General features: G+C 35.8%; 1 protein-coding gene across 4 annotated transcripts; it reads right to left on the bottom strand.

The window, feature by feature from the left end:
• Positions 1–12,225: 12,225 nt before the first annotated feature.
• On the bottom strand, positions 12,226–70,974 carry LOC127834954 (protein ECT2-like). Of its 4 annotated transcripts, XR_008028293.1 has the most exons (24): positions 70,909–70,974; positions 59,478–59,551; positions 58,994–59,173; positions 53,924–54,013; positions 53,118–53,225; positions 46,392–46,493; positions 42,778–42,877; positions 41,819–41,931; positions 39,896–39,958; positions 38,967–39,189; positions 37,762–37,815; positions 37,131–37,231; positions 36,504–36,692; positions 33,307–33,417; positions 30,878–30,974; positions 29,441–29,522; positions 28,894–28,972; positions 27,012–27,131; positions 26,179–26,322; positions 25,016–25,162; positions 23,587–23,675; positions 17,148–17,313; positions 14,682–15,973; positions 12,226–14,398 (listed from the first exon to the last, which is right to left on the bottom strand). XR_008028293.1 is itself a non-coding variant. In XM_052361097.1 (23 exons), the coding sequence occupies exons 1-23, from the start codon at positions 70,949–70,951 to the stop codon at positions 15,890–15,892; spliced, it is 2,559 nt and encodes an 852-aa protein (XP_052217057.1). In that variant the 5' UTR covers positions 70,952–70,974; the 3' UTR covers positions 12,226–15,889. The 4 variants fall into 4 exon arrangements, 3 of the variants coding, with proteins under 3 accessions (XP_052217057.1, XP_052217058.1, XP_052217059.1); XM_052361097.1 differs by having other exon boundaries at positions 12,226–15,973; XM_052361098.1 differs by lacking the exon at positions 37,762–37,815 and having other exon boundaries at positions 12,226–15,973.
• Positions 70,975–72,089: the final 1,115 nt, after the last annotated feature.

Here is a 72,089-nt window from a genome sequence, read left to right as displayed (position 1 = left end):
TTCTAAAATTTATCATGTTCTAGTTTTTGGACACACGTGTCCCAGATTATAGCTTGGCCTTGATATTGTCGGGAAATACATTTTGGCAATGTTTCATTAAGATGGAGTCATATGTGTGGCTTCTTTAATGGTACCAATGTTTGTTCTAAGATTTGACCTGGTAAACTAGTTTTCGGACCAACGAGACCCATATTCAGTCACGTCTTTAATATTGCAGGGGCCTTTTGACAGATTTTGGCATGTATTGAAGTTAAATCCTTTATATTGATAAATTTAAACATTGGATCTAAAAAGCTCTAGTAAAACAATCAGAACAAAATTTAATAAAAGAAAAGAAAAAGAAGTAACCCTCAACAGGGCTCGAACCACTGAACCCTGGAGTCCAGTAAAAAGTCTGCCACTTAAACCACTCGGCCATCCGTGCTTATGAAACGAATAATGTATTTTATACTTTATATAAGCAATCGTCGTAGTTTCACATAATAAAACGACAACAACAGAACTCCAACTCCAAATTGTTCAATCGTTTCGCGTTACAACGCTTTATAATATTCAGGTTTGTAAATCGTCAAAAGATGCATATAATGGCATGGTAAATGTTCAGTATTACTGTTTCCTCACACATATCATAACTAAAACGAAAATTTGAAACAATTTTTTTAATTTCGTCAATTTTCCAAAACGTGAAAAGGCCCCTTTAACAAGATGAAACATTTTGAGCACTTTGTCATCAAACGAGCTAAAAAGGCAAACAAAACGATAATCCAGTCAAAGTGGTAAGTGCCATCCCTGATTAGCCTGTGCGGACTGTACAGTCTTATCTTGGACTACACTTTACATGCATTAAGCCCAATTTTTCCAAGAACAAAACACAGATGTTTTTCAGTCTGTATACTACTTTTCAACTAAGGTTGCGGTAGCATACTAGAGGTGATGATGGGCCTTAGAACAGGAGGACTGGGGTTCAAATCCCACCTCGTTCTCAATAACTTCTCATGAGATACCAAACACTGGTTCTTTCCTGGAAACAGACTCAATTGACTCAATACACCCTGGGTTTTCGTTGAAGTCTAGGTTAAATAAATGCGCTTAAATTATATGAACGTGAGTGGGAAACCTGCTCCCATAAACATGTCAAAGAAACAAAAAGAAACAAAAAGAAACACAAAGTACTTTTATTTGTGATACAAACAATAAAAAATCAAGACATATCTTTTTAAGAAGAGCTGCTTTTGAAATAATATACACTCGAACCTCATACATCCTTTCAAAAAACAATATATGTATAAAAAATATTGCGATTTTACATATTATTGCACTGTATGCATATGTACACTTGTTTAGAAAATTAAGTGATGCCATATATTAAATAAGGAAAACAATTGGGAATAAAATATAAACTGTATATATGAACTCTGAAGCAAGAACTCGAACTTTTAATTTTCGTAAGAAAAGTTAAAGATAGTGTAACATCTGGTCACAGAAATTTGTGTGAAAAGTCTAATGATGAACTAACCAGGTACAATATAAATATCTATATTAAAGGGGCCTTTTCATAGATGTTGACATGTTTTGACGTTTGGTATTAAATGCTTAATATTGATAAATGTAAACATTGGATCTAAAAAACGCCAGTACAAAAACAAGAATAAAATTAAAGAAGGAAAAAGGTAACTCTCAACTGGGCTCGAACCACAGACCCCTGGAGAAAAGTCTATCGCTTAGACAACTCGGCCATCCGTGCTCATACAATGAGTGATGTATTTTATACTCTATATAAGCAATCCTCGTAGTATCAAAGAAACAAACGACAACAACAGAACTCTCCAAATTTTGCAATCGTTTCACGTTGCAAAACTTAATAATTATTTTCAGGTTTTTAAATCGTCAAAAGATGCATATAATGTATATTTTAGAGCATGGTAAATGTCCAGTTTTAGTGTTTCCTCACAAATATCATAACTAAAACGAACATGTGCGAATCTGAAACATGTTTTTTTTAATTTTGTCAATTTACCAAAACGTGAAAAGGCCCCTTTGAAAGGTGAATAAAATTGTAAGTGAAACAGTTTTAGTATAAAATTTAAGAAAACTCATGATCTGGGGCACATTACAACAGTTTTCTTTGAAACTACACGTTCTAGTATTAACTAGTAGTGAATTGTTTCAAGTGTTGTTATTGATAACAGACCATCAAAACATCCTAGAAATGCTTAATTTTCCGAGAAATGTGTCAAGTGGTAATTAACTTACTTACATGCTAATTAAACAGAATTATTCATTGAATTCAGACATTAATAGAACACTGTCAAATAATAGAATTGCATGCAAAAATTATAATTTTACAATATTATCATTTAGAAAATATTACATTTAAAAACAAATTTGAATCAAGTCATGAAACATCAGTAAAATGTATATACATTTTCCAGATTAACAATCTGTTCATTCACAAGACTTTGAATTTCATAACAGAACAATGCAATGTAATACTGTTATGTTTTTGTTTTTTCTATAATTTAACTTTTTCAAGAAGGCAACAATTATAACGCTATCATATCAGAATCCTAAATCCATATAATGCAGGTTGAATACATTGTACAGAAATGACTGACAGCGGTCTATTCATCCCTGATTATGGTCCATGAACCACCCGGTCCTTGATGAAAGATGTCCGAGTGTTGCAATCAGCTTAGACCATCCAACTGCTTTTGTATCACCTCTAACTGGAATAGAGGAACAGACAAAACTTTTAGGCCGGTAATAGTAACATTTATGTATAATTTGATTACACTATCTTTCATGAAACTGAGTGTCTATGTATTTTATAACATTGAATTAATACTGGTAAAACATTGAATAATCAAACAAAAACACTGCCCCTTATAATATAAAACTATCTATGTGCTAATTACTTTTTATTATACAAACCTGATGTTGTTATTTCAATATACTAATCTCGTTTTAATTAATTCATTATATACAAAAATGGTTATATTCTAAACATGTATAAATAATATTTATGTGAAGACAATGTTTTATTAGAATGATGTATGAATCTCGTTTTATACTAACTTAATATAGACACTGAGTACTCGGTAAATATGGCAAAATATAAACACTTAATTCTTTATAAAAAATATAGACACAGAATGTAATTTTACAATATCAAAATAACACCCAGATTTTATACTAACACTATACATGACACATTCAAAACAAATAAATATGAACTTTAATAATGATAGTATACAAACTAAATATTATACCAAAAACATATAAACATTTCTAAACAAGCACTGCAAAAAACAAAATTATAGACCAATAATATTACCCTAATTATAGGGAAACTGGGCCTAATGCAAGTGTCTAAAGTGTTGTGGCAGATCAGCCTGTTCAGTCTACACTAAGTCTCTTCTAAACGAAATTCCATTTTAGGGTCCTTATACAGATCATTTATTACTGACAGTTTCCTTATACAACTTCTTTAATTTAACTTCCAACTGGTTTCAACCCAATTGTATGATTCATATTATAATCATGTAAGCTACTCATATGCAATATAACATACGCAATCATGTTATAACATACGCAATAATGTATAACAAAGATAATGATTAAAGGGCCTTAATTACAGTTTGGAAAATCGACAAGGTTCTAAGACATTCAAAAAACAATGTTTTGTATGCATTACAATGTATATTCAAACAAGTAGAATACCACTCTTGACCTAGATATATGTTAAAAATATATGTTTGTTTATTAAAAATTATCGATTGAAATTAGAACAAGGGACACAATTCTCACAAAACCTGGTTTTCAAAAAAATTTATTTATAACTAGAGCTTTGTCACAAACGTGACGTATACCCCCACATTCTGCATTGACACAGAATATTTTGCATGCTCTGATATTTTAATGTATATATTTTGTTATCTGTTGGGACCTTAGATATTGGGTTGAATTTATTATGTGTTGTTAGCTTAGAGTTTAGATATAGGGTTTCGTTTAATATGTTTAAGTAGTTGCGACCTCATATATTGGGGTTCATTCATTATGTTTTAGTAGGTAAGTACTAAGATAATGAGGTATGTTTATTTTATTTAAGTAGATGAGAGCTCAGGTATTGGGTTTTGTTCATTTATTCATGACCGGACTATTTAGTACGCTTCGATTTAATTACTCGATGAATACTTATAAATCTGTTATTTCACAGGTATGATATTGTTCTGCGAATAAAAACTGAGAACATAATTCGGTTTGCCTTTTGATGAAACGTTTGTAATTATAAGTGGCATGGAATCTCAAATATGATGAACACGCCTGACTTGTAGCATTAAACGCATTTTTGTCATTTCTCAATCGTGTTCTTAGAAAACATTTATTGAAAAGCACGTATTTGGTGTATTTAAAAGTGATGGGTATGATTAACAGTGATTGGATAATGCCTTTGAAAAGTCAACTCTGCATAAGAGACATGGATGCATATTTTGCTTTCAATTTATCATGGCATCCAACATGATGCTTTTTAAAGCAAGCTCTTTTTATTCCGGATTGATTGTAAAATATCATCATTTTTAACGTAAACTTCTTTCACTTTCAACACAGATTAAATGACGATAATTGTGTTGTTTTTCTTCATTAACTGTTAATTTTATTTACGTGTGTGTTATGCAACTGTTGACTATTGAAGCATTTCACAACTAGCGAGGTTCGTAAAATCGTGCAGAACGCGTATAGTTTATACTTTGTGACAGAGACAGTTAATGATTATAATCAGTCGAGCATGTGCTATGTACAGCTTCATATTTTTCATTTAAATAAAGTCTCTTGTTAGCTGAAATCAGGTTTAGGCGTAAAGTGTCGTCCCTGATTAGCCTGTGCGGACCGCACGCAAGTACAACGGAAATCAAAGCGCTGTAGGCGCTGAAGGCCTGGGGCTAGGTTTAGTGTGACGTAAAATGCATTTAGGATGTTTTGTCCGAATTTCCCCCTATGTCCGAATTTATACGGATTGACCCTAGCGGTTGAGTGCAGAAGTTCAGAGTCTGCAAGAAAAGACAATAGTTGTGTATATACTACAGTGTACATAGACGGTGGAGGACAACGCGATACTGGTTGGGGAAACGATAACCTCTTGTTCAACTCTACAGATCTGGTAGAGGTTCGTCTGCATAGGCGGTGAAGATATACAACAACATGGCCGCAAAAAAAAAACAGTTATTGTTGGCGTCAAATAAATGCCTTTCAATAGCCTTTAATAGTTTTCTATTACATAATTAACAGATCAGGAAAACACTCATACTTCCTCTGTAATGTGTATACAAAAGAAAATCCACTTAAGCCCAAAACTTACTTTTGCCGGTAGAGCCCCGGTCCATCCCGGTTTGCTAACGCCGGTTGACCGGCGAGGACCGGGATGATTCGTAGTGTAGACATTTGTTAACGCATTCACACTATTTCCCGGTGCCGCCCCGGTTGAAGCCGGTCAACAGCCCGGCAGAGTACCGGTCAACCCAGACTGATGGTTTATCCCGGTCAAGCCCCGGTTGTCGCCGGTAGTGCCGCGGTGAAAGCCGGTTGCGTCCCAGCATAGCCCCGGTTGTCGCCGGTAGTGCCCCGGTGAAAGCCGGCAGCGTCCCGGCAGAGCCCCGGTATACCGTAACACCGCCGGCACTCACCGTGTCTATACCGGCATCAGACCCCGGCAGAGCTACGGCAACGCCCCGGTTTCACCCCGGTCGCCGACGGTAATGCCCCGGCGGAGCCCCGGTGAATGCCGGTGGCATTCCGGCAGAGCGCCGGTTTTCTTATGTACCGTAGCTATACCGGGACACTAACGACATTCATTAAAATGAAAGAAAAGAAAATTGCATGAAAAAGTTAACGCTTTCTGCGCAGATTGAGGGTGTTGACATGTTGATTTTCTCTTCTTTCTTCGCATATTTCAAATATTGTGGTATTCTGCATTGATCATTTAAGTTTAAATACAATTCACCGTACAATATTTGTTTTTGACATTTTCAGTTTTGAACCCCCCAAAAAAATTTCCTCCATTTTTTGTGAACCATTTATTTACAAAATTCACTCTCATTCATCCAAATGTTGAACAAACAACACTTTTTTAGAATGTATTAATAGATAAATGCATAATATATACAAATATGATAGTTTATAACATGACAAAAGGAATAAAGAAACAAGGGCTGTTTGTAAAACATGCATGCCCCAATATGGGCTGTCAGTTGTAGTGGCAGCCATCGTGTGAATACGTTTTTTGTCACTGTGACCTTGACCTTTGACCTAGTGACCTGAAAATAAATAGGGGTCATCTGCCAGTCATGATCAATGTACCTATGAAGTTTTATGATCCTAAGTGTAAGCATTATTGAGTTATCATCCTGAAACCATTTTACTGTTTCTTGTCACTGTGACCTTGACCTTTGACCTAGTGACATGGCATATTTTCTTTTTCAAAATGAAAGCAAATATGAGCCTGATTATGTGGTAAAATCACTGACAGGGTGCACTTTTCCTACAAAATCTACTTTACTCCAATTATGAATAAGGAAACTGTTATACTTGAAAAAATATTGCATAATCCATGTACCTTCCTGTTCCGAGCTTTGTGTTGATAGCAAAACAATGCATTCCTTTCTTGAAAAGTTGAAAACTCTTCTTTACGTGATGGGTTTTGCCGTATGATGCCCCGTTTACATGGCTACAGTCATCACACAATCATAAATCCACTTTATCCCCTTTTACTGCTCAAGAACAATATTGAATTTTGTAAATGACACGGGTTCTAAACGTTACTGTATTCTTCACAGTGGTCAAAATTTTCAATCGTTTGACATTCGTATTTCCAGGAATCGTTTTCTTCATAAATATCAACACTGCCATGCATTAGTTAACGTTTATCATTAACTCCAGTCACATTAATATGAACAATAATAACACTTTTATTAATTTTTCTCTTTCAATATAGCAAATTGTTTTTTCTTTGAACGACCCAATCTGTCATGTACAATGTCGGTCATATTTGTTGTCATTGTATTTAGCGGGTCCTACATCTAGTATTTCATAGCGTATTTATAGAATATTCTTAGTTTTCCGCACAGTCCCTGATAACGTTCGGAGTGACGGATATGTACGAAAAAAGGCGATATTGCACGAAGTTCATTAAAGTGCTAATACCTAAAAACAAGAAATATCTTTAAAAAAGATATACGGCGTTGATTGTGGTCGATGTTTATGAACGATCAAAAGTTATCTCTATGAGATAAAAAGTAGCGGATGCCTTTTTTCTGCGCAGTTCTTAGCTACATCATAAGCAAATCAATTACGGGGTGTTGCGCCAGATTTCGTGGCTTATTTTGCTTTATGTGATATTATTACTCAGATATCTATATTTACAGAATAGAAAAACACAAGAAACATGAAAATAAACGAGTGCATATAGGTCAGCCGGCAATACTCGAATCTTATTTAATTGCATAATTATAGTATAGTGAATTATTGTGCTCAAGCTTAATAAACTGGTCTAAATAGATAAATATTTCTAATTAATTTTATTAAAATTGGTCCTTATCATGCAAATGTTGAAACCATATTAAAAAATCGATGATTGACATACCACAATAATATCGCCGAATATCTTTATTTAGTATCTTTCTGATCAAAACAGACTTCAAGTGCACAAAGTTTACGAGACGGCGTTTATATAAAGATTTCTGCAACTGACCGCAAACTGACCTTGATACCTTGCGGATTGGATAGCAATGCATTACAGTCACTACGTTATTGTCATTAAGACCGGTGTAACACAATGCTCGCAACCCCTTCTGCGAACTCCGGTGATGAACTGTATATAAACTCTGACTTTCACAAATGGCCGCGAATTGACCCGAAACCTCGCGAGTTGAAATGCAATGCAAGTAAGTACTAAATATGACAACATAGCCTTTAGTATAAACGCTTTTGCGCTGGTAATTCTCTGAAAATAAAAGGTGAACGCACAAACTGTATATATGTCGAAAATTGATTGTAAAACTGTTCTGTCTATTGAGCCTTTTCATTAGAGATAAAATTGTTTCATGCAGTAAAACAGTGTTACAAAGACGCGGATATGTTTCCAATGTTCTGGTGTTATACTCAAATCAGCCAATGGAATACATGAAGTGTATTCATTCGTACCTAGCCGCGGGAAATTTTATTTGAGTATTATTGGACACTTACAAAGGTCAAGTCAGGGTGAAAAGCTGGCGTAATACAGCTTACGCCGAAAAATGTATCAGAAAAAATTCTTCTTACTATCTCCGTAGACACTCGTATATTTTCGGCCTAGACCGTCAAGTGATGAACTTATTCTCGCATGAATATGCAAACAATAATAAAAACTATGTCGTACCCAATGCTTAGCAATTTTGCTTCAATAATATTTTTTTACACGTTTTATAACACTGTCATGTTATATAGTGATATTCTGTACTTACAATGCGGGTTACTGAGAACTTCTTTGCAGGGACCTATTTGTTTGTATAGGTCCGTCTTCTTTGATTGCGCATGAATGACCGCCAAGTGGTAAATCGGACTTTTACGAATTCATTCATTCGTAGTTGTTTTGGCAGCCAGCCAAGTCAGCTTGTCTCAGAAATCGGTATCAGTACTATGGCCAAGGGACTTCGCCCCAGGCCAACAACAAACACACATTCCGTCGCTGATGGCTGCAACTTGGTGCTTCTCAGACCGTTCGAAATATGTAAAATACTAAGTCAATGTCAACGACGTTGGGAACTTTTTGCGAATTGAGGATGCAAAAAAGTTAAAAACATTTCAGTAGTAATAACAGTTTTTGTAGATAAACCAGTAACATCTAGTTAACCAGCGAATAGCCGCTATTAACTATTCGAAGTCCATATTTAATCAAAGTTTTGTCCGGCAAAAAGAAATCTTTAAGTGACCTGTCAATGACGGAATGTTTGAATGCCTCCGCTCCAAGCTAAACTCGATGTTTCCAACTTTGATAATCGGAAGATAATCTGTATAGTAGTAAGATAAGTGAAGATGGTATATTCAGTTCTAACCGCAAGTTATATTAAATTGCAACAAAGCGCTTTCAAATGCGTTTCTTCACTTTATCATTTCCGATTTCATAGTCAGTCATGCTATTAACTTCATACATTTTAATACCTCGTCAACGATTACACACAGATTTAAGCGGAGTATTCACGAAGGGCAAGGTTAAGCATGAGGCATCATATCTTCTATCAAGTGTTAGGCAACATTTCCAGGAGTGTGTGTTCAATTATTAGTAAATGTGTTATTATCGCCGTTAATTAATCTGATTCTTCTCTGATTTATGTGCGAAAGAGCAATTGGTAGAGTGCTCAATTCATTGAACAAATATGTATAAACACTATTATGCGAAGCTTAACAGAACATTATATTTTTGGTCGTATTATTTATTGGCCATTTGTGGTTTGATTTTGCAGAGCAGTGAAACAACACAACGAGCAATCGTAAGCAAATGTTTAAATCAATATAAAATATCGTGTCATATAATTTAATATAATGTGTTAAATGGATTATGTTTTTGGTATTTCGACGTATGTTGGAGTATTTTCTTTTCTCCGTTGTATGACACGTGCTATTTGTTAGGAGTTGCTGAATAAACATTTAAGATTGATATTCACTTTTTTTCGTTCATAAATATCTTTTGATTAATTATAAATATATATTGTATATATTTTTGACGCCTGTTTTTTTTAACGTTTTAAAACAATGTTTTCCAAAGCTTAAATAATGCAAGTCATACCCAAGCGTAAATGAGAATAGATTAAATCTAGAATGAAGACATGGAACTTATTTGGTCGCAACGTATTAGTTGGATAATTAGATTTAAAAAAAGATTGCCGTCGTCTTTTTAAAACACAAGTCATAATTTCCTCATATTTAATAGCAGCTAAAACTAACACTTTTACTATAACCATGTAATTTATTGGCAAGCCATTTTTGTCTTTAACATGTTCACTGCCAGTAGTAATAAGCTTATTGAGGTAAATTCATAACTGTGAAGCCAGATTCAGAAAAAGACATTATATAATCGTGTCATACATTTTGTTGTGATTGATATTTTGCTAATCATTTTTATTAAACTGTAAGCAATTAACAGTATATGTAATAATGTGACACTCTACTAAAAAAGGTTATAATCCGTCTTTATTTGACCCCCCCACCCCCCCCCCCAGATCCATGGTAGTGTATCCCTTCTTTACTTGACCTCTCCCCAAAATCCGTGGTATTGAATGCGTCTGTGTAAAACAGTGTGGCGACCATTATCAGCTGCAAACAATGCACGGCTTCTGAATTAGCACATTTTTTTGGTATCTCGAGAGAAAATATTACATATATATGATGGGCACACTTATACACAAATATGCAAGGCAAATGTCTTGACCATATCGATTTGTTTTGATCAATCTGGCAGGTACAGCGCATGTTTTGTATTATGCAATGTATTGAAGAGGTAAAATCATACGTGAATTAGCGAACTGTGTTTGTGGTGAGTACTGGCATAAAGATGAGAAGGCAAGAATCCCACAGTGCTCGTTACTAAGTAATTTATAGATTACTGTCGCCACTTGATAAAGCATCTACTTATCATTATTAGCAAATCTAATACTATGTCAAAAAATATACAAGCGCAGTGGTACAAGTAATATACCGAACACACCCTTAATAGCCAGATGGTTTATTGAAAACATTTTGCAGATTGTACATTTAGGGTCCTTAAAGGGCCGTCATGGATGGCCACTGATGTGAGCAAGACACGTATGTGTTCAGTTCACGTTGTCATTATCAACATGTACTGTACCAATAGCATGAGATTCATAGAGGCCTTGGTATTCCACGTGACTCCGTGCGACCATGATAATCGTGTCTGCTCAGTTATTTGATAATCCATGAGCATTGAAAACTACTGGTTAGCGAGCATTGCCCGGACGAATTATTCATTTATTCTGAGACGGATTTTATAAATGTGCTCAAGAAAAAGAACTGAGGATTTTTTTTCAGTATACCAATGACCTTAATTGAGACTTCGACATTTGAACCTGCGCCAACCACTATGACCCACCATGTGGATCACTTCTGCCAAATTAATTGATAATCCATCCTTGGTGTACACAGTTATGCCTGACAAATTGTACTAGATTGATGTCCTAAATATGACCTTGACCTTATTGCACTCGCAATTAAGTCCGGTCATACTCAGCGCTTATTTTCTTTTCAGTTTTATGTGAATCCCTTCATGGTGTTCAGAGGTCTGCTCTGAGCGATTACGAGTAGATCCCGCTGCATGCCTGGCCGTCTGCTCTGAGGGATTACGAGTAGATCCCGCTGCATGCCTGGCCGTCTGCTCTGATGTTCTTATCAACTGGAGGCTGATGGACTACCCTAATGTACTGGAGGCTTACTGACTACCCTTATCTACTGGAGGCTGCTGGACTACCCTTATCTACTGGAGGCTGACGGACTACCCTAATCTACTGTAGGCTGGTGACTACCCTCATCTACTGGAGGCTTGCGACTACCCGTATCTACTTGAGGCTGGCGGACTACTCTTATCTACTGGAGGCTGACGGACTTCTCTTATCTAATGGTGGCTGGCAGACTACTCTTATCTACTGGAGGCTGATGGACTACCCTTATCTACTGGCGGACTACTCTTATCTACTGGAGGCTGATGGACTTCCCTTATCTACTGGAGGCTGGCGACTACCCTTATCTATTGGAGGCTGGCAGACTACCCTTATCTACTGGAGGCTTACAGACTACCAAGAGGTGCAGCAACAACCTTGTATTTAATAAAAATTCCATTTGAGCCGCACTCTTGAAAGACAGGTTTTAATGCCTGGGCATAAAGTGTTGTTCCAGATTAGCCACTGCAGTCCACCACAGGCTAATCAGAGATGACACTTTCCGCCCAGACTGGGTCCACCACAGGCTAATCAGAGATGACACTTTCCGCCCAGACTGGATTTTTGTTCAGAAGAGACTTCCTTTACACACAAAAATCCATTAAAGTGGACAGTATCGCCCCAGATTAGCCTGTGCGGATTGCACAGGCCGATCACCGCCAAAACTTTAAGCACACTACTTAAGCCCCGTTTTACTAGAACGAGGCTCATTTGAATAATAAAAAAAACGCAAATACATTCAACGCAGAGTTTACATTTTATTTTTTATGATTCTGGTGTTTGCACAAAGGCACTTAAAAATAGCGTTCATACATAGAATACAATTAATATTGTACAAATTTGTAGGGGAATTTACAATGACAATAGCAAAATAGGAAAATGTGTATATAGTATTTGTACAACTACCCATTTCTTTTCAATTGATGAATGCAAAGGTATGCACCTTTTTAATTAGTTAACAATTTTAACTGGCAAAGACTTATTCTTTAAATGATGTACATGAATCTACAGTAAAATATCAGTGTTTGGTAATTGTTTAGTGATTAAAATACAGAATTTGTTCAGATGAAAACATATTTTAATTGTATAAGATGCACAGGAATGAAATACTTATAGCAAGGGGATTGTTTTTGAACATAAAGTTCTGTCAATATTTGTTGGAACACATTTATAACAAAATAACAGCCTGGCATTGAAAACATCTTTTTGAATTAATTTGATGGCTTAATGAGTTTTACTTAAAACTAATGTTATCAAGGGGTCAAATATTATAATACATAACTTAGACTGACTTTGTTGAGATACATACATTTACAGGAAGGTTAAAATTATTGAAGCAAATAACAAGTATTTACAGCATAAATTACACGAATAATATAAAACATAATGTGAATGCACTGCAATGTGTGCTAGTACACAGCTATGTGGATTAAAGACAGACAGAGAAAGGACAGAAAGGGACAGAGCCAGATCTTTGTAAATTATCACAACCTATTTTCATTACACAGACTTGTAAAATAACAAAAAATAAACAAATATCAATTCAAAACAACACACTATTTATGTTAAACTCGATTATATCATTCAATTAAGTTTAAAGCTATATGTCAATTATGGAAAATCAATGACTTTATATTGTTTGAGTCCTTCACAGTATATTTTTTTTAACATAAAACACAAAAAATGTTTTTCACTAAATCATATAAATGCTTGCCAATTATGAGGAGCATTCATAATAATTATTTAATTTTGATGAAGTTTCATGACATGATTGTATCTATCTAATAATACTATCCTGCCCATAACACTCGCAAGAGGCGTGAGGCAATACTATGAGATAGATAGATAATAAGTATGACACTGTTAGTACTGACTTTAAATTCACTGATTCAGTTCACTGTTATGTTCGAAAGCGAAATATATATAACAGTTTACTAAACCATAATACATGCTACTTGAATATAGTATATATTTTATGACACTAACTTAACAATGGCACATAGCTTGACTGAAATGTTTGCATTTCTACAAACATTGAACGTAAAAGCAATGAATTAGTGACAGATTACACACGATCTTTTAAATTGATTATGATTGCATAAGAAATTATCAAGTAATTTGCATTTTTTTAAATGCACTGATGCAAAGAAATCCCTTGTCATGAGTTAAAAGATTTTAATACCTGCTTCTACAAGGAATGTCCGGAAAGTGTGTTCACAATCTGATTTATTCCCCCATTATGTACTATATTTTATAATTTTAATCTTAAACAATCATATTCTGCCACATTAAATATAAAACAAGTTGATAAACATTGTTTTAAAGAAAAAAACACTACTTTAAGCATATTAACATTCATAACTACAGAGCAGTTCAAACATGGGTGACTTAAAAATAACATTCTGTTGCAGTGGAAATGTAATTTACCGTACACTTCCATGTAAGACAGAGTTAAAATGGGCATCATGTTTTGATTATGTAAAGTTCAAAGAAGTTGCATCACAAATTATGTAGACATTTATTAATCTTTAGAATGTTTTCAGAGTCTATGAATGACCTTTCCAAACAGCCCTCGTAGAAATTAAATAAGCGTTGCAACTACATGATGGAAATCTGTTATCTTTTTATTATAAGACTAGTACTGACAAGTCACTAAATTAAACAAGGGCTGTTTGTAAAACATGCATGCCCCCCATATGGGCTCTCCGTTGTAGTGACAGCCATTGTGTGAGTATGTTTTTGTCACTGTGACCTTGACCTTTGACCTAGTGACCTGAAAATCAATAGGGGTCATCTGCCAGTCATGATCAATGTACCTATGAAGTTTCATGATCCTAGTCATAAGCGTTCTTGAGTTATCATCCGGATACCATTTTACTATTTCGGGTCACCATGACCTTGACCTTTGACCTAGTGACCTAAAAATCAATAGGGGTCATCTGCAAGTCATGATCAATCTACCTATCAAGTTTCATGATCCTAGGAATAAGCGTTCTTTAGTTATCATCCGGGAACCATTATACTATTACGGGTCACCGTGAACTTGACCTAGTGACCTCGAAATCAATAGGGGTCATCTGCGAGTCATGATCAATGTACCTATCAAGTTTCATGATCCTAGGCATAAGCGTTCTTGAGTTATCATCCGGAAACCATTTTACTATTTCGGGTCACCATGACCTTGACCTTTGACCTAGTGACCTCAAAATCAATAGGGGTCATCTGCGAGTCATGATCAATGAACCTATGAAGTTTCATGATCGTAGCCATTAGCATTCTTGAGTTATCATCCGGAAACCATTTTACTATTTCAGGTCACTGTGACCTTGACCTTTGATATAGTGACCTGAAAATCAATAGGGGTCAACTGCGAGTCATGATCAATCTACCTATCAAGTTTCATGATCTTAGGCCTAAGCGTTCTTGAGTTATCATCCAGAAACCATTTTACTATTTCGGGTCACCGTGACCTTGACCTTTGACCTAGTGACCTGACAATCAATAGGGGTCATCTGTCAGCCATAATCAATCTACCTACGAAGTTTCATGATCATAGGCATAAGCGTTCTTGAGTTATCATCAGGAAACCATTTTACTATTTCGGGTCACTGTGACCTTGACCTTTGACCTAGTGACCTGAAAATCAATAGAGGTCATCTGCGAGTCATGATCAATCTACCTATCAAGTTTCATGATCCTAGGCCTAAGCGTTCTTGAGTTATCATCCGGAAACCATTATACTATTACGGGTCACTGTGACCTTGACCTTTGACCTAGTGACCTGAAAATAAATAGGGGTCATCTGCGAGTCATGATCAATCTACCTATCAAGTTTCATGATCCTAGGCCTAAGGGTTCTTGAGTTATCATCCGGAAACCATTTTACTATTTCGGGTCACCGTGACCTTTGACCTAGTGACCTCAAAATCAATAGGGGTCATCTACGAGTCATGATCAATGTACCTATGAAGTTTCATGATCCTTGGCCCAAGCGTTCTTGAGTTATCATCCGGAAGCCACCTGGTGGAGGGACCGACTGACAGACCGACATGTGCAAAGCAATATACCCCCTCTTCTTCGAAGGGGGGCATAAAATTGTATATATCTTATTTCAGTTGAATGATCATTTTGAAAGAATGGTCAACAAAATATTGATAAAACAATTATTACCAAGGGTGAAATTATTTAATTAATTAGAAAAATGCCTGATTCAGTTTGAATGCATGATCTTGTTTTTCCAACTACACATTGGACTCAAAGGTAACATTTCTCCTGGACCACTTCAGGAGTCCAGTGCCCTCACTCCGTAACAAGCTGAAACTATAGCTTCTGGTGAATCTCCCTAATCTAGGTTTCCTGTGGCCCCTTATGGATCCAGTGACACCCAGTTGTGCAGGGGCCAGCGCGGGTCAGTCTAGGGGACCCTTCATGGAGAACGCCCCCAAGCTCAGAGTGTCGTCGTCGAGGTAACCGATGCTGATGTTGTCATCATTCTGGAATAACAGAAGAGCTGGTGAAGCATTTTAGATGATGCTTTTGGAGGGAAAACAAAGGTGCGTATACTTCACACTTCGGCTCAATTGGTCCTTGTGGGCTAATGCTCTATCTAAAAGTACCCCAGGTAGTCATAAGTTAACTACACTGAACCATGGGAAATACGCCTTGAGGCACCCAGCCATACTCCAGGGTACTTTTTAATATATTTTCCATACCCGGGGTAGTTTGTAGTATACTTTAAAGTACCAGGGGTACTCTTAAGTAGTACCCGAGTAAAAAATGACCAATCGAGCTTTACTTGTGTTGAGTTATCAGAACATAATGCCTACTGCCAATGGTAAGAAAAGGAGTATGTGTTTTTATTATAAATAAAACTTGTTCTTTCCAACTGTGAGAGATATCAAACAAATAGGCCCCCCCCCCCCCCACCTTCCAAAGTGCAAAAGATAAGGAGATAACGATATGTATTGATGTTCCGGTTTCAGCTTGACGGACGGAGTTTCCTTGTGTTCGTGAAGTGGATAATTGTAATTTAAAACAAGAGATGTGTTTGTCTGAAATACAATGCCCCCTATTGCGCCGCTTTGAAATAAAATTTCAATATATCATTTGGCAGGTTTAGAAATTATTTCCCTTTATAAGCTTATTACTTCCCTTGGATTGTATTTTTTGACTTTTGACCTTTCACCACTGAAAATAAGCAGCTTCATGAGATACACATGCATGCCAAATATCAAGTTGCAATCTTCAATATTCAAAAAGTTATGACCAAACTTTAACCAAGGTTAAAGTTTTGGGACACACACAATGAATGAATGACAGACAGGCCAAAAACAATATGCCCCCAATTATTCGATCCGGGGGCATAAAAATCAAAGTAGGGAAGTGGCATCCCTCCCTAGCCCCTCCCCAATGGCCCCACAGGGGGTAATATGCCCTTCCCCCATTAGAAGGTTCAACTTAGCTCTGAATTTGTATATAGATCTAGCAAAGTTGAGAACGATTTGTAAAATAAGTTTGATATAAAGGGTGGAAATCAGCTGAAACGAGGAAAAATCACACACAATAAAAGTTTTTAAAACACAACATTCAGATACCTCACCCGTCCTTAAAACAGCTAAAAAAGTTCCCATACTTAGCATGCGTTCACAACTCAAGGCAGTATTTTACCGATGTGAGGTCGATGCTGCTGGCCAGACGTTTGCCATGGAGGTTGCCTGGGGTAAAGTCACGCGAGCTGTCCTTCACGAACGGGCTGAACACGTGCGACACTGCTCGCTTGATCCGCCGTGGTGTCTTGTTGAACGAAAAGGCTCTACTCACTCGACGGCTGAACCTGTAGAATGGAGTAGGATGCATGTGTAGTACCTTAATATGAAATGCTTTTTGGGAAAACTGGGACTTAATGCATGGGCATTAAGTGTTGTCCCAGATTTTCCTCAGTGCAAGACTAAGCAGGGACAACACTTTCCGCTTTTATGGAATTTTTCCTTAAAAGGTCTCCTCTAAACGATAATCCGAGTGTAAACCAGGGTAGGCAGAAAGATTAGCATGTGTGGACTGTGGAAAAAACTTTACGCAAATGCATTAAATCTTTTTTTCTTAGAGCACAGCTCATATAATCCTGGAGGTCTCATTTAAGTTTTGAAAGTAAGCAGATGAAAACAAGAGATGTGTTTGCCAGAAACACAATGCCCCCTTCTGCGCCGCTTTGAAGCCATATATTTGACCTTGAAGGATGACCTTGACATTTCGCCACTTAAAATGTGCAGCTCCATGAGATACACATGCATGCCAAATATCAAGTTGCTATCTTCAATATTGCAAAAGTTATGGGCAAAGTTTTCGGACGGATGGACAGACTGACTGACGGACATAAAAAAGTATTAGTTGAATATAAATTTACGTTTACTGTTTCTGTTCACGGCATAAGAACAGAAGTCAGGCATTTAGGAATAATTTGACAATATAGCTAGCTGAATTCCGTGCCTCATGGGTTTTTATTTAAACCACTGTTTTCTGGGTGTATGGTCTTGTTGTTTTCTTTTATACTTCATCAGAGCTCCGAATGAGAATGATATTAGTGTAAATAGACTACAAAATAATAGCATTGTGATTAATGCTTAGAAATTATAATTAACAATTATAAACTTAGCCTCAAGAAAACTATATGAAAGTAATGGTCATCAATGTAAATCTTTCCAAAAAACCTATACACCATTGATCTTATTAATCATCGAGTTTTTCACACTGCTTGCATGCACATTAGTTTGCACACTTAAGAACACTGTATTTCTATAAAAACCTTTAGACACACTAATTGTTTTTGATTGAAAATACCAACATAGACCAAGCAAGCAAAGTAAATGGTAACATATAAGCTTTATGTAATGAAATACAGTACATATGGTGAATATTTACTCAGATTCAGGTTTAAGCATTAAAATGATCAAATAAATATTGTTATTCAATGTTGTATATGGGCCGTGCTCTGTGAAAAGGTGGTTAAATGCATGTGCTTAAAGTGTTGTCCCAGATTAGCCTGTGCTGAGTCCACACAAGCTAATCAGGGACGACACTTTCTGCCTAAATTTGGTTTTTGCTAAGAAGAGACTTTCTTTAAACGAAAAATATCATAAAAGCAGAAAGTGTCGTCCCTGATTAGCCTGTGCAGACTGCACATGCATTAAACCCCCTTTCCAAACAGCAAGGCCCATATTATAACATGAGAAGTCAGTAAAATACAAATACTGGGGTTGATTACATATTTAATGTTTCATATATGTCATATATGTTAACCCTTTACCACTTCTAAATACATATTTTGATGTCCCTTAGAAAGTTAAATTTAATTAAAGACTAGATTCTTACTAGATTCAAGTTTTAAAAGCTTCATTTCCAACCCTTAGATACTGATGGGCATCAAACAGCATAAAACCTAAAGAGACTGCAAGTTACTCGCAGGCTGTTCTGGTTACAAAAGCCATTTTCACTTTGCTTCTTATGGGAGAGGGTTAAATTGGAGAAAGGGATCGCTGATAAGAACCTGAGATGGCCACATGATAACTTGTTTTACATGTTTACTCTTTAATAAATGCTCACAGGCTTTACAATTTCCTAAATGGGTATCATGTGAGTGTTTTAACAAGACCAGAGGTCTATTTCGGAATGGAGTTGTTGTTATTACACATGCGGTTGAGTGGGAAGGTTTTTTTAAAGGGGGCATTTGTATATATATTTTTAAGGTAATATACAGTTCAATTGCGAGGATTTGTTGCATTACTGCAGAGCTACAGATCAGATTATTTGACCCACTGATCTTTTTGTTAAATATATGTGAGTACAGTTTTTAATGCATTGTTTAACATGTGTAATGCGTAAATACACAGATACTTGTCTTATCTGGAGCTATGCAGGGCTTTTTTTTTAACATACAGTAGCACAGACTGCCTATACAACGTCACAACAGCATTCTGTTTATGATTCTTCGCGACAATATGGAATTCTAGCTATGAATATATAAATGTCTATAGAATAAATTGTCCATGTTCTTCAAAAAGTGCATAAGTCATGTTTGGTTATTTTTTAGATGATGCAAAAAGTATATGCAATACTGGAAAATTGAAGTAATGTTTTGCCAGATGTTTTATACAGATCATTAAGAACATGGTTTGTTAATTGATTATCAAAGCAAGTATTTGTGCAAATGGGTAAAAATATTTTTTGGGCTGGGTCGGTGGATCAAAATTTAAATACCCGAGAAAACTCGAGTCAGGTCAGGTATTTAATAATTAAATTAAAATATAATTAAGTTAATTTTCATTACATGTTTCAGCTCATTAAAAATTCAACTGTCAGTCAATGCAGATCATGAAGACAGTCATTGTTTCTATAAGTTTGATTTATTTAATATTGAATTAAATACTGAAGTAGATGCAACCTTATTAAACGTTATCAGCAAATGTTAGTGATGCATGTCAAAAATCTACTTATTCAAACATAATTGCGATAAAACGCCTGGAAAAATTACTCGTCAGCAAAAGAGCTTCCCAAACTTTCAGAGGGAAAACAAACAATAACAAATGACATTAAACATTAATACTTTTGGTTTGTCATTTATATTTATTTATGAATCACAGGAATAGAAAAATGCTTAAAATGATAAAGACCATAATTTTACTGCACTTATTTCATATATCTACACTTAAAACAGTTAAATATACCTACACTTTAAGCATATAATGATCTACTTTGTAACCAGCGACCCGAACAAGCATCATTTAAAAAAAACTTTTAACCGGATCCAGGAGTATTTTGTGACCCGCAGATTCAGGTTTTTTCGGGTACACGTTAGATCAAGTATGTCACAAAATACTTGCCCATAAGCATGTTATAAAATACAGTTCATAATTTTGTAATCTTTTCTATGTGAAATACAAAATGTTTTCACCAGGGTCCTGTCTCAACTAGTGTTTGATTAAACTAAACACAGTTTTCATGGTAACATTGTTTTTTTTACCAATGACAGTTAATGTTTTCTCACAAACTATAACTATGCCTTGGATACTTTATCTAATATTTAAGTCGAAAATGTCTTACTAAGCTGCCATTCAAATAAAATATTAATAAAATCACAAACATTTACTTTCAATGTAATTAAAATGTAAATTATGTGGGCAAATAGTATGAAAAATGGACTAAAGCAGTTTTTGAAGAACATCAACAATATACATCATTATTAGAACAGCAACCCTTCTTGAGTACTACACTGTTAATGAGCTTTTGGCATAGACTGCTATCATAAAATAATACTTTCATTTAGAAAATAAAATACACTGTAACTCCAACAAATGAAACCACATTGTCAATTGACCGGAGTATGAGTTCAGTGCTCATATATTGTAATTGTGATCAGGAATGACACTTTGCCCTATAGATCAATAGATTTTCATCATTTAACCCTTTACCACTGAGATACGTATTTTCACGCATTTGTAGTCCCTTCGAAAGTTAAATTTATTTTAAGACCTTTCTTACTAGATTCCAGTTTTAAAGGCTTCATCTCCAAACCTTAGATACTGATGAGCAGCAAACAGCATAAAACCTGAACAGACTGCGAGTTACTCGCAGGCTGTTCTGGTTTAATGCTGTTTGCACATAGCCATTTCACTTTGTTTCTGAGTGGGAAAGGGTTAAAGGAGGTCTCTTTTGAATGAAAATCCGTCTTATAACATGAGTAGCGCCCCTAGCAGCACATGAATTACTGATTTGATTTCTCTTTCACTGTCATATTTGCAACTGCATTTTAGCAGACAATATTAAAATGTTTATGAATAAGCATGGAAATAAAACATGCATTTTATTTCTCTTTCACTGTCATATTTGCAACTGCATTTTAGCAGACAATATTAAAATGTTTATAAATAAGCATGGAAATAAAACATGCATAGGTAATCTTGTCCACATTGTCAAAGATGACAAAGATTTTAAAGATCTATAGCTCATAAATATTGGATTTCCAGTTACAATGAAGCACGTTATATTGGAGTTACAGTGTATAAGACGAGGCAAGTTAAAAAAAATGATGATTCATACAACAAAACTGTGAATACTTCTGACCTAAATGAGATCATTCATTTTCTATGAGATATGTGATCTAGCTAGCTATTTAAGGTAACATTATTTAGATATTTTATATCTAATATCCTGCATTCCTTCTAATTTACATGATAAAATGTATTTAAGATGATCACAGTCAGCCAAAATGCCCATTTAATAAAAAGGTATATATAATATAAGTAATGTATTGACATTTTTCTTGTAATACCTTAACTTCCACAGTGAACTATTAAGTGCAAAACAAAACAACACAATGACCATCCAAGTGTACATACAGATAATAGATATGGGCCAAGCTCTGTGAAAAAGGGGTTTAATGTATGTGCGTAAAGTGGCGTCCCAGATTAGACTGTGCAGTCCACACAGGCTAATCAGGGATTACAATTTCCGCCTAAACTGGCTTTTTGCTAAGAATAGACTTTCTTTAAACGAATAATATCATAAAAGGGGAAAGTGTCATCCCTGATTAGCCTGTGTGGACTGCACAGTCTAATCTGGGACGACACTTTACGCACATGCATTAAACCCCCTTTTCACAGAGCAAGTCCCATATTAAACCATTTCCTTTAAAACTATAAATTCATACTTTCATACATTGATCGAAGTTTCATGCTAACCAGTATATAGCTCAGACATATTGGCCTAACACACAATAACTTTAATGAAAACAATGACAACAACAAATTATAACCACAAACTAATTAATTTTTTTTACATGAAAATGAATAGTCTCATCTTTCTGCATTGTATTTAAGTAAAGTATGTTATTGAAGTGAAGTTTTTTTATTTGAGTAAAGTAACATTAACATAGTTTTTCAGATTGTCGATTTACAGAGAAATATTTTGAGCGTTCTATGGATAGGGTCTGTTTAAAAAATCATAAATAACGAATTTACCTGAATACCTAGCCACCTGCTCTGCTTTAGGTTGACTTATCCCAGACAAACAATAATTTAAGAATGGCCTTACAAACTCCAATTACATGAATATTTTAAAGAAGTGTTAATGTGAATAATTTATTTTCCTACAAGAGTAAGAAGAAATAGATGTAAGAAATGTCTCACTTACATACTATCATGTTGTCATTTATATCATGAAACACACACATTATCAAAACATAGATTGAATATAGAACACAATTCAAGTGTGTAAATTATTACATTGAAAGGTATCAGGTTAATGTATGCTTTAAGAAGATGCAAAAGTTTCACACCAACCTTAACTTAATGAGTCATTCCCTGGGAAAATCTTAATACATGTGTAAATGCATACGAGTAAAGTGTTGTACCAGATCAACCTGGGCAGTCTGCACAGGCTTAACAGGGACACCACTTTCTGCCTTAACTGGATTTTTGCAAAGATGAGACTTCCTTAAACGAACAAGAGATGTGTTTGTCAGAAACAAAATGCCCCCTATTGCGCCGCTTTGAAGCCATAAATTTGACCTTTGACCTTGAAGGATGACCTTGACCTTTCACTACTCAAAATGTGCAGCTCCATGAGATACACATGCATGCCAAATATAAAGTTGCTATCTTCAATATTGCAAAAGTTATGACCAAGATTTAAGTTTTGACGCAGCTTTGAAGCTATATATTTGACCTTTGACGAATGACCTTGACCTTTCACCACTCAAAATGTGCAGCTCCATGAGATACACATGCACGCCAAATATCAAGTCGCTATCTTCAATATTGCAAACGTTATTCAATATTGCAAAACTATAACCAAGGTTAAAGTTTTCCACAGAATGACAGACAGACAAACCAAAAACAATATACCCCCACGATCATTCGATCCCGGGGCATAACATTCCATGAAAGGCAAGTGTCTTTCCCTCATTAGCCTGTGCAGACTGCTCTGTCTAATCTGGGACAACACATTTCGTACATTCATAAAGCATCGTTTTCCCAGAGGTTAGCTCCATGTAAATAAGTGCAAAGAAAGCCAAAGACTGCTGGCTGATGATGCTAGAGTTCTGTGCCCCTACCTGCTGGCTGCCTTGCTCAGTTTCTGTCCAGACAGGTCCACCGTGCTCACCTGGAACTCCTCCCCGTCCACCCTGGAGATGAGGCTCTCCTGAAAAACAGGGGCACACAACTGGGTGCTAGATTGAAGCAAATCAGGTTCTCATACAAGAGCAGACAACTGTGAACAGCTGGATTTAAACAAAACAGGTAATAATTAGAACAGGGGCAGACAACTGAGTGCAAGGTTATAGCAAATCAGATTCTCGCAAAATCAGGGGAAGTCAGCTGTACTAGATTGTGGCAAACAGGGAAAGGCAACTGTCTACTGGATTGTAGCTGATCAGGTCCTCCTGAAAACAGGGAAAGACAACTGTGAACAGCTAGATTGAACAAATCAGATTCTTCTAAAAACAGGGGCAGACAAATGAATGTCATATTGAAGCAAATCAGGTTCTCACTGAAAACAGGAACAGACAACTGTTTATTAAAATGTAAGCAAATTAGGTTTTCTGAAAAAATTAGCAGATAACTTGTCATCATAACATGCAGTTAAACCAAGAAAGCCTAATGTCTCATTAATTTTTATTTTTCAAGACCAAGAACATCTTACGAATCCGTCTATATTAAACATAGAATAAGGACAAGACCAGTGCACAATTTCCAAGTGCAAGGCCAGCCGACTTTTGCTCATTTTTTTATCAATGAAAGAACTGTACTAGATTGTTAAAATGTAGAGTGACTCTCAGGGCACCACATGCCTTAGATAATAATCATAGCAATGTCACTTTTAAAATGGACATTTACCACTTTGAATAATTAAAGAGTCTGGTTATTTAATACAGAAGTCATTGCCCAAAAGAAAGCATTAAACCTTTTCCAATTAGAAGCAAAGTAAAAATGGCTATGCACAAACTGCATTAAACAAGAACAGTCTGAGAGTGACTCGCAGTTTGTTCAGGTTTTATGCTGTTTGCTACTGATCAGTATCTAAGGTTTTGAGATAAAGCCTTAAAAACTTGAACTAGTAAAAAAGGTCTTAAATTTAAAATAACTTTCTAAGGGCCTACACATGCGTGAAAATATGCATCTAAGTGGTAAAGGGTTAAGACAAAAAGATGGTTTGTAGCTGCTGACAGATTTGTGCCTATCAATTTACAGCAGAGTGACACTTTCATAGTGGTCAAGGAATGAGATTCATAATAGAAACACAGACACATTACTTTTACTGCTATTTTCATTGGTTCAAACAGTGAGCTATCAGTTTTAATATTTCCAAATTAATCCAATTAGAGCAAACATAAAACATGACCTGCTTATATTGTCTGTATGACACGGTATAAATAATCAATAGTGTAACTGTTATTTTCAATGTTTCAAACAGTTAACTACCAGTTTCAAAATTTTCAAATAAATAAAAAAGAACGCAAGCATAAAAGAAGCCCAGCTTACATAGTCAGTGCGACACACAGTGTTTGCTATGGACTTGGCCACAGATGTTATCAAGGTGCTCTTGGACACATCCTCCGAGTCCATCATGAAGGAGTAGAACTTGTCCTTCATGTCTTCTGTGTTCTTCACTATCAGGCCGAAGGCATCCTAGAAACACGTTAGAAATGGTTATGACGAATATAAGGTTAGTTTAAACCTATTTATTTTAGCTCCATTGCATCAAAATCTTAAGTCTATTTCAAATGCTCTCAAATCTGTTTCCTGGGTAGAACCAGTACTTTTTGTGTCTTTGGGGGATATCTAAAGAGGACTCCCGAAGTGGGGATCTAAATCTGTGACTTCCTGGTTGCTAGGCGGCCACCAAATCCACTATGCCACAGCAACAAATATAAGTAATGATTAGATTTTTAGTTTAATTTGGGTACACATTTATTATGATAATGTTTTAAGAGGAATATGTTCCTCTATGTTCAAAAAACAAGAAGTTAAGCCACTCTTTTATCTACCTATCTGCAATACAAATCCTACAAAACAGTTTGCCATTGTTCATTTTAGCCCATGAATATTCAACAAAAAACACCATCTTTGGATCGTACTCAAACACTTGATCTTTTATCCAATGTTTGTTTGCTATCTGTTTTGGACCTTTCAACATCGCACACACACCTTTTAGAGAACGAGCGTATGTCTGAAATTCAGACCGATCTAAAAATCTACCTGGCTGTTAGAGAATGCTCTGAAACTTACAGTGGATGGATTCTGTTAGTAAACTGTCATATTCCACACACAAAGATCACACTGAAAAATCAATAAATACTCGGGACATAGTCTTGCACAACTTTCAGTTCATCCAAGTTCTGCTTTCAGATTAGATATGCATTGAGAAAAGTTGTGTTTTTCATTCATGAAAAGGTCTTACTGGTCAGAAAATACATGTTATAACATCAGATTTGTATCACTGGTCCTTCTTTTGGGAAACTTGCTCTTCCTTTCAACATTTCAATTGTCAATACGCACAAATATGAAGATTTTTTTCTCTCCCCTGTTTGAAACCAAGAAAATGTTTAAACTTGGCCTAAATAAAAACAGGATCTGAGCAAACCCTGCATAGAATTTCCAAGTTCATGGCTATTATTCTCGCCCTAATTTCTAGGGATGTATACCTTGCAGTCCTTGGCCTCCAGGATATCTAGGACTTTCTTGACACACTGCAGGGGCAGGAACTCCAGGTGTTTGTAGCCCTTCTGGGGTGTCTTTGAGGCTGCAGGGCTCTTAGAATGTAGCACTTTTGTTCTGCGTTTGCATATCTAGAACCAACAGGCATCTAGTTGAGTCTTCAGGAATTGTTCAAGATTTGCTAAAGATTCTTGTTTTACTTTTTTAATTTGAGTCATATGTTGGCCTAAAATCGGCTTAAATACAAATGCAAGATTAGTCTTAGTTAAACAAAATTGTCCTACCAAATCTAAGCAATTTAGAGTTCTAAGGATACTTAACAGTATACTAAACCAGAAACCAACAACAATTGTTTGAATTAATATAAAAGTTGAACTTTAAATTAGATCTGACTTATCTCTTCTGTTTGTTCTAAAAGTTTGTGCTATGATTTTATAGTTGAATGCAGAACTGATTAAAATGACATAAAAATGTTGAGCACTTACACAAGTTAACAGTCAATACTTGATATTTATTATAAGAGCCTTGCTCTGTGAAATGAGGGTCTCATTCCTGAGCAAAAAGGGGGGTTTAATGCATGTGCATTTATTGTCATCTTATATTAGCTTGAGCAGTCCCCACACCCTAATCAGGGACGAAACTTTCCGCTTTTTGGATTTTTTTGTTTCAAGGAGGTAACTACAAAACCAAAATCTAGTCTAGGCCGATAGCATCATCCCTGATTAGTCTGCGCAGACAGCTGGGATGACACTTTACGCACATGCATTAAGCCCCATTTTCCCATAGCGAGGTTCATATTTATGACTATAATTAATCTTACCACAATACAGTCAGAGAAGAGAAAGAGAGATAGAGGCGCTCCTCGATCAGACAGGACATCAGACAGCTCAATGACGTCCATACGAGACACAAAGTTACGATGTGATGACAGAAGGGTTGCCTGGAACATTGACAAGAGCCTGTGCTCTAATACATTGACTTATTGGTCGGCAGGGTTGCTAAAAGTCTAAACGGACTGTAAAATGATAACGGGCTTGTTAAAATCAGTTACTAAGAACTAAAAAACTTGTCCAGCGTTTAAATAGCCACAGGCTACCACTGGTGTTAATTTCCATTACAGAATGTTCTATATGAAGAATATGTAGATAGAGCCAATTAATTCCAAGTTTGACTGGAAACTAAAGTAATTCTTGAATATTGCAATTTTAAGAATATAGTCTAAGAATAGTTAGGTGAATATTTGCCCAGGTTTCCTTAGCTTCTCAGATTCATATAGCCAATCATTGCAACATTTTCTTGGGCGTATACAGTCAATCTCGTGGATGCGACCACTTGTATTAAGCGACATTTGTCTTATGTGACCATTTTGAAATCCCACGGAGCTTTTTCGCTATATAATGATATTGTATTAAGCGACTTTTGTCTTACGCGACCAGCGACCGCTGATTTTTTTGTATTTTGATGTCCGAATCTTGAATTAAGCGACCACTAGGAGGTAAAAGTGGTTAATCTATTGATCTTTCAGGGACAAATCCGTGTTAATTGTTTATCTAAGCTGATAAGATGTACTGTTACACCTCTGCTTTGTTTTCACACCAACCATTATGATTATGCTTTGTCTCGTTGACCGGTTCTGACCGGTATTGTTGTAGACTGCGTATCAATTTATTGAGTTGAATAATAGAGGAACGTATTACGCACAGTCAACAGCTTAAATAGTTTACTATGTGGAACGTTAAGAGACAACGCCGATTTTTCTCGAGTATAGATAACAGGTGCAGAAACAATGCACTGTACGCGACAAACATTTCCTGAGAAGTGCGGAAAATAAACTTTTAATCGGCAACATCTGTCGAAATCCGTACATTACCAATTTGTAATTATGCTAATTAGTAGATATTTGTTAGTCAATCACATTGTTATTTACTTAATAAATTTTCCAATCAGGTCTGTTTGTTTGTTTTCAAGTGACGTGTTTTAATTTTTCCAGCTCATGTATCATAATCGAGTCAGATTTCCTTAAGCATACATGTAGAAATTAAAATTAGAATTTAAAATTATCGTTGAACGAGAAAATTCGGGTTTTGGAATTGTCAAAAAGTAAAAGTGCACGTAAAATCGCAGATGAGTTTGGAGTCGGTAAAACTCAAATTCAGAACATTCTTAAGTGTAAAGCCGAGGTGCTTGAAGAAGAGTAAAATAATGTGTCAGGTGAAAAAAAACGCAAAAAATATTTCCTTGTCTATGTTGTTTTTGCAAATAAATATTTACACACAATTCCTTTATAATAAATGATAATTTATAATAAGTGAAAAAATAAAACACATAAGTAAAATATTGTTTACGTATTGTGTTTATATTCATTTTACCGGTATTATAAGTTAAAATCATTGTTGACAAAAGAGATTATCCTTCTTTTAGATTAAAATTGAGGGTAAGCATTCTTCCAGAATGGCCTTTTTTATTCAAAGACCATTTTATTAAGAGACCAATTTTGATTTCTCCCTTGAGTGGTCTCTTAATACAAGATTGACTGTATTAAGTTGTAATATAAAGTGAGGTAAATTTAAGTAAATACAGAGAAAGAACACAATGATAGAAAAACCAAGGACTGGACTCAGGTAAAAATAAGAGGAAATACATAGCCTTGACTTAATCATTAACACAAATCATAATGTAAGCTATAAATTAAGGGAACATACCGGACAGTTTTCAATGTCTTTCATGATATCAAACATGACCACTTGACTTTCTGTTCTTCTCTTGTCCTCATTGATATGTCTGAAAGTGTAATAGTAATGTTACATGATATGTTTTCGATTTTGGTGAAAAGAACAACTTACCATTTCTGTCAATTAATTTCACTGACAAAATTTTTAATCATAAATTCAATAAGATAATTCTTCTCTTTCTATGTGGGTTATATGTGGGCTGGAACTTTCACATTTACTACTTTTATGTCATTGGATTTGTGGAAATTGATGCATGGCAAAATATGAGACATCAAACCTCCTTGTAAAAACTTGGAATAGAAATAGCAGTTGTACATAAAAATACATGTTTTCAAGCCTTGCACACTATTTTAATTTCAAAATGTTAACATCAAATTCAATTCAAAGAAGACATTAAAGTTATAATAATTTTCTATTTACTATATTACTTAAGAATGAAGTCTTTTTTTCATATAAAAGAACTGTTTTAAGTGTTAAATAAAACCTCAGAACATAACTTTGCAACAAATGTACTTACGTCATAACTTCCTTTAAAACATTATTGGCTTTTTCTAACTCCACATAATCTGGATTGGATTTTGGAGTATGTTTTAAAATATCTGAAAATAAAAACACATCATTATAATAACAACAAACGAATTAGTTGAATCTAAATCACCACCAAAAATAATATTTTGTGAAAGATGTACAGACAGACAGACAACAGCAATTCTATATCCCTCCTCATTTGGCAGGGGATAGAAAAAGAAAAAGAAACAAATCGACATATATGCAAGTATTTCAACTAACTTTTTTTTCATTGAAAAAAAATGCACATTGTTTCCATCAACACCAACAACTCAACAAGAACTAGAGATGTGAAACAGACACTGATGCCCCCCCCCCAACACATCTTTGGAAACAGACAAAACTGTTATATATTCTACAGTGGACAAAAAGACAAAGGGCCATAATGCAGCCAAAACTGGTCTCATTTAGATCATTCAATTGTGAAGTTTAACCCTCTACCACTTAGATACGTATTTTGATGCATTTGTAGTCCCTTAGAAAGTTACATTTAATAAGCAACATCTACCCAGAAGTTAAAGAAGAGTTTTAGGCACAAGCTTCCGTATGTACCCGCCGGTACTGATAGACAAGTGCAATGCTTATTGCCTCCCACTTGTTAGGGGCATAAAAAACTGAAATTGTTCATCAAAGAAAAATATAATTATTTGGTGTTTAATACAAAGTTCTTTAACAGGAAAGACAAACAATTTGTTGTTTAAGTGTTATTGTTAACTTCAAAGATTCTTAACACATAAGTTAACCCTTTCTCACTCAGAAGCAAAGTAAATGGCTATATGCAACCAGCATAAAATCAGAACAGCCTACAAGCAACTCTGGTCTGTTCAGGTTTTATGCTGTTTTCTGCTCATCAGTATCTCAGGGCTAGAAATAAAGCCTTTAAAACTTGAATAATTTATCAAACGTTTTTAAGTTTAATTTGATTTTCTAATGGAATATAAATGGGTCAAAGTGTGCAACTGAGTGTCAAAGCTTTAAAACCTGAATAATTAAAGCCGCATAAATACTCAAAATCAACGAATATTTTGTATAATAAAATTAACACATTATAGCAATAACCAAAATTTCAACGCTAGATGTGGCATGGTAACATGGATTTAATTAGATACAAAATGCTCATTTTTATTTTTTGTGTCAAAATATATTCCATGTGAATCTTCTGCGATGATGTCCGAACATTTACGAGGAAACGCGAGATTGGCTTCAGGCAGCGTCGGAAGCTGGACATAGTTCTCATGAGATGCACGAAGCCAATCTCCCGTTCGCTAGTAAATGTTGGGATATTGTAGTGGAAATTTACATGGAATATATTGTCACACAAAAATAAAAACCAGCATTTTGAATCTCGTTAAATCTATCCATATCTGGGGTAGAGTTAAATTCTCACCATTTAAAAGCAGGGTAATACTGGGGAGCCTCTGTACAGGCCGTATCAACAACTCTGTCAATGTCTGCCTGCCACACTCAGGCTTGGTCTGACACACCTGGCAGTACAGCACATTTCAAAGTTTACAAATCCAATGTACTGTTTTGTGTTTTACACAGAACAAAGTATTTTAATGTAGAAACAATATCTGTATGAAATAATCTTACGAAATTTCTATCTTATTGTGAATTATTTTGTGGAAAAAAAGCACACAAGCTCCAAAAAAACAAAACACAAGAGAATTCAGTGCATAGTTATAAAAGTCCAAATATCTTCACAATAATTTACGTGATTTAATAAATAATTACTGTATTAAAGTTCATTAATGTTTCTCTGGTGTTAGATATATCAGTGATTTGTTTTTTTTCCGTGCAATGATATTCTTTTTTTTATTGCTATGGCTTATAATTTTGCCAAAATCTCCACTTTGACTTTTTTAAATGTTATCAATCATCAGAAAAAACATTTAATAACAAGAGTGCCAAACTGTCACAAGATATGCCCGTTCAAAGGTTTTGGACACCATGCTCAATGCTTGAAATGCACTTAGTGACCTCGAGACATTGTTATTGACCCGACATGACCCATATTTGAACTTTACCTAGATATCATTTAGATGTAACATCTGACTAAATTTGGTGAAGATCAGATGAAAACTACTTCAATTAGAGAGCGGACACCATGCTTAATCCTTGAAATGCACGAAGTGACCCAGTGACCTAGTTTTTGACCCAGCATGACCCATATTCGAACTTGACCTAGATATTGTCTAGACACAACTTCTGACCAAGTTTGGTGAAGATCGGATGAAAACTTTTTGAATTAGAGAGCAGACACTGCTGTGGACGCCGCCCACTGCAGGTGAAACTATAATACGTCGCGTTTTTAAAAACGGGCGTATAAAAAGACAATTGTAAGTTTTGGTATACGATACAATTTTACCCGATTGTGATAAAACTAAATAAATGTTTTCATTTGTGCCTGCACTAATTGTGAAAATATTAATTTCTCTGATCACTTAATTTAAAAAACAAACAAAAATTATATACCGTAAAAACGCAGTCATAAGTCTACCCGGCTCATAAGTCGGGGGTATACTTTGGTACCAAAATTGGAGATTTTGAGTATGTTAGCTTCATAAGTCGAGTCAGAAATTTTCTGTTTACGAATTTCATAAACGGACGCCATTTTAAATATACATGAAGTTGCGGTAGTATTCTATACATTGCACATGACGTCACTGTGGAACTGTTGAACGTAGGCAAAGCCAACACATGTATTCTAAATTTCGTTTAATATATTCAATACGATTTATTGTGGAAATGGAAAATAATATTTTTCAATATAGACAAGCAAAGCATAATCAACCACAAAGAAATCTTCAAACAATACGATCTTATACCAAACTCACGATCAGCAGCACTGTTGTTCTTTAAATTCTCCGCAAATTCTATCACGCGTATTTTAAATGCACTGTCATAAGCCTGGCGTTTGCGTTTGCCAGGCATTTTCAAAGATTTATCGTAAGTCCAGTTGTGTTTTTGTTTATCTAATTAATAAATGGTTGCACTCAATAATCCACGCTAGTAATTATCCACTAACTATTTTCCGCTTTTAATCCGATGAAACAATATTATCACTGTAATCCAATCTTTGTACTTTTAATCTGACTGTCAAAACAATTGATTAGTGTCTCGGTAAAACGTGTTTTTATAACAATGATTGACATACCCAAGAGACCGCTAACTCCACCTTTTTCTCTGAAACAGTTTCAAAGGCGGAGCTATACACGTGCTCAAGCATAATGGGACGATTGCAAGCGAGTTGTAAACACGCGATTGGTTAAGCATATCGCTTCTCTAAACAAAGGAATCCAATTTTATCGGCGAGAAAGGTGTTCTTTATGGCTTCTTGACAGGAAACGGCTTTCCTTTGATGACGTCAAACTGTCGATTCACACATATTGCGAATTTTCGCGATACTTTAAATGATGTCCTTGATTCTTTGTTTACATGAACAGTAAAAAAACAACACCTGCTTACATGAAGACTTTGGATTAAATTATCAAAATAAAAACAAGAGCAATTGCTAAATGTGATTATATTTATTGGTAAGTATCAGTAAAAATACGACGTTTTGTTAGTCGTAAATCAACGTTTTTTTTTAAATACAACAACAACAACTATTGCCGCGGGGATCAATACTTCATCGAATTTCATTATTTTTTTCATGGAATTTCATTATTTTTTTCATGGACCACCTCATAAGTCGATACCGGTTTTTTAATCAAATTTTGGAGGTAAAAAATCTCGACTTATGACTGCGTTTTTACGGTATGTCTAGAACATAACAAATGTACATCACTGAAGACATAGATATTGCTTGCTTACCTTTAAAAAGGCATGAAACCTGGGGTTGGATTTATCACATTTTTGTATCCTCTCTTTTGTGTCCTCGAAAAAGTTAACAAATGGTGGGTATGCTTTCACCAATGCCTCTGCCTGCAAGAGCAAAATGATTACCAGTTAAAACAATGAAAGAAAACTTAAAGAAAAAATAGAACTGACCAGTTCCAAAACCGTACAATGCTCGGATCCATAGGTAATTGGGGACAGGTCCAGCATCCATTTGTTTATTATGTTTATTATGCCCCCCTTCGAAGAAGAGGGGGTATATTGCTTTGCTCATGTCGGTCTGTCGGTCCGTCCACCAGGTGGTTGTCAGACGATAACTCAAGAACGCTTGGGCCTAGGATCATGAAACTTCATAGGTACATTGATCATGACTCGCAGATGACCCCTATTGATTTTGAGGTCACTAGGTCAAAGGTCAAGGTCACGGTGACCAGAAATAGTAAAATGGTTTTTGAATGATAACTCAAGAACGCATACGCCTAGGATCATGAAACTTCATGGGTAGATTGATCATGACTTGCAGATGACCCCTATTGATTTTGAGGTCACTAGGTCAAAGGTCAAGGTCACGGTGACCCGAAATAGTAAAATGGTTTCAGGATGATAACTCAAGAACGCATACGCCTAGGATCATGAAACTTCATGGGTAGATTGATCATGACTCGCAGATGACCCCTATTGATTTTGAGGTCACTAGGTCAAAGGTCAAGGTCACGGTGACTCGAAATAGAAAAATGATTTTCGGATGATAACTCAAGAACGCTTTTGCCAAGGATCATGACACTTCATAGGTACATTGATCATGACCTGCAGATGACCCCTATTGATTTTCAGGTCACTAGGTCAAAGGTCAAGGTCACAGTGACAAAAATCGTTTTCACACAATGGCTGCCACTACAACGGACAGCCCATATGGGGGGCATGCATGTTTTATTTTACAAATATTTTTCACTTTTATTAAAAATAAGGACTATATCAAATGATTGAAGTACCTGGAGATTGTTTAACTAAGGCTTAGCAGTTCTAAGACTCGCCAATTTTAATGTTATATTGTATAAATTGGAGCAATTTTATAGTTTCTTGGAATATATTGAATAAATTACACCAAACTTTTTTAACATACATGAATACAGTGATGATCCTGAAATTAATTTAAACAAGAGATTTGTTTGTCAGAAACACAATGCCCCCTATTGCGCCGCTTTGAAGCCATATATTTGACCTTTGACCTTGAAGGATGACCTTGACCTTTCACCACTCAAAATGTGCAGCTCTATGAGATACACATGCATGCCAAATATCAAGTTGCTATATTCAATAATGCAAAAGTTATAGCAAAACTTTAACCAAGGTTAAAGTTTTGGGACACACACAATGACAGACAGACAGACAGACAGACAGACAGACAGACAGACAGACAGACAGACAGACAGACAGACAGACAGACAGACAGACAGACAGGCCAATCCCGGGGCATAAAAACAAGGGGGAGTGAGAGGGGGGTATAATGTGGGGTGTGGTAATTTATTAGATGTTTAAAAAAAAAAAAAATTTTTTTTGGGGGGGGGGGGGGGAGTATGGGTGGGGGTGAGAGGGGGTATAATGTGGGGTGTGGTAATTTATGAGATGATGTTTAAAAAAATAAATATTTTTTTTGGGGGGGGGTGAGGTTGGGGGGGGGGGGGGGGAAGGGATTCTGGTAGGGGCGTGGGGTATTGTTTGGTTGGAATCCATTGTGGTATTCAGGTAAGTGTTGTTTTGTCAAAGTAACAATAAAATGTGATCATAAATAAAAAAGCAAAATGTTCAATTATCTAAGTGTAAAAGGGGCCATAATTATGTCAAAATGCTTGATACAGTGGTCTGCTCTTGTTTATAGGTTGGGGTCATGTTGGTAAACAAGTATGCAACATATAAAAGCAATATGTCAAAGGATATAGGAAATATGGGGGGTAGTACGCAAACTTTAACATAGATTTATCAATAATATGCATATTCTAAGTATAAAAGGGGCAATAATTATGACAAAGTGCTTGATAGAGTTGTCTTCTCTTGTTTATAGGTTGGGGTGATGTTGGTTAACAAGTATGCAAAATATAAAAGCAATATGTCAAGGGACAATGAAAATAAATGGGGTAGTACGAAAACTTTAACATTGGCTGCATATTCTAAGTGGAAAAGGGGCCATAATTATGACAAAATGCTTGATAGAGTTGTCTGCTCTTGTTTATAGGTTGGGGTCATGTTGGTAAACAAGTATGCAAAATATGAAAGCAATATGTGAAGGGAGAAAGAAAATATTTGGGGTAGCACGAAAACTTTAACATTTGCAAACAGACGCTAACGCTAACGCAGACGCCGGGGTGAGTAGGATAGCTCCACTATATATATTTCATATATAATAGTCGAGCTAAAAATGTGCATACTTTTTAGTAAGAAGATTTGGGTTCATTTTTTTCACAATGCCATAAATACATCCAATGCAGAATGCTACATCACAACACAAAGTGAAAGTAGTAAGATTACAAAAGGTACAGGGTGCTGCTTGAAGGGGCATTTTGGAAAGATCACCAGTGGGATCCAGGTTTCTAACAATGTCCTTAAATTTCCCAGAATTTCTTACTCCGATATTTGTACATCAAGTTTTTATGGACAAGCTTCACTTCTCCAATATTCTAAACCATGTCTTGCATTTATATGACCCTCACACTTTTTGTGTAGGAAAGTCCTGAGCAGCAACAGAGGGTGGGAGTCGAAAAAAAGATAAGGGCACAGGCACAGCAGCAACCCGCTGCTAGAATATTGCTCTAGAACTTACCCTAACCAGTGTTTTTTTTCAATCTTTGGAGTGGAAAAAGGGACCCTTTGGAGTGGAAAAAATCGCCTTGATGACAAAAATTGGGGAATGGTGGTGTTTTTTGTTTGTCTTATGAATTCTTGAAAATTATAATTAATGTTGTCAATATTATACTTACTAAGGTTCAACTTATAATGCTGAATAGAGTGTTAAACTTAATATTGCAAATTATTAAAACCATTTTTCATTTTTATTTTTTGAAAACCTTATAATGGGAATTTTACGCAAATTTAGGAATAATACATAATTTTTTTAATTGGGAACCCGGCAAAACTTGCCCCAAAACTCCACTGCTAACTACCTATATTGCACTCACATTCTTGCTGATAACAGTCCCCACCGGTTTCTCCTCGCTCCACGTCTCCACCATTTTTTCGAGCTCCTCCCGTATCGAGAGGTGGATGTTGTAGATGGGAGGAATGTTGCCAAAGATCAGCTTCACGTCGGGTGCAGCCAGGATGGCCCCGCTGTACTGGTCCTGCTTCTCAATCTGGGCCTTGAATGTCTGTGGGAAAACAGAATTGTGCAGCGTGTATGGTTAATTGGGCCTCGTTCTGAGCAAACTGGGCTTAATGCATGTGCGTTAAAAGTGTTGTCCCAGATCCTGTGCACAAGCTATTCAGGGACAACACTTAAAGTTTTGGGACAGACACACACATACAATGACAGACAGACAGACAGACAGACAGACAGACAGACAGACAGACAGACAGACAGACAGACAGACAGACAGACAGACAGACAGACAGACAGACAGACAGACAGACAGACAGACAGACAGACAGGCAAAAAACAATATACCCCCTGATAATTCGATCTGGGGGCATAAAAAGCATTGATACAAGTCCAATTGAGTAAAATGGAAAACATTCAGTTAAATTAAATCTTTTATCTAAATATCTGTTTTTAAGGAGACAAAAAGAACTCACACTCTTCTACGTACATTTAATAGCGTATGTAGTATGCCCACATAGTTCCTCTCAGTCTGCAGGAACTCCTTGACCACCTGTAACCTTGGCGTGACCTTCACTTGCTCCTTGTCATCTGAACAACAACATGAGTGTGAATATTACATATAAATTTGAAGCTACCTACTTAACCAGTAGCTGTATAATCGATCCACAAGCTATTAATTATAATTTACCTACAGAAATAGAATGTAACTGTATACATATTGATGATTAGCTATTAATTTTAATTTACATACAGATATAGCATTTTATTTTACATGTACATACAAACCTGCATGTTACCTGCAAAGAAGCTGACTGACTGTTAAATAGCTACATATTTTCTCTGGTAATAAGTATGGTCAATGGTTGGACTATTAAAGGAGAACAATTTAACCTCTGCAAAAATTGGTGATTCCAGTGTAAACTGGACTTAAAAATTAGTCAAATATACTAATATACTTATAAATATATAATACACCATTTAAAGGAAATCAGATTTGATTATAATGCAGTAAGGATTGAAATATCCATGCAAACAGAAAATCAACTTCGAACAACTCACACAATACACTAAGAAAAGAAACGCAGTATAAAACAAAGACAACTAAAATGTTTCCATACTGTCTGCTGAGTCCAAAGGCATACTACATGGTGTTGTAGGGGAGTTGATGGTTTCTATATGCAAGAAATAATTTGCTAAGAATGTTTTTTCAAAACATTGAGGAACGAGTTCACCCTTTACCACGTAGATGTGTATTTGTAGTCCCTTAGAAAAATATATTGAATTAAAGACCTTTCTTACTAGATTCAAGTTTTTAAGGCTTCATTTCCAACCCCTAGATACTGATGAGCAGCAAACAAAAATAAAACCTGAACAGACAGCGAGTTACTTGCAGGCTGTTCTGGTTTAATGATGTTTGCACATAGCCATTTTCACTTTACTTCTGAGTGGGAAAGGGTTAAACACAATTCTTTATAGCCATGCTATATCATTTTGCTACCCTCTAATATCTGAAAAGTGGGGGATGCTTAAAGCATTGAAGAAAAGGTTAGGATTTTATTATGATAATATTGTTGATGCTTTGTGACATGTCGGAACTTTTACAAAAGAAGTCAAAGCAATCAAGGCCAGTTTGCACCAACCTATCGTTAAACTTAAGAATAAAAGATAGACTTAGAACCAAGAAAATGCCTCCAGTGTTTGTATATATACAGGCTACTACTGGCCATATTGTCATTAACAAAACGTTCTACAAAAAGAATGATTTACAGAGAGTATGTTAATGTCAAGTTTGACTCAAGCAAATCTTCAATATTACAATTTAAAGAATATTCTTGATTTCATAGACTTAAGTCTAAGAATTGTTTGGTGAATACAAGCCCATATATAATTTCAACCACTTACTGATATTGATATCAGAGATGTAAGGGGTGTTGGAAGCGTCGAAGAAGGAGTAAGAACTGATAATACCATCCATTCATGTAATTAAAATATAACTTTTACAAAAGGAGTCAAAGCAATCAGATATTGTTTCCGTTAACTTACTGATGTTGATATCGGAGATATCTGGGGTGTTGGGAGCTTCGACGAAGGAGTAAGAACGGATAATACCATCCAGTCATGTAATAAAAATATAACTTTTATAAAAGGAGTCAAAACAATCAGATATTGTTTCTGTAACTTACTGATATTGATATTGTAGATGTCAGGGGTATTGGAAGCGTCGACTAAGGAGTAAGAACTGATAATACTATCCAGTCATTTGATACAAATATAACTTTAACAAAAGGAGTCAAAGCAATCAGATATTGTTTCCGTAACTTACTGATGTTGATATCTGAGATATCTGGGGTGTTGGAAGCATCGAGGAAGGAATTAGGGCTGATAATCCCATCGATGCTTCCCGAGCGTCGCTTGTTGTACAGCGGTGACTCCAGCTCATCATCTGACACCAGCTGAGCGATATTCTCTTTCAGCCGCTTGCGCTTCCGAGTCTTTGATCCGGCCATAGTTGACACGGGCGTGAACAGATTCTGAACTGCTTCTCCCTGTGATTGAAAGAGGATGATAGTTGATTTTGGTGGAATAAAGATTTTAGTTTAAGCCTACTTTTTTTTAGCTTGATTGCATTGAAAGGCAAAGGCTTATTGAGATACTAAGACTCTTTTATCTGGCCATGGTCAACCTGGGTGTGAACAGATTTTGAACAGATTCTCCATGGGGTAGAGGATATGGTGTCCGCCTAGCGGTCGGGAGGTCACGGGTTCCATTGCCCACTGTGGCAGCGTTCTTTTAATATCCCCCATAGACACCAAGTATGGGATCTAGTCCCAGGATATCAATATTAATAGTTAAATTTATATTTGTTTTTTAATTATTAATTCTTGATTGCATTGAGAGCCAATGGCTTATTAAGGCACTCTAAGAGCCTTTTCTCTTGAAAGATGAATTATCTGTTGCTGTTGACGGAAATCTATAGAATGTTCCCTGCATGAGGCTAGTGATCGGGACCTCCTGTCAGCTAGGCACAAACCATACCCACAATACTAAATTGACCTTCTTCAGTATCAAATTAAATTCGCCAGCATCAAATTTAATAAAAGTCTGATCACATTTTTTAAAATCCAGGAGCAGAATAAAAATGTTTTAACTTTTACTGCTTTAAAGAAAAGAGTTGGTAATTTACATTTATTTCCTTATAAGCTAATGAAAAGCATTGATTTATCTGAAAAACATTATCACAAATTAATCTACCTTTTGGAATGTATAAAACTTCTCTGCTGCCCTTGCTTCCATTTGTATGCATGCCCAAAACCACTGAAAAAAACAAGCATCATTAAAGCTTCAATTACTAGTAACAAAATCATTAACAACCGAATTGAGCAAGCAAACATTTTAGTGTGAGACAAGCAATTCTGAAAGCCTTTCATAAAATCAAACTATTGTTCTTGTGTTTTTAGTAACTCATGGATAGACACTCGTCTGATGGTTTGGGACAACCTAACATTTTATCCTGACATGCTAAAATGGGAAACTGTGTCTGTAATTTAACATTATATTATTATTATAAATTAACACACATACATTTTGCTGAATTTTCTTTGTAAAATATCTAATCACATTCAAACAGAAGCTTTGACAAAGCTCAATGAGTTCAGCATATCAAACCATGTAAACCTCACTGCTGGCAAGGGAGATAATGCTAAAGATGAATTAAAAAACTATTATTTCCCATTAATTGTACTTAAGAAAACTTCACACTTTTCATTTGTTTCACATCAGTAATTAAAGGTGTCATGTGGCTTAAATTATCTGACCAACTTTGTTTAAGGTCAAGTAATTCAATTTATCCCATCATCTGACGTGCATTGTCGAAATAAACCACTGTGGAATAAATTTTCCTTTATTTCAGCAGTGCTGAAATATAGCTGTCACGCGCGGCGAAGAATGTTCATATTACTCGGAATCAACTATAAAGTAATCATTTTTAGTAAAATCGAATCAGATTCAACAAAACAAACAATTTAATACCAAGATGAAATATAGTTTTAACACATAATGCAACTCAAAAAGCAAATAAACATTATTTACAAATATTAAGTTCGCGTACTCGTGACGTCATTATTAACACGTCATACGACACAATGCATGTTGTTTCACGCTAAAGATGCAGTTGTTTAGTGTCTCTTTTTTTTTCATTATTTCTTAAAAATCGGGGACGTAGAGGTATGATAAACGAAAAAACAGGTTGGTTACTGATCTTTTTGTAATGTATTAGGCTCGACACGATTAAAATAATGAAACAATGTTTGCTTAAAATATCTTTGGGATTCCGTCTAGTTCGATTTTCCTATTCTATGTTTAAAGAAATAATTTACGACTAAGAAAATTGATGGGATAAATCGAATACTAGGTCGGTGCCGAATAAAGCAAAGTTTATCTTGCTCGGCACGAAAATCTGAACCACTCGCCAAGGCTCGTGGTTAAGATTTTCTAAGCCTCGCAAAATAAACTTTGCTTTATTCGGCACCGACCGAGTATTCTCTATTAGTGATGTAAAATGAGCCTGGCACTGGGAAAACAGGGCTTAATGCATGTGCATAAAGTTTTGTCCCAGATTAGCCTGTGCAGTCCGAAAAGGTTATTCAGGAATGCCATTTCAATGTTGATGGTATTTTGGTAAGTCTCTTCCTAGCAAAAAAACAACAAACAAACAAAAAACAAGCAGAAATTGTTGTTCCTGATTATACTGAGCGGACTGCACACATCTGGGAAGACACTTTAAGTAGGTGCATTAAGCCCCAATTTCCCAGAGCAAGGCTCATATAAAATTTTGTGACAATATTTCATTGGCTGTGGCACACTTGAGAGTCTACAGGTACAGGCGGATGCTAAAAAAGGCAGCCATAAAAACTAGACCAGTCTGCAGATATTCTATATTTAAGAAATATGATAAATCCAAGGAATTTCTTGGTCTAACAATTACACCGGTAATTAAGCTTTAAAAATACAAATAGTGTTGTTGTTGCCATATAATATTTGCATAACTAGATTAAATTTTAGACATATTTTCAAACATCTTATGCAATAACTAGTCCAGTAGCGAAGCAGGGAGAAACAAAAAGGAGCTAGCCACAGCACCCTTAACCCTTATTTCTGTAAGAATTCTTCTCTCACCTCTCCCTTGACGACATGTTTCGGAAGGCTTATATTGTCAGGCAGGTCTTTCAGAGCCTCGTCCACTATCAGATGGCTGCATTCCTTGTCACCAACATTGGCAAACGTGCCACCTGAAGTGAATGTAGCCTCAAGAGCAAATGGTTACTAAAATCTCTAATTGGCTATTAAATTAAAATAACAAATTTGGCTACTGAAATTTCTGAAAAGTATTTCCTTATAAAGTTCACACTTTCTGAGGTAATTTTCTAAATAACAAGCATTTTGACTACTTATATGTAAGCTTGGCCATTCACATCTGAAAAGACAGATCTTGTCACACTATGTTTATTATACCGGTTCTTCCACCCTAGATTGTTTTTTTTTTCCATTATTCTAATTTATATTTCGGTACGACATGTTTAATGTATACTTAAACATTTTTACTTCAAAAGGTTTTTGGTTAACCGGTTAATAACCGGTTATTGCAAAAGGTTAACTGGTTTATGCTATTTGTAACCTCTTGCATCCAAGTGTATTGCTCCTCCATACAATATGTTATCTTCATCTTTAATTTTTCCTTTCAGATCACTAATAAATGGTTAATTGCACTGTTTTCTCAGCATCTGAGTATTGATCACCAAACCCTCCAAAAATGGTCGCTGCAATGGGACCCCAGAAGAGTGCCAATAAACAGGGGTATGATACAAGATAACAGTGGCTTAAACGAGGCCTTTAACCCTGTACCACTCGTTTTGACCTGTTTGAAGTCCCTTAGAAAAATCAAATTAAATGTAAGACTTTTCTTAACATTCAAGGTTTATAGGATTCACTTCAAACCCTTAGATACTGATGAGCAGCAAACAGCATAAAACCTGAACACACTCCGAGTTACTCGCAGGCTGTTCTGGTTTAATGCAGGTTGAAGATAGCCACTTTCACTTAGCTTCTGAGGAGGCAAGGGATACAAGATGACGCACCATTTTCTATAGTGATTTCCTCCATATGGTTCTGTTCTTCATGGGAGAATCCAAGAAAGCTGAGGCATCTCTTGTAGAATGGAGGAACCTTGTACTTCATCTGAACACATACAAAACAAATTGGTTGTGCAAGTACACCATAATCTACCTATCAAGTAAACCAAGACTTGTAAAAACCCTTCAAAATACAATATATACATGTAGGTTGACAAATATTGACACTTACAAAACAAATTGGGTTTGCAAGTATGTCATAATCTACCTATCAAGTAAACCAAGACTTGTAAAAACCCTTCAAAATACAATATATACATGTAGGTTGCCAAATATTGACACATACAAAACAAATTTGGTTTGCAAGTATTGTATAATCTACCTATCAAGTAAACCAAGAGTTGTAAAAACCCTTCAAAATACAATAATAATATGTAAATAAGGTAAGTCATGGCCTCTGGAGTGGTAACAAGATTTTTTTTCAGATTTGACATTGTGACCTAGTTTTTCAACAAACATGACCCAGATTCAAATTAGACTTGATATCATTTAGATAAACATTCTGACCAAGTTTCATAAAGATTACATGAAAAATGCGACCTCTAGAGTGGTACAAAATATATATAGGTATATATGTATATATGTACAATGTAGGTTGACAAATAATTACACGCAACGCACAACACAAGATATGCAAAAGCATACTTTCAGAAAATCAAGGGGATCCAATAGCAGTATTTCTATGGAAATTTGTCATAAAAATTAGCTTGTAAAAAAAATAACTAAACAGTTTTACAAAAATTGGTGAAGATCCGATGAACAAAATTGTTTTTGATAATCAAAGCATCTTTAAGACTCAGTTAAAATATTTAACCACTCCCCAGTTTCTTGGTCATTTAAGCTCATAATCTTCAGGGCCCTCAATCTGTCAAATCTATGGCCGAAATTCGGCAGCACCCCCCCCCCCCCCCCTGAAAAGTATACTTTTTTCCCCTTTTTGGGGGAAAAATTCCCCCTAAAAAAAAAAAATTAATTATTTTTTATTTTTTATAGATAGATGTCTCATGATTATTATATCTCAATTCTATTTTAATTTAATCTTGTCAAACATACTAAATTATGAAATAAGCAATGAATATAGTGCAAACATGTACAAATGTAATAATTAGATAGTAAGTAAAAAATCCCCCAAAAAAGGGAAACGCCGCGAAAATTCCCCCTGCTATGGGTAGCGACCCGCTTCCCCTAAAATGGATTGAGGGCCCTGATCTTGTTTCAGATAGTATGCTAAAACCTAACACTTAAAATGCCACTTTCAGATTTATCAAGGGCCTTACCTTCACACTTCCTGCAATGGTTTGGCTTGATACAAAACTTAATATTTATTATATTTTAGAACATTTTTGTTGTTAAGTTTGGCAAAGAATCATTCGGTTGAAAACAATTTGCCATTTAAAAATCCTAATAAGTCCAGACCCCTTTTCCCAAAATGGCTAGGAAAACCCTTGCACATTTTAGATCAATCAAGGGTCAGTACAGAAGCAAAACTTTTTTTTATTATTCAGAACATTTTTATTAAATATGCAAAAGAATCATTAACAAGAGTTCCGCGGTCGGAGATGACCGCATTGAAGCCGGATTTTTTATTTAAATGACAGGAAAGTACCTTTCGTGTTTTTGTCAATGCAATACTTAAATTACTGAAATATTGTTCAAAGGTCAAAATGAAATGTAAGTACTTTTCAAGGCATGAGCAAACCTTGTGTTATGTTTTGAATGCATGCATATACATGAACAACAATAACATTTAAGGTCACAAATATGAACTTGAATTGACAATTAGGAAAGTTTGATCTCAATTTTTTTATTAGCAAATTAGTAACATATTGTTTGAAGTTTCCATCAATTTCATTATCAAATGTAAGAAAATAAACTTAGATGAAATAATACTATTTATTGTTTTGCTTTCACATACCTACACAGAAATCCAGACAGCCTTATGATCACTCCAAAAGGTTTCTATCACACCAGTTCTAGCAGATAGATTGGACACATAAATATGATCCAAGCTTGAAATGACCAGTGGTCATCTAAGTGTGCTTGCAAACCTTTACGTCAAGTTTGAGATTCTAGGTCCAAGCATACCAAAGTTATAACAATTTTAACATTGAAGGTCACAGTGACCTTGACCTTCAAATGAATGACATTGAAATGAGCAGTGGTGATCTTCTAGTACTGGCCAACCTTTATGTCAAGTTTCAAGACTCTAGGTACAAGCATACCAAAGTTATAACATGGAATAAGAACTTTAACATTTTTACCTACCAAAGTTATAAGAACTTTAACATTTTTACATTCAAGGTCACAGTGACCTTGACCTTAGAATGAATGACCTTGAAATGACCAGTGGTCATCTAAGTGTGCTTGCAAACCTTCATGTCAAGTTTGAAGACTCTATGTCCAAGCATACCAAAGTTATAACAATTTTAACATTTTAACATTTAAGGTCACAGTGACCTTGACCTTCAAATGAATGACATTGAAATGACCAGTGGTCATCTTCTAGTACTGGCCAATCTTTATTTCAAGTTTGAAGACTCTAGGTACAAGCATACCAAAGTTATAACATGAAATAAGAACTTTAACATTTTTACATTCAAGGTCACAGTGACCTTGACCTTCAAATGAATGACCTTGAAATGTCCAGTGGTTACTTACTAGTTCTGGCCAACCTTCATGTCAAGTTTCAAGACTCTAGGTCCAAGCATACCAAAGTTATAACAACTTTAACATTTTTACATTCAAGGTCACAGTGACCTTGACCTTCAAATGAATGACCTTGAAATGTCCAGTGGTTACTTACTAGTTCTGGCCAACCTTCATGTCAAGTTTCAAGACTCTAGGTCCAAGCATACCAAAGTTATAACAACTTTAACATTTTTATATTGAAGGTCACAGTGACCTTCACCTTCAAATGAATGACCTTGAAATGACCAGTGGTCATCTGTTAATCCTGGCCAACCTTCATGTCAAGTTTGAAGACTCTAGGTCCAAGCATACCAAAGTTATACCATGAAATAAGAACTTTAACATTTTTACATTCAAGGTCACAGTGACCTTGACCTTCAAATGAATGACCTTGAAATGACCAGTGGTTACTAACTAGTTATGGCCAACCTTCATGTCAAGTTTCAAGACTCTAGGTCCAAGCATACCAAAGTTATAACAACTTTAACATTTTTTATATTGAAGGTCACAGTGACCTTGACCTTCAAATGAATGACCTTGAAATGACCAGTGGTCATCTGTTAATCCTGGCCAACCTTCATGTCAAGTTTGAAGACTCTAGGTCCAAGCATACCAAAGTTATACCATGAAATAAGAACTTTAACATTTTCGAGCACGCCGCCACCCCGCCCGCCCGCCCGCCCCCCCCGCCCGCCCGACAACATCAATCTATAAGCCGAGATTTTTTCGAAAAAAATCCGGCTAAAAACTATTTGACCAAGAGGCAGTAACTAGTATGAGGTCAATTTGAGATCAATCAAGGCCCATAACTCAAGCATTATACAGGTGCTATGGCCGATACTGAAATAAGGCCAAGACATTATGTTACGTACCACACATGGATCATCAGCACGGAAATCCACCTTGTCCCGTTCGGTCCAGACCCGTGTCAGCCAATCAGAACTCATTATTGGCTTGTCTAAGCCCACTGCACACTGAAATATAGTGAGTTCATCTTGGATCATTAATATTCAAGTGTTGTTTTTTACCATTTTGGGAATGGGGCCAGGTCCTTTTGGATTGGAAAATGTTGGGTCCTTTTGACTAAAATAGGGAAATTAATGTTTCTGATTGTATGCTTACAAATATCATAAATTTGATAATAAAAGTGATTTCAATATTATATTTTCTAAGGTTCAACTTAGGGCTGGATTTGGAAATGAACGACATGCTTACACTTATTAAAAACAAATATTTACTTTTTTCAATGGGGAATGGCCCCTACAGGACCTAAATTTGAACGAAAACACACCCTGTTTTAGTTTAATTCTTTTTATTTTTACTGGATTGCATTGCGAGTCCTCTTTTCTGGTTCGAACAAGTACTTGGTGTCTATGGGAGAGTTTTTAGAAACTCAGCCACATTGGCGATTGAACCCCTGACCTTGCTAGGCAGATACCATACCACTACAGCATGGCAACCATTTTTTATTATTCGAATATTATACACATATACATAGAGACATTGATTGAAATTAGCACAAAGCATTCAAGGCCTAAAGGTCTTTACATTTTTAAACCAGACTGCTAAAATTTTAGTTTAATATAAAAGGCTTGCAACTTTTTCTTGGTCAAAAGTAATTATATTAGAATTTGGGCTAGCTTGGTCATCTGATTATGTCAATGACTGCAGTTTCTTTCCTATAAATGACAAGCTTACAACAATTTTGGTGTAAATAAACCAATTTTCAATGTTTGTCACATTAAATTACAACAAGGGCTGTTTGTAAATCATGCATGCCCCCCATAAGGGCTGTCAGTTGTAGTGACAGCCATTGTGTGAATATATTTTTTGTCACTGTGACCTTGACCTTTGACCTAGTGACCTGAAAATCAAAAGGGGTCATCTGCCAGTCATGATCAATGTACCAATGAAGTTTCATGATCCTAGGCCTAATTATTCTCGAGTAATCATCAGGAAACCATTTTACTGTTTCGAGTCACTGTGACCTAGACCTTTGACCGAGTGACCTGAAAATTAATAGGGGTCATCTGCCAGTCATGATCAATGTACCTATGAAGTTTCATGATCCTTGGTGTAAGCATTCTTGAGTTATCATCTGGAAACCATTTTACTATTTTGAGTCACTGTGACCTTGACCTTTGACCTAGTGACCTGAAAATAAATAGGGGTCATCTGCCAGTCATGATCAATATTCCTATGAAGTTCCATCATCCTAGGATTAAGCATTCTTGAGTTATCATCCGGAAACCATCTTACTGTTTCAAGTCACTGTGACCTTGACCTTTGACCTAGTGACCTAAAAATCAATAAGGGGTCATCTGCCAGTCATGATCAATGTACCTATGAAGTTTCATGATCCTAGGCCTAAGCATTCTTGAGTTATCATCCGGAAACCATTTTACTATTTTGAGTCACTGTGACCTTGACCTTTGACCTAGTGACCTGAAAATCATTAGGGGTCATCTCCCAGTCATGATCAATGTACTTATTAAGTTTCATGATCCTAGGCCTAAGCATTCTTGAGTTATCATCCGGAAACCATTTTACTATTTCGAGTCACTGTGACCTTGACCTTTGACCTAGTGACCTGAAAATCACTAGGGGTCATCTGACAGTCATGATCAATGTACCTATGAAGTTTCATGATCCTAAGCCTAAGCGTTCTTGAGTTATCATCCGGAAACCATCTGGTGAACGGACCGACCGACCGACCGACATGTGCAAAACAATATACCCCCTCATCTTTGAAGGGGGGCATAAATATAATTAGTTTGTCATTATCATTGTTTATCAACCAATAAACAACTTCTTGTTGTTCTAACCTGGGGTTATTAAACAACCAAACAATTCTTAATTGATTTTTCAACAAACCTTTCTTAACATAATTTTAATAACATATTAAACTATTGCATAACCAATATAATTATAATAAACACTTATAACAAAAATAGTCTCCAAATTTTATTTTAAATGATGTTCTGAATTAATTATATTTTTACCTCCTCCTCTTCCGATATTACTTCCATCTTTTCAATTGTTGATTTTAAACACACAATTCACAACTTAGGTCTACTGAGTATGACTACATTCACTTGACATTCACATCATCTTATAGAAACAGTTTACAAACAGGAAGCAAAATATCCACAGTCAATGTTAACACTGAAAGTTATAAGCTGCCATTTTGCCTTTTTAAAGAGACATTTTGCATATCTATTTTTTGAAGCAAATTAACATTTTTTTACAAACACACACAAGTATGTACATGCATATACAACGTATTTAAACATTTGAACCATACAAAGATGTTTAATGATGTGTATACTGCACACAATCCACATGTAACAACTTAACACACACAATTAAGATAGTATTTCAATCAGTTTTATTTTAGCTTAATAACTTGTACGAAATCTAACATAGACTTAACAACCTCTTCAACAATAATAACAGCATCATAAACTCAGCAAAAGTGATCTAACATTTATCTATAACTAGTAAAAATTATCAATAAGTAGTCAAAAATTATCCTTAAAGTAATCTGTTAAACCGCTATTAAGAACTGCCACTAACCAATAAATTAACAACAAATGCACACAATTATTGTGCAACACCCTGTGACCTGAGAGTCAAACAATGGGCAATCAGTGTAGACAGCTGCTGGGCACAGATTTAAGCCCTCTTGGTGTCACAAACAACACTACAAACTAAAGGAATTAAGATCTACAGCATGTGGCACAGGAAATTATTGCAATTTGGTAATTGTTCTACTGTTGTTGTTAATGTAAAGGGTAAATATTTATGTCCTGTACAATTGACTTCACACAGAAAGCTGATTATTTTAAAGGCATACCTCTAAAAAAATCAAATATAACACAAATAAGGCAAGATTATAGCAGAACATTCATAGAAAACAAGTAACCCTTTGACATTTTAAATCACCATCATCATCATCCCCATTACTATAACCCACCATTATTACAATCATCCATCACCACCACCAATACCAGCGCCCTCACACTACTTTGGGGGAAGGGGTCCGCAGCCCTTAGGAGGCGGAATTTTTGCGGCGTTTCCCTTTTTGGGGGATTTTTTTACTTACTCTCTCATTATTACATTTGTACATGTTTGCACTATATTCATTGCATTTTCATAATGTAGTATATTTGAAAAGATTAAATTGAGATATAATAATCATGAGACACATCTTTCTATTAAAAAAAAAAAAAAAAAAAAAAAAAAATTTTTTTTTTTTTTAGGGGGAATTTTTCCCCCCAAAAGAGGAAAAAAGTATCAAACACCAACATCTTCATTATCATCATCATTTGCCACCACAATCATCATAATCATCATTAACCGAGGCCAATCACCACCGTTATCAACATCATCATTATTCACAGACATCCCCGCCACCCTCAACAGCATCCACCACCATATCATCATCATCATTCATCAATACAAATGGCCCTATGACATCATAATTGCCATCCATCATCCCCCACTACCATCAACAAACCCAGAATCATTGATTACTGCTACCACTTATCACCAGACTATGATAGTATTTGCTGATTGAGGATTTTCCCAGGAAAGGCAAGCCATTTTGACTTAAAATTGTCAAGAGTATAAAATAAATTTCCTAATGACATGGGCAGCTGAGTACAATCATTGTCCTTTTAATTAGTCCACTTGGCATGTACACTTCCTATAAGTCATACCTACTTATGAATATGAAACACTGTGATTCATATCTTGAATAATGAAGATTTCCAATAAAAGGCTGTAAAGTGTAAAGGGTGACTCATCGACCAGTTCAAGTAAACAATTGATATAAAATTATTAGTCTCTAGGAAACATTTTTTTCTTGATTAGTACTCAAGGCTGCTTATGCAATTTTTCTATATGCATTTTTTTTTTAAATTAAAATTTGCAGAATGTGCCAGTTATTCTCAATCTGATATTTCACTGACTAATTAAATCATATTGATTATCCAGGCACTTTTTGGCATACTTCAAGCGTCTGTCTCTTGTTTTTCACCATGGCAGTGGACAATGAAAGTTTCTTGATTGGACTTCAATTTTCAAGCTTTAAATTAAAATCGCATTTACTGTCAGTCCATTCTTCAGGAAAAATAGTATAAACATTTATTTCTACAAAACTCTCAGACAAACCCTACATTATTATTAGCAAAATATTTGCACTTAAAAGTTATAAAGCCATGGATTTTGTAAATCCTTATTTTTATTTTCATGGACCATGAAAACAATCACAGAATCTGCACGATTATAATGAGTTTATTTTAAATCATTTTGTAAATCCTTATTTTTATTTTCATGGACCATGAAAACAATCACAGAATCTGCATGATTATAATGAGTTTATTTTAAATCAGAACTGTATAAATATTATATTTGTTAAATGAGCATGTTATAATGTTAAATTTCAAAATTCAATAAAATATCAAACCCTTTTTCTGGAGGCACTATGCACAACATTTACACTGTCTCCAGACAATGCAGTGGGCAAGGAAGGAGCAAGATTGAGGGGGGGGGAAGACACTTTAACATGTTTAATTGTTCTATCCCTCATAAAAACTACTTCCATTTAAGAATCCCATATCTTATACTCTTATACAATAAATACATCAAGTAAATATAGTGCTGTTTTCTATCTCCTTAAATTGTTTTAACTACTCAAAATTTGCTAAGGATCACTTTTTGTTTTCACATTATCTTCAATTCAATTTAATTTAATTTAAATTGTTATTTTGAAGGTTTTGATATTAGAATGTGTGTTTTTGATTTTATTTTTATGTATTGATTTATCATTGATGCGTGACGCTGGCTGAATCTAGCAAATGGTGAACTTCAATATATGATATGTTGTATGGTCATGACAAGAAGAAATAGTACAAAAAGCTATTATGAACAAGCACTTTAAAAGTACAATCCTCATTGTGAATAACACTTCTATAACTATTGTGAAATACAAAACAATTGCAATACACTGTAATAACTGATGATAATGTGATAAGAAACTTGGAAAAAAAACAGGATAAAACCCTGACATTACATGGGATTTACACTGACAATGTACACATGTTTTCGTAAAGGAGTTATTTCCTCACACTTGACACAAATTTGAACAAGTGCATTTATACTGCAACAATGGCACTGACACATTTGATGGGTAAAAGGCTTACTTATCACAAGCCTTTAATCTGTTTGTTTGTACACATGTCATCAGTAGACTTGGAGAAAGGTATAGTGTAATCTTTAAGTTGGGAGCAATTGAAAACTATAATCTAAGCTCTAAGACCTTATGTCACATTTGAAAGGCTTACACACTTTCTTTTGATAAACAATCACTGACCCATAGTCACAAACCCATTCTTAGAGGAACTTAAGGTACCCAGGTCAAGGTATTCTGATTAAACACTTTCCCAGCTCCCATCCCCATTCCAGCAAGTAAGTAACAAGAATTATCTTTAAAAAAGATATACGGCCTTGATAGTTCAATGAATGAGATCAAGGATAGCGAATGTCTTTTTCTGTGCAGTTCTTAGCTGCATCACACGCAGTACGGGATGTTACGCGGAGTTTTTGCGGCTTATTTTACATTATTACATATTGCTGGTCATAAACCTATAGATACGAAACAGAAAACCAAAAAAGAATGGATGTGAAATTAAAACATATGAGTCAACCGGCAACACGCGAAGTATCTGTATTTATAGGCGCGTTCTTCGAACAAACCTGTTTTAGTGGTTTGTCGGGCATTGCTATTTGATTTGATTATTAACAGTATCAAGAATCATCGCGCTCATGCTTAATACATTAGTCAATATTGTTGAATAATTATTGTTAAATTAATCAAAAATAATATTTATCATTGTATTGTTGAAAACACATTAAGAATCTATTATTGACATACCATAATTATATTTCTGAATATCTTCATTTAACATATTTCTGGTCTAAAGAAAATTCCAGGTCACCTAGTTCACGGATAGCGTCTTTATTATATAACGATTATTTTACTGGCCGTGAACTCCGGTGATGACCTGTATATAAACTCTGACATTCACACACTGGCCGCGAATTGACCCGATACCATGCGGGTTGAAATGCAAGGCATTAAAGTGAGGCCTCGTTTCCACTTCTCTTTATGCTTTTACATGATAATATGTTGTCAGGAATATGGAAGTAAGTACTAAATATGAGAACATAGCCTTTAAGTATAAACGCTTTTGCCCTGGCAATCCTCTGAAAATAAAAAGGTGCACGCACAAACTGTATTGATGTCGAGAATTGAGTGTAAAACTGTTCTATCTATTAAGCCTTTTCATTAGAGATAAAATTGTTTCATGCAGTAAAACAGTGTTACAAAGACGCGGATATGTTTCCAATGTTCTGGTGGTATACTCAAATCAGCTAATGGAATAAATGAAGTGTCTTCATTCGTACCTAGTCGCGCGAAATTTTATTTGAATTTTATTGGACACTTACAAAGGTCAGGTTAGGTGAAAAGCTGGCTCAATACAGCTATGCCGAAAAAAAAACGGTAAATGCCCTGAATGAGGGTGTTCCCCTACCTCATATTTTTCCCCATCAATGGCGTTGGCCACCAGGTGTGTGATGTTACACTTGAAGTCCTTTCGTACGTTACCACCCATGTAGTGTACCAGGTCAACAAAATGGCTCTGAAATTGGAAAGAGTCACAAACATTTATTTGAGCATCATTTTGGGGCTTAAAGCATGGGCGTATTTTCATCCCAGTTTACACAGGCTAATCAGGAAGACATTTTCTGTCTAGACTGTATTTTCATTTAAAAAAGACCTGCATTTAAACAAATAAATGCCATAAAAGCGGACAGTGTCTTCCCCGATGAGCCAGTGCATAAAGCCCTGTTTTCCCAGTGCGAGGCTCATTCATTCAAATGAAGGGCTTTTTTTGCTGGTTTTATAGCCATTATTGGATCATATCCCCAAGGGCAAAAAGTTTCTTTCTTTCCCAAATCCAGTTCGTAATTCCCAAATGATTGGTTCATCTTTTTTAAGTAGAGATAATTAGTCTAGGAATAAAGATTTTTGAAGTTATACATGTAATATCCATTTTACAGATATTTGTATGTTTTGTATTGCCTGTTTACTTAAGTTCAATCACCCAAAGTTCTAAACCTATATATTATTTATTTCCCAATTCGTAGAAAATTGATGTTTAAATTCCCAAATTACATGTAATGGTCATTTTTCAATAATAATGACAATCCAATATTTGGAACAGACATTTTTCCTTTTAAAATAATATACACATTGAAATGCTAACTCATCGGTTCAATGCCCGTTTAAAAAAAGGTACAGCAATTATACAAAATACCATTTCAACTAGGGACCTACCAACTCTGATTTCTCTTTGAAGCCAGTGAAACACACTTTCAGCCCAGTCATGGAGCAACAGTACTGTGGCCTGGAGTTGTATGGGATGGGCTGAAACAAAAGAGATATGAGCGGCCTTTCAGACCAGGCATGGAGCAACAGTACTGTGGCCTGGAGTTGTATGGGATGGGCTGAAACAGAAGAGATATGAGCGGCCTTTCAGACCAGTCATGGAGCAACAGTACTGTGGCCTGGAGTTGTATGGGATGGGCTGAAACAAAAGAGATATGAGCGGCCTTTCAGCCCAGTCATGGAGCAACAGTACTGTGGCCTGGAGTTGTATGGGATGGACTGAAACAGAAGAGATATGAGCGGCCTTTCAGCCCAGTCATGGAGCAACAGTACTGTGGCCTGGAGTTGTATGGGATGGGCTGAAACAGAAGAGATATGAGCGGCCTTTCAGCCCAGTCATGGAGCAACAGTACTGTGGCCTGGAGTTGTATGGGATGGGCTGAAACAGAAGAGATATGAGCGGCCTTTCAGCCCAGTCATGGAGCAACAGTACTGTGGCCTGGAGTTGTATGGGATGGGCTGAAACAGAAGAGATATGAGCGGCCTTTCAGCCCAGTCATGGAGCAACAGTACTGTGGCCTGGAGTTGTATGGGATGGGCTGAAACAGAAGAGATATGAGCGGCCTTTCAGCCCAGTCATGGAGCAACAGTACTGTGGCCTGGAGTTGTATGGGATGGGCTGAAACAGAAGAGATATGAGCGGCCTTTCAGCCCAGTCATGGAGCAACAGTACTGTGGCCTGGAGTTGTATGGGATGGGCTGAAACAGAAGAGATATGAGCGGCCTTTCAGCCCAGTCATGGAGCAACAGTACTGTGGCCTGGAGTTGTATGGGATGGGCTGAAACAGAAGAGATATGAGCGGCCTTTCAGCCCAGTCATGGAGCAACAGTACTGTGGCCTGGAGTTGTATGGGATGGGCTGAAACAGAACAGATATGAGCCGCCTTCTGGGAAAACTGGTCTTAGTGCATGTGAGTAAAGTTCACACAGGCTAATTTGGAATAACACTTTCTGCCTTAACAAAATTCTCGATATGCAGACTTCATTTAAACAAAAATTCCATAAAAGTGAAAAGAGTTGTCTCTGATTAACCAGTACTGACCGTAGGACAAGGCACACTGTGGGACAAGGCACACTGTGGGACAAGGCACACTGTGGGACAAGGCACTTGGATTAAGAAAAGTTTTCCAAGAACAAGGCATAACAGCCTATCCCATCAAGCAACCACGTTTTAATGCCAGGGGAAAAACAATATGTTCAAAATAAAAATGCCTTAAAACAGCTATTGCAAATAAAAAGTGAATAGGTTCCCATTATATAGCATAATGGATGAAACTGGGGTCTGTAAATCATTCAAACAAATTTATGAAGGGAAAAAAACACATACTGTGTTGAAAGTAAATATTTTTAGGAAAACAGTGTATTTTCAGCAGGTAATTAACATGTGTCCATGGTGACCCTTAAGGGCTCACCTAAGTTCAAGGTACACTACATGTAAGTATCAAAGAGTTTACCTGGTGATCTGGTCTTTGGGACCACTTGACCAAGTTACAAGCACGGGGTTCCCGTTGACTCAAAAAAGTTGTCACCACTAAATTTCACCACTTTGAAAAAGCTGTCCCCATTTTTTGTCAATCATAATTCACCTTGGACACAATTCAGTCTATTTAAAAATGGAATTTTCACTTAAAACTTAAATTCAACATACTGATATTATAACATGTCTAACAACAGACAGTGTAAAAGTGTTCAAAAATAAATCCAGACAAAATTGGCCTCTGCTTACAGTAAGCCTTGTATTGAAATGAAAGTAAAACCACATGTGAAAATATGCTCATCAATTTGTTTAGCTATTTTTTAATTGACAATTAACCTGTTGCAAACAAATCATTTAAAAATGATGACCTGGATCCTAAAGCAATATTGATATTACAAATTTCAATTGAGAGTGTTTGTGCTTAACCATGTGGAAAACTGATGCTGTGATGTCAGAGATAAGCTGGCACCTCTTATCTACAACAATAGGTGATCTGACCACAAACAATGCCATTAGGGCATGTTTGCGCTGGCATAATCTACTCTAGCAAGTGACTGCAATAATCTGGCTTCTCCACAGAGCTGCTTTAGACAGTTAAGTAACATTACCCTGTAATAAAATTCAGAAAAAATAACATTTGGCAATTGAATTCTGATCATTTCAATCATGCCATTTATTTACCACACAAGAGCTGTCCCAGAGACATTTGAAGTTGAATATCTGTATGAGATAAATTATAGGGATTTGAAAGCTTAAAATTTAAACATCAAAGCAAGAAATAGGACTATACTAAGAAACTACACTTCAACACCGTTATTTCGAAGTCGTCGGGACCGTTAAAAAAACTTCGGATTAACGATAATTCGAAATAAACATTTGACAGACGACTTCTTTTTGTAAAAATCAAACGTTGTGGAATTCACATGGTTCAGTCACACTGTACTTTTAATAATTGTTTTTATTAAAAACGTAAACTAGTCAGAAAGCAATAGATTTCTACTTGTAACAAACGGAGGAATAAAACAATTCTTTTTCTTCTTTTTACTTTTCTCTAATTACAGACCATATAAAATATCATGAATATCATATCATACATGTAAATACATATGAATACATTTTCAAAAATGAATTAACAATTTTTTTAAATAAGACTCCATGTCTCTCTGAACACTGGCGTTAGCAGCACTAAACTGGACGCGTGAAACATATTTCTCCATTTTGTCAAGGACATTGAAGAACTCACTTCTGCCCGTGTTTTCCTCGCAGAACTGCCTTACGTCGTTGATGCATGTGGTCACACGTTGATTAGATATCATGTTCATTCTTGTTTTGTCGGCTTCGTCGTCGGCTTTTGTTGACATTATAAAATGAACATGCTACGCGCAGACCACAAAGGTGTACCGGTAATTATCTGCTTTTGACGCGCAATGCGCAGAAAACATAGGTGTGAAATTACGCTCAGTGTTTTGCAGTTTTGACTTCGGATTAAAGATTGATAATAAGGTGCGAATTATAGTGTTGGGACCGACAGAATCACTTCGAATTAACGATTTCTTCGGTTTAAATAAGTTCGGATTAACAATGAAATTTTACATTGAACAAAGAAGAACCACAATCGGGACCTGAAAAATACTTTGAAATAACGGTGACTTCGGATTATCGGTGTTCGAAATAACGGTATTAAAGTGTAGATAGTCATCTAGTCATACTTCACCTGCAAGTCATGGAGGTAGACTCACACGCCAAATATCTGGTCAATATCTTGAAGCGTTTAAAAAAAGTCCAAACAAGGGACAAAATTGTCACAAAACCAGGTTTTCAATTTAAAAAAAAGGTCTGATAAAGGGAGACAATTCAAAATGTGCACTGTTACTCATTGTTCCTAGTTACCCTGCCTTTGTAAAATTCAATCTATTTTTAGTCGTGGGGACCTTGATTTAAAAGTCTGATAAAGAGAGACAATTCAAAATGTGCATTGTTTCTGATTGTTCCTAGTTACCCCCCCTTGTGTCAAATTCAATCTACTTTTAGTAGTGGCGACCATGATTTCGACTGAATCATAAAATCCTGACAATATGCGCCAGGGCACTTGGTGACAAAATTTTTGTGAAAGTTTCATTGAAATCCGTTGAGAAATGAAGGAGGAGTTGCACTCACCGACATTCACTAATCTAATAACATGTTTTTTCCTTCAGAAAACCTGGTTAAAAATGGAATGCGAGACAGACAGATGGACGGACAGACAGTTCGACTGCTATATGCCACCCTACCGTAAGCATACAAATAAGCTTGAAATATTTGACCCCTTAACAGTTTTTAACCCCACTTGACACAGATTCAAACTTTGCCTTGATATAGTCCTGATAAACATTCTGATCAAGTTCCATCAAGATTAAGTCATAAAGGTTGCTTCTAGATTTGTAAATTTTTCTAAATTCAATCTGGTGACCTAGATTTTGGACATTTGGACACAAAAGGATGCAGATTAGAACTTGGTCAAGATATTGTCAAGATAAACATTCTTACTTCATCAAGTTTCATCAAGATTAAGTGAAAAGTGTAGAATCTACAGACGTTACTAGCTATAAGCTGACGAATCATGACGCACATTAACGGTCCCTGGACACTGGGGCTGTATTCACAAAGCTATTCTTAAGACTAAAAAAATAAAGAATAGACTTAGAACCAAGAAAAATACATTTAACATTTCAATGTATGAAGGCTACAAATGCTATTTATGTCAAAAATTGCTCTAAACTAAGACATGTGTATTTAGGTCTTGAAGTCCATGTCTTACTGAACAGTATTATAATATACTGATCATAAAGTTTAAGGACAATTCTTTATTTTCAGATGCCAGTGTTTTTTCTTTTTCCCCATTTTGGGAATTGGGCCGGGTCCCTTAGGACTGGGAAAGTCGAGGGGTTTTGACAAAAATTGGGAAAATAATGTTGCAGTTTTTTTGCTAACAAATGCTTCAAAAATGAGAATTAAAGTGTTTAAATATTAAATTTAATAACATGTCATGTCTAGAGCTGGGTGGGAGATTAACAAAATGTTGATCTAAAAAAAAAAAAAACATTTTTTTTTAAACCTTCAAATGGGAATTTTTAAACCCTTTTTTCCATTGAGAATTGGGCCGGATACCGGCCCCGATTTGGAACACACAAAAAACACTGGATGCAAGTCTAAGAATTGGTTGGTGAATATGGGCACAGGTGAGCTCCAAAACAGCAGTGTTATTTTTCCATCATTTTGGGAATAGGACCGGATCCATTTGGATTGGGAAAATTTACAGCATTTTGACTTAAATTTGGAAATTAGTGTTGCTGTTGTTTTGGTAACAAATGCTTCATTTGAGAATGTTAAGGTCCCATTTGAGAAAAATATATGCCTTTTTCCATTGGGAATTGGACAAAATACCTGACCTGATTTTTAATTACAAAAAACACTGAGGCCCTTCAACCTGTGACAAGCCTGACCTGTTTGTCTGTGGCACACTTGATGATGACAGGGGGTCCCACTATTCTGACATCTGCCTTGCGTAGTTGCTCAAACACGTCTCCTTTGAACTCATCCAGCACGAAGATGGTGTCGAACTCTGTTGTGTCCGCCACATACTCGCTGCCTGTCTCTGACTCAAATACCTCGTAGGGAAGGTTCTGAAACAGAGAGCAAGCCTTATAAATGGTGGCAGCCAACTTAACATGTATGATGTACAGGGCAATATATTTTTATTTACTTTTTACAGTAGCAAGTCCTACAGAAAGTATTCAAGAGACTTCTTTTAAACGAAAAATACCATAAAGCGGAAAGTGTTGTCCACAATTAGCCTGTGCGGACTGCATAGGCTAATCTGGAATGACACTTAACGCATATGCAGCAAGTCCCAATGTCCCAGATTAAGCCTCAATTGTATGCCAGCCCAAGCACATCTTGCACACTATAATTATTTGACCCCCTGACCTCCAGTGCATTCTTCAGAGCCTTGTGTTTGCTGCAGGCCCCTCCCACCAGGATCAGCCGCACCTCCTTGCCATCTGAAATACACCACAGGAAGTGGGGTTGTAGTGTTACCGTTTATTCAAAAACCACAGGGACTGCAGGCCTTTTCCGCCCTATGCCACGGGTCCGAATATCGGCCTCATTCCCAATGCAAATCTGGTTGTTTTATTCCCAATTGAAAAAAAAAATCCCAATTCAAAAAAAATAATATATATATATTTTTTTTTTAACATTTAAATATATAAGTTAACCTGATCCAGTGTAGAAAATAGAAAAATATTGCATAATTAAATTATCTGTTGCCTTGACTTTGTTTTTAAAACAGTAAAATATGTTAAATTGATTATTTAAGACTTTCCTTATTTTCCCCAAAATCCGGCATTTGGCGCGTTTTTTTTCCCCTCAAAAAAGGCCAGGCCCTTTCTCCAAAATCAGATAAAAACCCTGCACTTTTCACACATGTTCATAATATTTTGTAAAATTTTAATCATATGTTATCAAAGTAGTCGTTATTTACCTGTAAAGGGCTTCTTTGAAATATTAAGAAACACTATTTACATGCGATTATTTTTCCCAATTGAGCCAGTTTTGCGATTATTTTTTTCCCAAATTGGTGTTTTTCACGACACGAAATTCCCAAAATTCCAGTGTGGCGTTTTCCCAAAATGGAGCAGAAAAGGCCTGGACTGGGGTTGTAGTGTTACCTTTTATTAAAAAACCACAGGGACTTGGGTTGTAGTGTTACCATTTTTCAAAAAGTTTAGAAACCTGCAACAAGTTTTATGGGGTAGCATTCCCCTGGCTATTAAAATTATTAAATTCATAATGTATTAATTAAGATCCTTGTAACTCTAATAATTCATTTTGAAATGTTTAAGCCTGTGATTTAACACACCAGTCACCTGCATTCACCAGTTTGAAAAGTAACGTATTTAGTACTTTAGACAAGCCAGTTATCAAATCTTAAAAGCTGCAAATGTTACTATCATTTTATTGTATACCTTTTTCCATGCTTCGAAGCAAGTTGACAGTAAAATGTTAAATTATTAACTTAATACTTGCACATTGTTATGTATGTATATTATTTTTAGTAAGAATATTTCATAAAAAATCCAACTTATTGTCAATAGCAAATGCACTTTGCAAGCTGAAGAAAACAATCTTTTTGAGACATTGCCACTCGCATACTAGCCATACACACAGTTATACCAAATAAATACCTAACCCAGCCCAAGAAAGTGTAAGAATGTTTTTTTAATGTTTATAATCCTCATTCATAAAGCTCCCTACATTAATTTAAATTTCGAGATGAACTCAAGTAAATGTATAGATCATGTTTCCTTTTAAATTGACCTTTTCACGTTTTGATAAATTGACAAAATTGAAAAAAAAATGTTCAGAGTTGAAAAGGGTCATTGGAGTTATGCTATTTGCTAGGTAACAGTCATACTGAACATTAAATGTATGCTCTTAAATATCCATTATATGCATCCTTTGAAGATTTTAAACATGAAAATAATAAAGCGCAGGCTTTTTCCGCCCTTTGCCACGGGTCCGAAATTCGGCCCCATTCCCAATGGAAATCTGGTTGTTTTTTTCCCAATTAAAAAAAAAAATCCCAATTCCCCCCAAAAAAAAAAAAAAAAATTTTTTTCTAACCTTTAAATATATAAGTTAACCTGATCCGGTGTAGAAAATTGAAAAAAAAGTATCGCATAATTTAATTATCTGTTGCCTTGAATTTGTTTTAAAAACTGTAAAATATGTTAATGATTATTTAAGACTTTCCTCATTTTCCTCAAAATCCGGCGCTTTGCGCGATTTTTTACAACTCAAAAAAGGCCAGGCCCAAATTCAGATTTAAAAAACCTGCACTTATCACACATGTTCATAATATTTTGTAAAATTTTAATAATAAGTTATCAAAATAGTCGTTATTTACCAGTTAACGGCTTCTTTGAAATATAAGAAACACTATTTACATGCAATAATTTTTCCCAATTGAGTCAATTTTGCGATTATTACTTTTCCCAAAATTGGGGTTTTCACGACGCGACATTCCCAAAATTCCAGTGTGGCGTTTTCCCAAAATGGAGCGGAAAAAGCCTGAAGCGTAACAAACACGTAACGATTGAATACTTTGGAGAGTTCTGTTGTTATTAGGGCTGTAACGATACATTCGAATATTCGAATTACTCGAATACGGCTGTGGACGAATCGTATTCATTATTCGCCACCTCCCGAACCGAATATTTGGCGAATACAAACAACGTGGTTTTGAGTTTGAAAGTTTAATCATCTTATCTTACCTTTCAAATGAAGGTTCATGCAATAAACCCTTAGATTTAAATGTTCTTCTCCTAATTCCAGCGTTTTTCATCATGTTTACCCCACCCACTATGTTACACAGTGAGATTATCAACAATAATGGCAGGCACCGGTTGAATATTTACTACATTGAATTGAAAAATCTTTTGATGATTGTTTAATGTTTATTTAGGCAAATACGAGTGCTTTGATGCTCAAACATACACACAAAAGAATGGCAGATGGGATTTCTTTTTTGTTTATCTTTACGCCAATGATCGTGCAACTTATCAACAAACATGGAGCATAGTAGCAAAGGGAATGCTATTGATATCGTTGACCTGCCTGCCAAATACACGTCGTTTGTCTGGCGCTGTGTTCAAAGTTTAAGCAGTTCTTGTCAGTGTCGTGTTATTTCAAAGTGTTACCGTATTTTACCACGTATAGCGCGCTACCATGTATAACGCGCATGCGATTTTTTAAAGCCAAAATGGGGAAAAAAAAGAATTCAAGACCAAAAAGCCTGAAAATCGGGCCGAAAATGGCCGCCATTTGTGCAGTCATTTAATCGGAGTTTTTCGGGCGCTTAATTTTGTGTTTTAAAGAAGGGAGCGTTTAAACGTTCTGGAGCATGGGTTGCATAGCACTATATTTTCGACATTTTTAAAGATTATTCTCTCGAGAATATGGTGGCCCTAAAAAGGGCCGTTGTCATCGTGATGGGCTAGGCGTTGTCTATAGTGGTCGTCCGTCGATGTCTGATGCGTCAAATCCTTCGAAATCTTCATCATCGGTGTCGTTGTCGCTGTCGAAAAACTTCCTCATGTCATCGTCGGTCATCCCGGTTGGCGTGTCCTCGTAATAGTCTTCTGTGGTGTCCTCGTCCTCTTCCGCAGGGGTGTCTGAAGTCTTCTTTACCAGGTCTTCCCAGATAGCGTCGTCCTCGGTCCCGTCGAGATTGTTTGAGATGCAGCATTTCTTAAATGCCTTGACAATGATGTTGGGGTCAAGTTCGTGCCAAGCATCAACGTTCCACTGGCATATGTCCTCTAATTCTGGTTTCCTCATGCGCCCCGTAGCAGTGAAGGAGTGGTCACCCTCGCTGTACCACTGGTTCCAGCGTCTCTGCAGCAAGACCTTCATCGGTTTGTTAATCGACACATCAAGAGGCTGCAGGACGCTGGTCAAGCCACCAGGGATGATCGTCAGGGTGGTCATGTATTCCTCTTTAAGGAGGCGCAGCAAAGCCGGGGAGCGATGGCACCAGAAGGCATCGAGGACAAGAAGGCTGCGTTTCGAAAAACCACCTGGTCGTCTACCCCAGACGGTCTTAACCCAATCATTGACCAGGTGGTCATCCATCCATCCCTTTGCCTGCGTTCTGACTACTATCCCGGCCGGAAACTTGACGCCCTTTAGCAGTGTTTTTCTCTTAAAAACAACAAACGGGGGGAGCTTTGCACCATCTGCTGTACATGCCAGCATGACGGTGAACCTGTTCTTTTCGTTCCCTGTTGTGTTTATAGATACGGTTTTGCCACCTTTCGTCGCAATGGTGGTGTTGGCTGGCATGTCAAATGTCAGAGGCGTCTGATCGGCGTTTCCAATCTGCGAGAGATCAAACTCATATTTGACTCTTTGTTTGATGACGAATCTCTGGAATTCAAGCAACTTTTCTTCGTAGTCGCTTGGCAGCTTCTGAGCAATGTGGGTCCGTCTTCGAATGGACAGGTTATGTCTCTTTAGGAAAGCATAAGCCCAACGAGCTGACCCTTTGAAATCTTTGGCTTCAAGGAGACCGGCCAGTCGTCGACCCTCCATTCGAAGCTCCACAGTTGATACGGCTATGCCCCTGTCGCGTCGCTTTTCTACCCAGGAGAGCAGCTGCTTCTCGATTTCCGGGTAGTGTGCAGCGGACCCCCGCTGCGCCAGCTTCGTTCGGGGCAGTTTCATCAGGCTGGCCTTGTCCCTACGCCATTCCCGCACAGAGGACTCGCCGACATTAAACTCACGGCCAGCTGCCCGATTGCCGTGAGCTTCGGCGTACTTGATTACATCAAGTTTCTCTCTTACTGTGTACGATTGACGTATACAACCCATTTTGAACAAGGATGTTCAGTGGCAATTTACAAGATGTATCTTGTATATATCTTGATTGACAATTTCAAGATATAGCGGGGCTGACAATTTCAAGATAAAGTTGGGGCTGACAATTTCAAATATTCTTTCTGTGATGTCGTATAAGCAATAGCAATTGAACGTTTGAAACTGCACTGTTGAACGCTCAATATTTATACACAATGCGGTGCCAATGCATATTTTCACGTTCTCAAGTGTCAATTAAGGTCTCAAATGCCAATTAGCGTCTCAAATTACTCAACAAGTTAGTTCGTACATTGCTAGATGAAAAATGTCAATTACGAAGTGCAAAGACCCCGTTCACACCTACCTTATCCTGCGAAACACAACTCCTTCACACCTACCTTTATCTGCATTCATTTTATGTCGAAACAGCCCCTAAAAATGCGATCAATGAAGAAGTGTGAAAACACCAACAAAGACAATTTTTTCATCTTTTAATTTTTAATTTTTGCCGTTCATACCTACCCTTCCCACTATTTGTTGTTTCGACAACGGCCCCTACAGTCTATAACATTGTAGGGTGTAGTTTTTCTGCAATAGTAAAAAAAATGGCGGCAATTGTGAAGATTTACGATTACGAAATGGATTTTTCGCAATTTAGCAACCAGGAAAGTGTTGTGTCAATGTATTACGCGCACTGAATTTTTATTTTGAAATTTGAAGGTAAAAAACTGCGCTCTATGCATGGTAAAATACGGTATATTTCATATTTTCAGTATGCAATGATACTCAATTAATCAAATTGACAAATACCCTTAGTTTCATACTATATAATGTCATGTCAAGTTGTCAGTATTACTTTTGTTCATTGAAATTCATATTCATGAATAAATATTCGTATTCGCCACCCTGTATTCGTGATACGTATCGTATTCGTTACCTAGTGTATTCGTTACAGCCCTAGTTGTTATTGTTATATTTAGTGACAAGGATTTCTTATAGAAAGTATCAAATTTACTCCACACCATATCCGTATGGATGGTTGAGTGGTTTAAATTTTAGACTTTTACTCTAATGGTCATTTGTTCAACTTCAAGCCCAATTGAAGATTACTTTTTTTAAATTCTTTAATTTTATTATTGTTTTTTTTTACTGGAGCTATTAAGCTCAAATGTTTACATTTATCAATTTAAAGCATTCAATGACTAACTTCAATACATGCTAAAATCTGTGAAAAGGTCCCTTTAAGAAATCTGATGTTGTCTGCTTACAAAACGTTAAAATATTAATCACTGTACAGTGATTTTTTTCCCTTCTTTATAAAGTACCCGTAAAAGGCACTTTCCCAATTGAGGAAAACTACAAAATTGCCAATTGCTGTCTGCAAAAAAAGCCAAAAAGGAAGGACAATTTAATCAATTTTGTTCCAAAATTGCATTATCTGCAAATCAACAAATAAAATAAGCACTGAAGCCAAAATGCATGTAAATGAATATTTGAATTGATTTGTGCAATTAATACCAAGCAATTAAAAAGAACCTTAAGTGCTCATTTTCCAAATCAGTGATTTTTTTTGCCCAAAATTACCGTCGATATTAGGCTGCTTCCTAATTGCAAAAATCAACGTTTTTCAACGTTTAAAAGCACAAATCACTCCGAAGAATTTCTAAACTTTTAATGTTATGATTGAATTTGATGAATGTCCTTTAATTTTCCATAAGAAGCTTTGTGAATACTGGCCCTTATTACATTTCAGAGACTGATGTTCATGCTTAAGGTTAGTGAACTGGTTAGTATAGACTTTCTTACAGCTACTGCCAACACCAATAGCATACATTTATGCAGCTGAACTTCGGTATCTCAAATTTCTGGTGAAGTCAAAGTAGCGCAAAATTAATTTTCGAAAAATGTAAATAAATGTCTAAGTTTCTTTTGACTCCCAAAGACTTGAAGATAACGAAGTTCAAGACAGGGAGATAACAAAGCTGTATATATGTTCAGGCATTGACAACATACCATAGTAGTGGCAGTTTGCACAACAACGTCTAGTATGAACGCTTTTATTACCCAATGAATGGGCAGGGTAATGCAGGTATGCTAGAAAATATCAGAGGCTTTATCACACATATACTATTTTATTCAGTCTCTGCAAATATCCACCTGCTCTCAGACATTCCCAAAAGTACCGGACTGTCAGACCTGACTGACGTTTTTAAGACAGGTCTCCTTGAAAATGCTATGTTGCCAGACCGAATGTACAGCAAATAATTCAAGATCAAAAGTTTGTTTATTTCATAAAATTAAAACCTGAAAATAAAAGAGAGCTAATATGAATTGTGAGCAGTAAACAAGAGCTGTCAGAGGACAGCGCGCACGACTATTCGAGTGATTGACAATATAACGTAAGCCATCATGGGGAAATTGTTCAAATTATTCAATAAGGTCAAGGTAATAGTTCAGGTCACAGGTGGTTAGCGTGTGGCTATGATATTAATAAGTGAAAACATCATTTTGAATGATAAATAATCATATTATAACGAAAAATTAACTTTTCTGAAAAAAAAAATATTTCACTATCAAATATATATATAACAAGGTATGCAACTCAAAATAAGCCCAAAACGGGGTGCATCGCTTTGAACAGCCATATCTTCATAAATTTTGCAGCGATTTTCACGATCTCGGTCTTATTCAACGAAGAAATGAATTTCCTTTCTGGAAATGTATATGTCTTGCAATATTTTAACAAATGCTGGGTCAACTTTTAAGAAATAACACGATACACAACACGCATGACCCAGTTGACAGTGATCATGCTGTCTTTAAGACTGAAATCTTCACGGAGTAAAGGGCAACTTCCCTACAAAGTTCATGTAGTTCGATACCATAATTCAATAAAACGTATGAAAAAACATTATTACCGTTCTTGTCGTTACATTCTGCATCAAGACTAACTGTCCAGCGCCGTTTGAAACCTTTGTTTACATACATTTCAACTAACTGACATTTTAAACATACGAGTGATTTCATTGGTCCAATGCGGAGGTGTGTCTTTACAACTGGAGATTTCATTCATAAAGAATACATGATCACTGTCAACTGGGTCATGCGTGTTGTGTATCGTGTTGTTTCTTAAAAGTTGACCCAGCATTTGTAAAAATATTGCAAGACATATACATTTCCAGAAAGGAAATTCATTTCTGCGTTGAATAAGACCGAGATCGTGAAAATCGCTGCACAATTGATGAAGATATGGCTGTTCAAAGCGATGCACCCCGTTTTGGGGTGATTTTGAGTTGCATACCTTGTTATATATATATTTGATAGTGAAATTTTTTTTTTCAGAAAAGTTAATTTTTCGTTATAATATGATTATTTATCATTCAAAATGATGTTTTCACTAATTAATATCATAGCCACACGCTAACCACCTGTGGTTCAGGTATATTTTCCACAATCTATTGAACATTTGTAAAGACATAAAATAAACTAATAATATTTTATTCCAAGTTTGATAGCAATAGCTTGGGTGGGAAGTTTGGACGGTCCTTCAAAAATAAAGTAAATAAATATTAATTTTTTTAAACCATGTTTCAAAGAAAAAAATATTCTTTTTGGGTTGGATGGGGGGGGGGGGGGGGGGGGGGTTGAGAGGGTGTTTAATGTGAGGTGTGGTCATTTATTAGACAATCTTTCAAAAATAATTGTGGTATTCAGGTAAGTGTTGTTTTGTCAAAGTATTATTAAAATCGGATCATAAATACAGAAGTTATGGCAATTTAACTAAAATTTATTCTTTTGACCTTGAGAGTCAAGGATATTCAAAGGTCAAGGTCAAATTAAAATTGCCAGGTACAGTACCCTCACGATAGTAATAAAATATTTGAAGTTTGAAAGCAATAGCTTTGATACTTTAGAAGCCAAGTGGCTCATAACACAAAGTTTAACAAAATATTCAGTTACTAAGACAAAAAGGGCCATAATTCTTACAAAATGCTTGATACAGTTGTCAGCTCTTGTTTATTGATTGGGGTCATGTTGGTAAAGAAGTTTTCAAAATATGAAAGCAATATGTCAAGGGACATTAAAATATTCGAGGTGGTACGCAAACTTTAACATAGATTTATCACTAATATGCATATTCTAAATGGAAAAAGGGCCATAATTCTTACAAAATGCTTGATACAGTTGTCTGCTCTTGTTTATAGATTGGGGTCATGTTGGTAAAGAAGTTTGCAAAATATGAAAGCAATATGTCAAGGGACATTGAAAATATTTGAGGTGGTACGCAAACTTTAACATAGATTTATCAATAATATGCATATTCTAAGTGGAAAAAAGGGCCATAATTCTTACAAAATGCTTGATACAGTAGTCTGCTCTTGTTTATAGGTTGGGGTCATGTTGGTAAAAAAGTTTGCAAAATATTAAAGCAATATGTCAACGGACATAGGAAATATTTGGGGTGGTATGCAAACTTTATCATATGCACGCTCACGCTAACGCTCACGCCGGAGTGAGTAGGATAGCTCCACTATATATATTTCATATATAATAGTTGAGCTAAAAATGTTTTTGTTAACATTCAAGAAATGTTTCAGCGCATGCGCATCAAACACTTCCTCCTATGCGAGTAAATCTGTCTTTTACTGTTAATCGAAAACATGTTCTGCAACTCAGATCATTTAATTAGGGTATAAACAGTTTGTTCCCGATCAAAATTACGCTTCAAATTGCTTTTTAATTCATTTATATATATTTGTTGCAAGTTTTTTTACATTTGAAGTTTAATTCTGGGTTGTCATATAATTTTGCAACTGAGAAATATTTGTCATTGAAATTCTCTTAATTCTGACAATTGCTTAGTTTGTGCTTTAAAAACTGTGTCTTTTAAAGTATGAACTTGATATCCCAAACGTGTTCTGTTGATTTAGGTACTTTTTTAATTCCTAACAAGTATACACTACGCGACCCGTTATTTTTGCCTGATTCGCGGAGTCACGGTGGACAGTTTGATTTTTTAGTGGAAAATCACCAAGATTTCACATGATTCGTCACTCCGCCATTGCGCGATTGCAAGATAATCTTTGCAGTGATTCTCTGCAATTTTGTGGTTATTTGCCAAGATTCACCGTGATGGCAGTGGATATCGGTGACATCGGTGTTTTGCCAACTCCTGCATATAAACAGAATCGTATCAATAACTGTATACATACCACTTTTCTAATGTGAACAATTATCCAATAATCCAACATAATTACAACTTTATCACTTATCACTTATGAAAAAACAATCTTAAAAATTTATGATGACAAATATGTTAAGGAATTTCATAAACACAACATATGCCTACGCCATTTTTCAGAAGTGTAGAGTACAGTGCATTATGGGACACAGCTTTCATTGCACGAGCGAATTTAAATTTAGATTGAATGCAATATGATCATGTACAAAAATTGTTTTATTGCGTCATATGCAGCATGTAAAAAATGTGCTTCCTGGTGACGTTCTGTTGACGGGTAAGAATGAAAGTGAATGTTTGTTAACATAAACAGTGCGTTAGCATTAAATAAATCGTCTGGATTATTTCATTCCTTTTCTTACATGTGCTGCTCTGAAAGGGAATACATGTAATAAACACTGACTCGCGAGTTTTCCACACTTTTATTGACATAACACAACAGATCAACACCAATAAGCTGTCGAAGGTGGTTTAACCTCTCAGCGAATAAAATCAGTAAAACGGATGGATAAAGCAATGAAGCTGTTATCGTCGCCATCTTTGTACCGGATTGCTGAATTTCGAATTTCAGATTTCCAGTTTGCGGAGTCATTTTTTGCCTATTCCCAATGGGCAGAATATTTATTATTTATGTTATTTACAATGTATATTAAATTGCGGAATGCATATTTCTGATTCCCATGTTGCCAACTTCTTTTCATCGCGAAAAAAGGTGAATCACGTCTGATCGTGCTGATTGCCTTACAGCGAGATACATCGTGCGACGGTCACTATGGAATTACTGAGACATCAACCAAATTTTCTTGTTGCTCCGAATCACCGCGATTTGTAACATTGCATTGATGGCAGTGATGCGAGAATCGCGGCAAAAGTCACGGGTGGCGTAGTGTACATGTGACTTTCTTTTGTAAAAATAGTTTATTTGTGTTCTTCAGTCACTTTCACAATTAACTATCAATATATGAGAACACTTGGTTTTATTGCAATTGGCATACAAGTATACAATTCTTGAAATTTCAATTGAGAAATTGAATTTTTTTTAACATTTGGGCTTAAATATTTTTCTTTAGAATACTGTATGTTGTGATTTGTTTGTGTTCATTGTTTAGTGTTGTATTGTTTATTTTCTATTTCATTTTTCCCATTATCATGCCATCAATAAATTTGAGTTAGTGACTCGATGTTTTGAAATTGTGAATCCCAGTCTGGTCCAGCATGTTTTTTTGAGTCCACAGGACCGAATGTCCTGTGGACTTGCATACTTTTGGGAATGTCTGCGCTCTCGGACAAAGCCAGTTAAACTAAGAGGTCCAGGAAAAATGATGATGAAAGTTCTAATAGCTGATAAGAAAAATAAAAGGACATGTTACAGTTGCAGTTTACTGTAACGTTAATTGAAATTTGTACAAATAGTATGGATGTAAAGACTTTGTGTAAAAGTTTGGGACTTTCAAGGAGACTTCATTATTTACATGGAAAAATCAGGATTTCATTTATTGACCACCTTGTTCATATTTAATTATTTTGTAGGCCATGCACGACTTTATGTCAATATCAATTTAAACACGGACTGTCTTTTAGACAATTTTTGTTTATTATTACATCTATTGTTGACATTTTTTAAATTGGAGTTTTGGAAGTTTGGTGCATTTTGAGTGTCAATCATTTGGCTTTATACGTGCATGTGACACATTTTTAAACGAATAATGTATGCGATCTACATGTCCGCCCGTTAATTTTTAAGACATGACATTGCTTTACCATCTTCGTTTACTGCATCGAGACATCTAGTGTTCTCCGCCATTTTGTCCACTTTGAAATTGGCGGCGGAAGTAACGAACGGTTAATGATAAATACCGTCTTAAATGAACTTGAAATGTCAAAGACCAGCTTAAATTAATTAGGGTGTAACAGATCAACGAACATTTTCAATGCGCAAAGATCAAATAACTAAGAATAAGATCTAAGTGCTGTAGAAGTACGATGGATCCATCAATTAATAATTATCTAATAGTAAATAGGGCTTTCATCCAATCATTGGGAAAAAAGTGAGCCCATATTATGTTGGTGCATATACTTTTCGAATCGCTGTTTGAAATTTTTCTATTTTATTCGTAGGATACAAGCAGTTAATCCGTACACTATTACAAACACTTATATTTTATTATCACCACATATAATAAATAATATAAACCAAACAAAACCGTAAAGAACTAATGTTTGTGTGCGTTAATAGTTTTTTTAATGACCGTCTTCATATATTAATTTTAACTGTGTTTGCCAAACGATCTGTCAATAAACTGTTTAGAGATATATGGTACGCATTTGTAAAATAAAATAACGTAATATTTGAAACATGCAGCTACGTTTCCGTTTGACCATTAAAGATCGTTCTTGTTTCCGCATCTGTCAATAATACCGAAAGAGTGTTTTTTTTATCAGATTCACGGTATTGGCGAATACCCATTCAAGGCCAATATTTTTAGGAAAATGTGTGCATAAAGGGATCAAAATCCAGACGGAAATTTGAAGATATTCAATGTAATGATTACTATTATAATTATATTTTACTTTGATGCGGTGAAGCTATATTAACCAATACCGACACAGAAAGGACTGAAAACATGTGAATAAGCACAAAAACAGACAACAATCCATTCAATATTGTGAAATTAACTTTTTTAAACAAAAATGACAAGTTACCATGTCTGGCGGGTTTTATCAATACCCTCGAGTGAGGAAACCTCAAAGCAATAGTTATTAAAAGGTAAGGTATTTTATCATTTGAATTTAGGACATGTGTTTGCTTTCGGGGGTACCGGTATGCCTCGAAATATTTTTTTCTGTAAAAGTGAGAAAACAAATATTTTATTGTTAACGCTGTGTTGTTGTTTTTTCACCGGTAGTTACAATTTCTCAATTTAAAATGAAAGTAGGTAACG

Source organism: Dreissena polymorpha, chromosome 6, assembly GCF_020536995.1.
Source record: "Dreissena polymorpha isolate Duluth1 chromosome 6, UMN_Dpol_1.0, whole genome shotgun sequence".
Lineage (NCBI taxonomy): Eukaryota > Metazoa > Mollusca > Bivalvia > Myida > Dreissenidae > Dreissena > Dreissena polymorpha.
Note: the sequence above shows the minus strand (reverse complement) of the source record. Positions and strands in the feature narration are given on the sequence as shown.

What these genes read in the sequence shown, in the direction of transcription:
- LOC127834954 (XM_052361097.1), bottom strand. Translation starts at nt 70,951, where the DNA reads ATGGCGGAGAACACTAGATGTCTCGATGCAGTAAACGAAGATG. An exon ending in AACATGTCGTCAAGGGAGAG is followed by an intron (nt 39,959 to 41,818) that starts GTGAGAGAAGAA and finishes TGTTTTTTTCAG; the next exon opens with TGGTTTTGGGCATGCATACA. An exon ending in AAGACATTGAAAACTGTCCG is followed by an intron (nt 27,132 to 28,893) that starts GTATGTTCCCTT and finishes TCAATGTTCCAG; the next exon opens with GCAACCCTTCTGTCATCACA.